At 36.4% G+C, this 72,089-nt stretch overlaps 2 long non-coding RNA genes across 3 annotated transcripts in view; both read left to right on the top strand.

The window, feature by feature from the left end:
* Window positions 1–6,910, top strand: part of LOC128627343 (uncharacterized) — a 15,294-nt gene extending 8,384 nt beyond the window's left edge. Inside the window, exons 2-3 of the long non-coding RNA XR_008391514.1 lie at window positions 2,146–2,236; window positions 6,853–6,910. This is a non-coding gene — a long non-coding RNA (uncharacterized LOC128627343). The remainder of the gene's footprint in view (window positions 1–2,145; window positions 2,237–6,852) is intronic.
* Window positions 6,911–43,718: 36,808 nt separating this feature from the next.
* LOC119044983 (uncharacterized) lies at window positions 43,719–66,850 on the top strand. 2 transcript variants are annotated; one of them, XR_005081713.2, is made up of 3 exons: window positions 43,719–44,361; window positions 63,797–63,923; window positions 66,694–66,850. It is a non-coding gene; the product is annotated as an uncharacterized LOC119044983 (long non-coding RNA). The 2 variants fall into 2 exon arrangements; XR_005081714.2 differs by lacking the exon at window positions 66,694–66,850 and adding an exon at window positions 66,441–66,546.
* The last annotated feature ends 5,239 nt before the right edge of the window (window positions 66,851–72,089 follow it).

Below are 72,089 nucleotides of genomic sequence, written 5' to 3'. Positions count from 1 at the left end.
ACTGAGCTGTACTCCTAAAAACAAATATTAAAATGGTAAAAATAAAAAAAAAAACTCCTAGGCTTTTGATGTGAGCAATAGGGAGGAATTATTATTATCTGAGATAAGGGAAGCTGCAGCTAAAGTGAACATTTGGGGATGGGAGCAGGTGGGGACTGTGAAAGTCAGTGCTTTAATGTTAGGCAAGTTAAATAGGAGACGGCTATTAGGTATCCAAAGGGGATGGTTCAGTAGGTAGGTCGTGAAGTCAAGATTAGAAATATCAGTTTGGGAGTCATTGACATATTCATACTGGGCTGAATAAGATCACCAAGGTACTGAATAAAGATAGAGGAGAAAAGAGGACCAAGATTAAAATGCCATGGCATTTAAAGTTTTGAGGTGTTTAGAAGAAAAAATACCGTAGAGAGGATTGAGGAGGAGGAATCAGTGAGGGAAGAGGAAAAGCAGGAGTCCCTCTAAGTATACACCTACCCAACAACTCCGCACTCTAACACCTTTATGTTCTGGTGAAATCTACTTTACGCAAAAGGAGGGCATTCTTTAGATTGGAAGGAGGAAGAAAATCATGGTAAAATATTGACAGGACCCTCCTTCCCCTCCACTCCCTGACACACACCTTTGGTTTCCCACGCAGATACAGGGTTTTGTGGGCTGAGGGTGTCTTCTAATACTCAAATCTGGTTCAGCATCTGCTCTTGGCAGATTCATTTTTTGATCTCTTGCATGCCTTCTTCATGAGTCAATGGTATAATTTTCTGTGGATTAGCAGAGGGCCTCTTGTATTCAGGTTCTGGTGAATACCCCAGTCTTTTACACTTTGGAACTGTCTCATTCCACCATTGCCAGAAAATTTTGCAGCTCTTGAACTGTTTCTTGTCATGAAGCTCTTGATAAATTTTTCTGCTTCTGAAATGAACTTGAGTTAGTTAAGACACATAATGTTTCTCATTCTTTTTCTCCTGTAGTAGCTTCCTGCTTAGGAATGCTTGAGTTCTTTATATAAATAGCCCCTGTTAAGAGATTATTACACAATCTATTGATTTAGTATCTGACTTGAGCATTCCTTTAAATAAAATGAGTTATTTAGGAAATAAATGAGAATTAGAAGGCATGCCGTTTTCTAGTATATTACAGAGGAGCACTTTATCTGAATAAAAGAGCTTTTGGGCCCAATGACTCAAGTGAATGCATCAGATGCTTTAAAGTAATCAAAGTGGATTCTGAGACTCAAGAGAAGATGACTTCCAGAGAACAGAATGTCCTTTCCTGGCTAACTGATAAGGCAAAACTAGTAAAGAGCAATGGCATTGCCTACCTTGCAGTCCTCTGAGTTTCCTTTGTGTTTCGTTTTGATCTTTTTTGACATTGGAGAATAGTAAATTTAAGAGCTAACACTTTACAGAAGGACAAAGATATTTCTCTTTTTCTCATCCACTGATTTAGTGATAAATATATTCAGAACACAGATAAATGGCTTTGAAAAGAATGAAAATAATGTTTCATATCTTTCCCAGGGTCATTTATTTGTTTATTGTACAGGTGTGTGGCTTTTAATGCATGTAACAGTTAGCGTACCTTTGTGCTCTGAAAGGAAAAAGATTATGTCCTCTACATGTAATTTGTATAATACCTAAACCCAATTTTCTACTTACATTTGGATTAAAATATAATTTAAAGATGCTGTTATGCTTGGATAAATTAATGATTTTTAATATTTCAGAGAGTATAATATGTATTTGTCAGAAGCAGAAAATTTTTCATTTTTCAATCAATAATTTTCATACATGTAAGCAATTATGATGACTTTTATACTTTTCTTTGAAGGAACTGTCTTGAAATCTTAGCTAAATCTTTAGCTGTATCTTGTGCCCTGTGACATAGTCTGTGGCACTGAAGTCTGACCATTACGCTGCTTGCCAAGTAGGCACAAAGGTTAATTGAAAATCTGTAATAGCTGCAATACTATACAGGAAAATCCTCATAGCTATTTTCTTCATGTATAAAGGTTTGAACCTATCTTCTTGCTAATGTCAAAGCACAAATGACTCCTTTGAATGGGATTTTAGAGTACGGGATCTGCAGAAGAGGAAAGTGTTGATGCATGTGGATTGCTTTTCAGGAGGTATGCAATTTTTCCCACAGGCTTACTTCAAAATGCCTTCCTTGCGTCAGCCTAAAACATGTGACTATGTGCTACCAGTGGAGAAAGGCATCATCGTAAAACTATTAGGAGGTATAACTGAGTCACACACATTGGGATTTATTTCCTCTTGCAAATAATCAAAATTTAATTGGGACTTTCAGATGTTTTTATAAGACAAATATTCTAATTTTGCTTTGGACAACAAAAGGTCACATGACCAAAAAACAAATAGGACTAAAGTCAGAGACCACAAACCTTGAGCCTTGAATCTCTCTGGTGATTTTCTCACTAAATACTCAGGTAATTGACAGTCTGAGCTGGGTCTGTTCATTGATACTTGAAAGGCTCTGGTTTTGAGACTGTTTGCTTACTGACATTTGATCTTGGCTTTCTCATAGAACCATGTCTGTTCCATTTTCTCATCTGTAAAAGAAAGGTGGTCCTTGACAACTATTCAGCCTGTATGATGTTATTAAAGTATATTTGATTAATGCGGCATCAAAGAGCATTTTTGACATCTTAAATACAGGTACTATTTAACTGAAAATCTCTGTCACTGTTATGTCATTGTTATTGTCTTTTTATGCATATAGGGAGCATTCATGTTGCCTACACTACTGTTAAGTTCTTAGAAAACCATATCAACAGTATTATTCTCTGTTTTGTATAGAACTGATGTGGAATGTAAATCTCATAAGAATCCTGAAACACCAATTCAAAAGAACCTATGCACCCCAATGTTCATAGCAGCACAATTTACAATAGTCAAGTTCTGGAAGCAATCTAATGCCCACCAGTAAATGAGTGGATAAAAAAAGTACAGTATATTTACACAATGGAATACTATGCAGCAGAAAGAAACAAGGAACTTGTACCCTTCACAACAGCATGGGTAGAACTGGAGAGCATTGTGTTACATGAAATAATCCAGGCGGTGAAAGACAAATACCATATGATCTCACCTATAAGTGGAACATAATCAACAAAACAAGCAAGCATGCAAAATATAACCAGAAACACTGACATAAAGAACAAACTGACAGCAACCAGAGGGGAAGGGGGAGAGGGGTAATGGGGGAAAACAGTGGAAGGTCCATCAAGGAACATGTACAAAGGACACATGGACAAAGCCAAAGTGGGTAGGTTTGAGGGTGGGAGATGGGGACAAGGTGGGGTGAAAATGAAGACAAGTGTACTTGAACAACAATAAAAAAATTTAAAAAGTAAAAAAAAAGTCAAACAGATGTGCTGCTTATTCCATTTTTTAAATTAATTAAATATTTTCTTCCTCTTTAGCTGAAATTTGAAAAATATTTGCTTCATTAAAAAAACCTAGAGAGACTGCTATCTAAATATTTCAAGTCCTAAGTTCCCATCTTAAGCTAATAAATGATGGTTCTCCAGAGTAGAAATACAAACGGAGTCTTAATTAATGAATACGTTATCTTTGCCTGTTGCTGTGACATAAAGGTAGAGGCCAAAACAGATGAGATAATCACTCAGATAAAACAAAAAAAAAAGGGAAAGCAAATAAAACACCTCTGAGAACTAATCCCCAGCTTTAAGACAGTCCCTCTATCATTCAAGTCACCTTGCAACTTAAAACAATGTAAGCCTTCTGTGTTATAGCTGCCTATTTTGAGTGTTTCCTAACATTTTCAGTTCTTTGTTACTGCTTTACTGCTGAGAATTGCTTTCTTCTGTGATGCTAAGATTATTTTTCATTGTGCTTTTCCTTACTACTTCATAACTGCAGAATTTCTTCCCCTCAGCAGAAACTAGTTTCTTGTTATTTTCCCATCTTTGCTTATTTCTAATATACTAGTTAGCCAGGCAACCAGTGAAATGAAAGGCTGTTGGCATCATTATAAGTGAGTTTTCCAAGGGAAAATATTTTCTTTCACTCACTTTAAAAAAAACTGTCTGAGATGAGGACATTTAAAAACTCCAACTGGATTTTTAAAAAATAAAAATATAGAAAAAGACAGTAGCTTGGGAAAAAAAAGGACGCTAAAATGACATCTTAGTTCTAAGAAAGGAGTATATCTCTCAGGTTGAATTCAAAGAATTCTTTACGTTGGGGACAGCTCAGCTTAGAGAACAGAAGGCACCATATGGAATAGGGTGTAAAGCAATTATACCAGTAACAGTCTGTAATGAAATGGTTTAAAATTAATAAAACCTGGACTAAGTAGGACCCAGTTAACTGATAATTTTTCTTATCCATATTTAGTCTGTTTTTTGCTTTCAGAAGAATAGCTAGGTGATGGTAAAACAAACTATGAAGGTAAAAATCCTTTCTCTTGTTATTGGAGGAAAATGAGGTCCGTGGCCTAAGAATTATTACCTTTTTTTTTAAACCTAAATTCGGAGATCTAGCAATCATCTCTTTATTTCTAAGTTTTAAATTTTATCGTTTTGTATTAGTTTCAAGTGTACAGCATGGTGTATATACTTTACAAAGTGTACACTCTGATATTTCCACCTGGCACCATGTATAGTTATTACAATATTATTGAGTATATTTCCTATAGCCCTAGCTCCATGACTATTTTGTGACTACCAATTTGTACTTTTTAATCTTTTCATCCTTTTACCCAGTCCCCCAAACTCCATCTCCTCTGATAATAATCATCAGTCTTTTCTCTGCATCTACAAGTCTGTTCTATTTCATTTGTTCATTTATATTGTTCTTCAGATTTCAAACATAAGTGAAATTATATGGTATTTGTCTTTTTCTGATTGACTTACTTCACTTAAAATAATACCTTCTAGGTCCATTCATGCTGTCATAAATAATAAAACTTCATTTTCTTAATGGCTAAGTAATATTCCATTGCATATACAAGTTTTGTTGAGAATGTATCCAGCCATGTGATGTGAAAAATAGAGACATTTATTGAAGAAGATACCAGATACAAGAAACATTGTTCATAGAACAATGACACCTTGGTCTCCTTCAAAGTAGGTACCTTGGGACCTCACCCAGTTCTCTCAGTCGCCATCAGCCTTCCCGTCGTATTTTCCTGAATCTCATCGACAGTCTGAAATATCTTCCCTTTCAAAAATGGCGTTAGTTTTGGGAAAAGCCAGAAGTCACAGAGTACCAAATCTGGGCTGTAGGGGACCTGAGTCATCTGTATGATTTGATGGTTCACCAAAAAACTCTGCATGAGATGTGATGTTTGAGTGGGCACCTTGTCTTGATGAAGCTGCCAATCACCTGGTGCCCATAGCTGAGGCCTTCCAAATCACCCAGATAGTTTCTGTGGAGGAATGTTCAAGCTTAATGCAAAATTTTATGTAGATCTGTCGCTCTCCTCGCTCAGTCATTTAAAATGTGGCAGCCACACAGTCCACATACTCACTCAACAGCATCGACTGCCTCCACAGACTAGAACAGTGAAGTCATCATTGTTCGTGCATACACATTCTAGTTAACTCTCCTTGGCTGCCAGGTTACACTGATGTCATGAAAACTGTTCTCTTTATATTAAAAATAGCTGGACTTTTTCTGGACAGACCTTTTATGTGCAACTGAAAAGGGTGATTGCTCAGAGAAATAAGATAACTGGCCAGTGGTCACTTGTGAGAGTTAATGACATCAGGGTTAGGATAAGAACCAGGGCTCTCTGGCTTCAGGGTTCATTTACTTTCTACAACATTAATGGATATATCCCAAAGGTTCTGTTGAATTTTGAAGTAGGAAATATTGATCACATTTATTCTATAAACTAAAGACAGACCAGAAATGCCTATTTACCATGAATTTGATCTGAAGAGTAGGAATTGCAGGAAATAGGAAAATGAGTTCAAAATGAATGAAAAACACAATGTGACATGACATATTTAAAATTAACATTTATTTAATTTGAAGTAAGTAATGTACGTAGTTTGGGCATTCAAATAGATACTATTGCCTCTGTTGAATTAGTATTACTTGTTTCATTATTGATTGAAATAATGTTAGAGAGTTTTATATAAAGCCAGCAGCACTGTTTTTTTTAAGTATCAGCCTTGATGGCAAAATCTCATGTTTTGAAGATAGATTACCTTTTGGAATTGGTAAAATATCGGTAAATCTTGTAAGAGAAAAAAATTGTTATCTTTCTTATTTTATATCCCACAGGGGCTATTCTAGTATCTTTTACTTAATGGGCAGTCAATAAATAAGGAACACCAGGAGCAGGACAAAGTGAATGTCCCAACTCAGCAATCAGGCAGAGATCAAATTCAACCTTCCTTGCCTTTTTGTTCTGTTCAGGTCCTCAAGGGATTGAACGATTCCCATTCATATTGGAGAGGGCCATATGTTTTACTTAGTCCACCAGTACAAATGCTAGCCTCTTGTGGAAATACCCCTGCAGACATATCCAGAAATAATGTATAACCAGCTATATAAGGGCATCTCTTGGCCCAATCAAGTTGACGCATAAAATTACCTATCACAATGGGTTTATATGGCAGAAGGGGAGGAGTCATTTAGCATACAACTTTTTTCTTGCTGTTTTTATTGCATGTAGGAATATTTTAAAACCACTGTTAGATACTACTAAAATTGAAGTATGTTGTAATGTCTGATACTTTTATTGGGATCCATAGAGGCTGGTCTTACAGGCTGGAGCAAATGCTTGACTTATAAAAAATTGTTTTTACTTTTATCGGAAATATTAAAATACCAAATTTTATTGTTTATTGTGTTTCAGGTCATAGATACACTGAGGCCCTCCATGTTTTTCATGTGGTGCCTCAGATGAAGACTGCAGCATAATTCAAAATTTAAGATGTCTGTTTGCCCTGGCTGGTGGCTCAGTTGGTTGGAGCACCATCCCATACACCACAAGGCTGTGGATTTGATTCCTGGTCAGGGCACATGCCTAGCTTGTGGATTCAATCCTTAGTCAGGGTGTCTGATTGATGTTTCTCTCTCACAATGATATTTCTCTGTCTCTCCCTTATACTCTCTCTAAAATAAAAAAAAAATTGGGTGAGAATTTTTTTAAAAAGCCTGTTTATGTCAATAGTACCCAAGGAAAACTTGTCTTGTGAAAGCTGAACTTTGGCTTCTATGCCTGACATTGAACAGGCAGTGACTCTGTGTATCTATGTTGCAAAGTATTTCTCAGAAACAACTCGTGTCAGGTGTAGAACACCCAAGCAATTTAAACTGAGGTATGTGAGAAGAGGAATTTTTCCTAGACTTTCCTTCAAAATAGTCAATCTCTTCTTCATTTTCTCCCTTGCAAAATAAACCCAACCATATATTTTTAATGATGGTATTTTAAACATTTCAGAGGATCCAAAATGGCAAAGGAATAAGTGGAAGCTACGCAAACCTCCCAGGACCAATCTGGAATTACAACTAAATTGTAAAGAAATCATCCTGAATCACCAGCTGAATACTAGCTGGAGAGAAGCCTTATATCTATGGACAGACTGAAGAAACAACTTCACAACAATGAAACTGGTAGGGAGTACAAAGGAGCCATGGGAGGACTGGCTGGGCTCCCATGGCAGCAGCTGAACTTCCAGGGAGATATTTCATTGGCCGGGGCATCCCCCCTGAGAAGTGTGGGGTCTAAACTCCAAGCTGGTCTCCTTATCCCAGAACACCAGAGTCATAAAGGAACCAAGATAGTATTCGGCTGTGAAAAGGAGCAAGGTTTTTGTCTGCCAGAAAGAGATGGCTGGAGACTCAGAGAGCCTCTTAAAGAGCCATCACATGAAACTTCATTCACAGCCACTTATGTGGGGCTCTGGCAGGGGAGGGGAGGGTGCACTAGGATGCTTGAGGAAATTCTGGGGTTGGTGGCTCTGGGGAGAGTACTGAAGGAACAGCCACCAGGTTTCTTGTGCTGAGTCATTCCCCATACTATAGAAGCCATCTTTCTCAGGAAGAGAACTCCTTTCTGAATGGCATCAGCCTGAGGGAAAGCAATAGTGCCACTCACAGGAATTACTCTGCCCTAACCTGTGAAGCTTAAGCCAGGCTGCTGATTTCAGCCTGAGGCTGTATCACTCATTAGTTTAACAACTAAAGGAGACTTCAGCTGACCATCCCCAGGGCCAGGTGCTGATAAAAGCTGGCCTTGTTGTGCAGTCTGGTTCTTCCTGCATACAGTCAGGCCCAGGAGAGGGAGTCACATGCTGTGCATTGCTGAGAGCACCAAACTGTTTTACCAGGGCCAGTCACAAGCAGCATCTCACAAAGGGCTACAACAGAGTCTTTGCAGATCTACCTAATACACAGAAACAAATATAAAGAAAAAGCCAAAATTGGGACATAAAGATACAGACCCCCAAAGGAAAGACAAGATAATTCTCCAAAAGGAGAACTAGATGAAAAGGAGGCAAGCAGTTTATCAGATAGAGAGTTTAGAGTAATGCTTATAAGGATACTCAACAACATGAAAAAAGACATAGAAACCATAAAAAGGACCTGTAATAAATAAAGAATGCAATATCTGAAGTAAATAATACACCAGAAAGAATAAACAGTAGGTTACATGAAGCAGAGGATCAAATCAGTGATTTAGAAGACAAGGTAGAAAAAAATGCCTAGGCAGAGCAGAGAAAAAAAGGATAAAAAAAATGAGAAGATCTTAAGAAACATTTTGGACAGCATGAAGCATAACAGCATCTACATCATGGAAATACCAGAAAGAGGAAAGAGTGAGAAAGGGATTGAGAATCTATTTGAAGAAATAATATCTAAAAACTTCCCTAGTCTGGTCAAGGAAAAAGTTGCATAGAAGACTAGGAAGCTCAGAGAGTCCCAAACAAGTTGGACCCAAAGAGGCCTAGACTGAGACACATCATAATTAAAATTATAAGGCTTAAAGACAAGAAGAGAATTGTAAAAGCTGCAAGGGAAAAGCAGGTAGTTATGTACAAGAGAGCACCAACTAGTCTGTCACCTGATTTCTCAATAGAAACATTTCATGCCAGAAGGGAGTGGCATGAATTATTCAAGGTGATGAAAAGCAAGGACCTACAATGGAGGCTATTTTATCCAGAAAGGTTATCATTTAACATCAAAGAAGAAATAAGGAGCTTCCCAGCCAAGAAAAATCTAAAGGAGTTTGTTAACACCCAACCAGTACTTCAACAAATGTTAGAGGGCTTAACAAAGCCCTGTAACATTTAAAGCTCTTTAAGATGAAGGAGAAGAAGGAAAAGGAGTAGAAGGGGGAGGGGGAGGAGGAGGAGGAGGTGTAGAGAAAGAAAAAAAACAGAGAAAAATAGTCTAACAATGAAATGGCACTAAATATGTATCTACCAATAATCACCTTAAATGTAAATGCCTTATATGCTCCCACCAAAAGATACAGGGTAGCTGAATGGATAAGAAAACAAGACCTATATATGTGCTCCTTCCAAGAGACACATCTCATATTGAAGTGTACACACAGACTAAAAGTAAAGGGATAGAAAAAGATATTTCAAGCAAATGGAAAAAATGCTAGGGTAACAATACTTATATCTGACAAAATAAACTTCAAAACAAAGGGTATAATAAGAGACAAAGAAGAACACTACATAATGATAAAGGGAACAACCCAACAAGAGTACGTAACCTTATTAACATTTATGAACCCAACATAGGAGCACCTAAATATATGAAGCAAATCTTGAGCATAGAGGGAGAGATGGACATAAATACAGTCATAGTCAGAAATTTTAACCCCCCACTGATTTCAACAGATAGATCCTTCACACAGGAAATCAACAAGGAGACAGAAACCTTAAATGACACACTAGATCAAATGAATTTAATTGATATCTTCAGAGCAATTCATCACAAAGCAGCAGAATATACATCCTTTTCAAGTGCACATGGAACATTTTCTACCATAGATGACACTTTAGGGCACAAAACAAATTTCAGTAAATTTAAGAAGATTGAAATTTTATCAAGCATATTCTCTGATCACAATGCTATAAAACTAGAAATCAATCATAAGAACACTGAAAAACATACACAGACATGGAAGCTAAATAACACGTTATTATACAATGAGTAGGTAAAAAATGAGATTAAAAAAAAGGAAATCAAAAATTACCTTGAGACAAATGAAAATGAGGATACAACAATTCAAAATCTCTGGGACAATGGGGAAACAATCTTAAGAAGGAAATTCATAGCATTACAGGCCTGTCTCAAAAAACAGGGAAAAGATGAACTAAACGATCTAACTTTACATTTAAAGAAACTTGAAAATAATAATGACAACAACAAACAAAGCCCAAAGTGAGTAGAAGGAAGGAAGTAATAAAGATCAGAGCAGAAATAAATGAAATAGTCTAAAATGTGATACAAAAGATCAATGGACCCAAGAAATGGTTCTTTGAAAAGATAAACAAGATTGATAAATTTTAACTAGGCTCATCAAGAGTAAAGAAGAAAGGACCCAAATAAATATAATCAGAAATTAAAGAGGAGAAATAACAATTAACACCAGAAATAAAGAAATACAGAAGATTGTAAGAAAATATTACAAAAAACAATATGCCAACAAACTGGACAACCTGGACAAAATGTATAAATTCCTAGAAACATACAATCTTCCAAAACTAAATCAGGAAGAATCAGAGAATCTGAATAACAGATTACACCTAGTGAAATTGAAGCAGTAATCAAAAATTGCCCAACAAACAAAAGCCCTGGACTAGATGGCTTCATAGGTAAATTTGGCCAAGTATTCCAAGAGGAACTAACACCTCTCTTTCTCAAACTATTTCATAAAGTTCAAGAAAAGGGAAGTATCCCCAAATCATTTTATGAGTGTGTCATTATCCTAATTCCAAAACCAGATAAAGATATAACAAAGAAAGAAAATTATAGGCGAATATTCCTGATGAACAGAGACTCTAAAATCCTCAACAAAATACTAGCAAACCAAGTACAATAATACATCAAAAAGGTCATACACCCTGATCAAGTGGGATTTATTCTGGGAATACAAATTTAGTACAACATTCACAAATCAATAAGTGTCATTCACCACATTAGCCAAATGAAGGATATAAACTACATGATCACATCGATAGATGCAGAAAAAGCATTTGATAAAATCCAGCACCCATTTATGATACTCTCAGCAAAGTGGGAATAGAGGCAACATACCTAAACATAATAAAGATCTTATTTTACAAACCCACTCATCATCCAGAACAACGTCTTACTCAATGGGCAAAAACTATAAACATTCCCCTTAAGATTGGGAGAAAGACAGGGATGTCTGCTTTTACTTCTCATATTCAACATAGTACCTGAAGTCCTAGCCACAGCAATAGGACAAGGAGAAGAAACAAAAGACATCCAAATTTGAAAGAAAGAAGTACAGCTGTCTTTATTTGCAGGTGATATGATACTATACATAGAGAACCCCCAAAATTCCACCAAGAAATTATTAGAACTGATAAATGAATTCAGCACCATAGCAGGATACAAAATTAATTTCCAGAAATCAGTTGTAAGTTTATATAACATTAACAGAAAGGGAAATTAAGAAAACAATCCCATTCACAATTGCTTGAAAAAGAATAATATACCTTGGTTAGGAATAAACCTAATTAAAGATGTAAAAAACCTGTACTCTGAAAATTATAAGACACTGAAGAAAGATACTGAAGAAGAAGCAAATAAGTGGAAGCACATACTGTGTTCATGGATAGGAAGAGTTAACCTCATTAAAGTGTCCATACTACCCAAAGAAATCTATAGATTTAACACAATTCCTACCAAGATTCCAATGACATATTTCACAGAACTAAAACAAATATTTCAAAAATTTATCTGGAACCACAAAAGGCCCTTCATAGAAACAGCAGTCCTGAGAAACAAAGAACAAAATTGGAGGAATCATGCTACCTAGTATCAAACTACTCTATAAGACCATAGTAATCAAAACAGCATGGTACTGGCATAAAAATAGACACATAAATCAGTAGAACAGAATAAAAAGCCCAGAAATAAGCCCACACTTTTATAGTTAATTAATATTCAACTGAAGAACCAATCACATACAATGAACTAAATATAGTGTATTCAATAAATGGACAAGACACATGCAGAAAAAATAAACTAGACCACCTTCTTGTACCATACACAGGAATAAATTAAAAATGGATCAGAGACTTAAAGTTTAGGCCCCAGACTATAAAAATTGTAGAAGAAAACATAGGCTGCAAAATCTCAGATATTGCTCATTGCAATATTTTATCAGATATATCTCCCCAGACTAGGGAAACAAAAGAAAAATAAACAAGTAGGACTATATCAAACAAAAGATTTTTCATAGCAAAGGAAATCATCAACAAAATAAAAACACAATCCTCAGAATGGGAGATCATATTTGCTAATACAACTAATAAGAGGTTAAAATCCAAAATTTATAAAGATTTTATAGAACCCAACACCAAAAAGGCAAACAACCATTTAAAAATGGGCAAAGGACCTTAATAGACACTTCTCCAAAGAGGACTACAGATGGCCTATAGACATATGAAAATGTACTCAATGTTATTAATGATCAGAGAAATGCAAATTAAAACCACAATGAGATATCATCTTACACTTCCCAGAATGGCTACCATCAACAAATCAACAAACTACAGGTGCTGGTGAGAATGTGGAGAAAGGGGACCCCTTTTGCATTGTTAGTGGGGATGCAAATTGGTTCAGCCACTGTGGAAAGTAGTGTGGAGTTACCTCAAAAAATGGTGAATGTATTTGCCTTTCACTCAGCTATCCCACTTCTAGGAATATATCCAACGGAACCCAAAATGCTAATTCAAAAGAACATAAGCACCCCTATATTCATTGCAGTGTTATTTAAAATTGCTAAAATATGGAAGCAGCCCAAGTGTCCATCAGTAGATGGGTGTATAAAACAAATGGGGCATTTAGACAATGGAATACTACTCAGCTATAAAAAAAGGAAGAAAATTTTACCCTTTGCAACAGTATGAATGTGTCTGGAGAATATTGTGCTCAGTGAAATAACCTAGTCAGGGAAAGACAAATGCTGTATGATTTCACTCATATGTGGAATCTAAAGAACAAACTAAACTAACAGGAAAATGGGGACAGACTCATAGATGGAGAGTGGGATGACAGCTATGGTGGGGGCGGGGTTAAGAGGTGGAGGGATGGAGCAAAAAGGAAAAAGGACTCATGGACAACAGTGCGGTGATTGATGGGGACAGGAGGTTTCAGGGAACTACATGGCAATGGAAAATACAATAAAGATTAAAGTAAAAATCAAATTATTTGTGGTAGACCTAAAGGATTTTAAGCAAAGGTAAAGTATATACAAATCTACAAGATCCCATATGGACAAGAAGAGCTTCCAGGAATAGGAGACAGGAATATGTTCTTTACCACTTAAAGAAGAAGCACACAATTAGGCTACCTTGCAAACTGAAAAGTTATGTCCATTTTTTTTCTCTCAGAGTCCAAGCTCTGTGTAAAGTTTCCTATTAAGGCTGATCTTTCAGAAATGAAATTGGAAGGGCCAGAACTGCCGTTGCAGATAGGCAGGTTCCAGGTTTTATTGCGGCCACCTGTGAATCAGCACATCCTATTATGTTTTAAGGAATCACATTTTGCTGCTCCTGCAGTCTTGTAGCATCGCTAATTAAAAGCGCCTGCTCTTCTGAACAGGTTTTGTAAGCTATCAAAAGGCACTTTTGGGTTTATTTCCCTTTATTTGTGTTTTAGTACTATTTTTGATATTGCCCTCAGCAAAGTAGAAATACGAAATATTTAGATATAGTGCTGTTAAAGTGCTTATAGCAGTAGAATCTGGTTACTTACATAAATAAATATGAAACATCTGTTGGAATATTAGAAAGTTTCAACTAGACTAATGGTTTCCTGAGAGCAGCCTTTGGGGTGAGGGTTGATTAATCAGTTTGGAAGTCCTTCTAAGATAGATTTTAAAAAGGAACTGGAAATATTTAAGTTTAATTGCAGAGAGGATAAAAGGTGAAGATGCAGGGAGTAAAATAATAGGAAATTAGACTATAGAAAGGAGAGTCTGAAATGGCCAAATTGGAATTGAAAAGGCCAAATTGCATGCAGAGCCAGACATCTACCCGTGAGTTAAGCCATCTGGAGATGGAGTCCTGGTCCTTGGTCACTACACCCCTGTTCGCAGATGCCACAAACAGGTAGATTAAACCACTTTATCCAAATCATACAACTAGAGAATGATTTAAAAACAGGAGGTTTGGAACAATTTTATCCCCACTATTAAAAGAAACCTTTGTGATATATATCCTGCACTATACCATCTCTATTTTAGGTATTAAATTTACCCATAATAACACTTTGATTCATATCCCTTGCCTCCACCCCCAAAATATTCATTAGCTATTAGTCTTTGAAACCATCTATTAATCTTTAACAGAGTGTGGACATTTGGTCACCACGTGTCTGCCTTCTATTCTACCTGCACCATGTAATGGTGGTCATAGCTCTGACTTGGATTCTCACAAACCTTTCCAAGAGTAATTAACCTGAAACTTCACTTCTAATTTCAAACATCTGGCTTTCTTTTTCTCTTCTGTTTTATTGCTGTTTCTGACCCAGCTCAGAGAAGAAAATATTACCAAAGGTAGCAGTGGGGACAAGAATTTGAATACTTTAAAGAGAAGGAAATAACCTTATTTTTAGGCAGAATGGACTAAATTGATGTTGAGGACCAGCTCTATTTACCTGAGAGATGATTTTCAGGTATTTAACAGTCTTCACGCATAAGAGTGTTACTTAGTTCACCTTAGAACACCCCTGAGTGCTTTTGTACCTTCTTAATCTATTTGTTTGATGATGTTGACTTGGCAGGGAAAGGTATTTGAACATGTTAATGTTCAAACATTTTTGTTTGAAAATAAGCCAGCAGAACAAACTATACTCCTCTGTGTTACTACATTTGTACATATCCTTATTTTCAAAGTCACAATATGTTCTTAACCAGTGCCCCTTGATCTCATCCACTCCAAACTTTTATGATAATAGAAAGGTTACTGTATTCTAGGTGCTAAAGAATGCAATACTCTTTGTTTTACCAAATCACTGTCATAAAATAAAAAATATTAATAGGAAATTGCTAGTCAACAATAGAAGAGCAGAGTATCAGTATAATTCTCTTGCAGTAACAATGATAAAGTTTGAACAGTTAAATTCTTTGAGTGATGTCCATATTTATGGGGCTGCTTCTCTTGAGGGCATCCTAGTCAGTGTGGCCTGCAGGGATCTTAAAACTCAAGCAGAAAGCTACATTTTTTTTGAGGGTAGTTGGTAGGGGGTAGAGTCTGGAAGTATATAAGAGCCTGGAATTGAAGAACAAAATTCTGGAAAAATGGAACCCTCAGATATGAGTTTAATTCCTCTCAAATATTTTACTGAACCCTGGAAAATACCTTTGAGAGACTCCAAGAAGTCCAGCAGAAAACTAAAGCTAGAGAGCAGAAAGAACTTATAACAGATATTAGCTGAGAAAAGTCTCAGATGAAAAAAATTTGGACTTGGAATCTCACTAACAATTAAACAATTTGGTAAAGTAAATGAAGACTCCACAAATTTAAAAGGCTAGGCTAGCTACCCTACTGCATCCTAGAATAAAAGACAACACTATTTAAAAGAAGAAAATAGAAATCAGAGTGTCTAAAATGTTTTATCTCAGATGCTATTATATATTAATATAATGGTCATCCATTGAAACAGATTCAAAGATGACCCAGAAGTTGGAATGAGAAGGGAGGGACTTTAAAGTTGCCATTTTACATAATTTAAGGACCTAAAGAGAAATAAGGATAAAATAATTGAACAGATAGGGAAACTTAAGTAGAGAATTATAATCTACAAAACTAATCAAATAGAAATTTAAAGTAGACAAATACAGTTCACACACACATACGCAAATCATGGGATGGGCTTAACTATTGATTGGAGAGAGATGAAGACTCAGTACACTCGAATAAAGAACAACAGAAATGACCAAATGTGGAAACCTAAGAGAAAAAAGATTTGAAAAAAAAAAGCCAGAGCTCCTCTGACTGGGGAGACATTACTAAGCAGTAGTCAATCTCACTTAGTTGAAATTCAAGTCCCAGAAGGAAAACAGAGGCTCTCCCTTGTAGGAACTCTCTTACCAGAACACCTGTGAGGCAGAACACAAGCAAACAGTGAATTTTCACAAATATGTTAAAAAACATCAACATATAAAATCAAGAATCGCAGCAAACTCCAAATATAGCAAAGACAAAGAAAACCACTCATAGGCATATGTGGCGTTTTGCTAAAAGTCTTAAAAACAGCTAGAGAGAAAAAAATGACAGATTACATATAGGTAAACAACTATCTGGTCATGGTTGACTTCTCGTCAAAACAATGAAGCCAACAGAATGGCATTTTTACGTGCTTAAATATATTAATTCTGCATTCTGTATCCAGTAAAAGCATTTTTTAAATATAAACACTAATTTAAGAGACTTTTGGATACATAGAAGCTGAAAAAATACATTGTTGGCAAATCTATAGTATAAAAATTGCTAAAGGATTTCCGAGTGGACACAAAATACAGGAAACAATGAGGAGGACAGCTAAGTAAAAGGTAAAAGACTTATATGATCTGAAAATAAACCAGAGTATATGGACTGCTAAGTAGTAAATACATACAAAAGTATAAAAGGCTTATTTTGTTTTTAGAGGACAACTGACTATATAAAAGAAAGCTCACTGTATTATATTATAAAGTTTATACTTTGTATAATGACAAATAGAGAATCAAGGTTAGAGGAAGTAATTACAATGTTTCAGATTTCTTTCATTTTTGTAGTATAATAATTCTAGGTAAACTATGACTCATTAAGGATACATATTGTAGTCTCTAGAGTAACTAGTAAAATTAATACAAAGAGATAGAGCTAAAAAGCCAGTTGGTAAGATAAAGTAGAGTATTAAAAAGATTTGTTAACACAAAAGAAGCAGGAAAGAAGGTATAGAGAAAAAAACAAAAACCAAAAAATGGAAAAATGTTAGAGCAAAATTCAACTACATAAATAATTACATTAAATATAAATGGACTAAATATTTGGATTAAAATACAGATTGTTAGAATATGTTAAAGTAAAACATAGCTATATCCTTTATACAAAATACACATTTAAAATCTAGAAAGAAAGACAGGTTAAAAGTAAAAGGATGGAAACAGATGTCATGTTATATTAAGCATAAAAAAATGAGAATGGCTGTTTAAATGTGTCAGACAAAGTAGATCTCAGGACAAGAAGTATTACTGGAAATAGAGGATATTTCATAGCAATAGATGGGTCAATCAGGAGGACATAAAAATGATAAACGTATATGTGCCTAGCAGGGCTTAAAAACAAATAGACAAACTATAGTTTATAGTCAGATTATAGTCAATACAAAGAACCTATTTACCACTTTGACCTACTTGACATTTATAGAACATTATTGACAATAATGCAAAATACACATTGTTAAAAACTGCAGCATTCACCTGAATGTTCACCAAGATAGATCATATGATATGGCATAATATAAGCCTTAATAAATGCTGAAAAATAAAAATCTTATAGAATATGTTCTGTGGCTATAGGGGAATTAAATTAATATTTAATAACAGTAAGACATCTAGAAAAGACCTAAATACTTAGAAAAATTTACTTCTAAATTAAACATGAGTAAAAATAGAAATCACAAAGAAAAATTTTAAATTATTTTGACCAGATCATAGTAAAAATATATCAAAATTTGGGAGGAAGCTAAGTTCCTCTCTGGGAAACTTAGAGGTTTGTTGCATAACCTTTACAAGGTTATGTGAGAAAAGGCAAAAAGTTTAAAATCAATAATTTAGATTTCCTCTTCAATAAAACAAAAGAAGAGGAAGTTAAATGCACAGTTCAAATAAGAAAGTTATGGAGGTAAAAGTAGAAATCAATGAAATAGGAAATAGACAAATAATAGAGCAAATCAAGAAAGTAAAAAATTGTTTCTTTGAAAACACTAATAAAATTGATATACCCCTATATAAAGTTTTTAAAGAGAAAAAATTGTATTACCAATTACAGTAATAAAAATGGAGACATCACTAGAAATAACATAGATATTAAAAAGAAAATAAAGGAATATTATGAAGTTATGTCAATAAATGTGAAAACTTTGATGAAATGAAGAAATTCCTAAAAATCAAACTAACAAACTTATCAAACTAACACACAAAAAATTTAGAAAATCAAGATAACATATAAATATTAAGAAGTAGAATTATAGGGAAAAAAAACCTTTCCATAAAGAAAAGCACAGGCCCAGATACTTTCACTGATGGAAGGAAGTAATTATATCAAATGCTGTAGAAAATTGAACCAAAGCCTAATAAAGATATTATGGGAACATTATAGACCAATACCCTTATGATAATTTCACAAAAGCCATTAACTAAATATGACAAAATAAACCCTTCCACCATTTTTGAAAAAAATCGTACATGATTACCAATGGTGTCTGTTTCAGGAATGCCAGGGTAGTTCAACATTTGAAAACCAATTAATATAATTTACACCTTGACCAATTCAATGATTAAGTTATTTGAGTATCTCAGAATATTCAGAAAAAAACATTTTATTAGCTTCAATATCAGTTCACAAACTAGGAATACAAGGGAGCTTCTGAATCTGATAACAGAAAATTATAATAAACTATATACTTAATAGCAAAGTCTTGACATAGTTAAGCTTGAGAGTGGAAATAAATAATTTGTCTGGTTACACCACTTCTGTTCAACCTTATACTAGTTCAATAGACAGGTTTGGCCAATGCAATAAGTAAATAAAAAAGATAAATGGAATATAGATTTGAAAGGAAGATTTAATGCTAAATCTGTTTACTGATTTCCCACAGAAAATTTTACCAAAGCATCTACCAAACCCACCCAAGCAAATAAATGAAAAAAACACCACCAACAAAAATTTATTCTAACTTAATAAAATTAGTAAGTTTTCAGGATATAAGGTCAATAAAAATAATTGTATTTTCATATACTCTGAGCAAATAATTTGAATGTAATGTTTAAAACATTCCTTTTAATATAGAATCAACAAACATAAAATATCTTAGGAATAAATGTAACAAAATATATGCAAGTTCTCTCTACACTAAAAAGTATAAAACTTTGCTGAGTAAAATTAAAGACAATTAAATAAATGAAAACACTCTATTTCTAAGTCAGAAAACTAATAGATCCAATGTAATCATTATCAAAATCTGATCCTATTTTTATAGTAAAAATTGACAAGCTGATTTAAACATTTATATGGAAATTAACAGAACTGACAATAACCAAAATAATAGTGCAAAAGAGCGAAGTTAGAAAACTCAAAAAACCTGATATTATTACTATAAACTACTGTAATTAAGGTGCTGTGGAAATGGAATAAATATAAACAGAAAGATCAATGTAACAGAAGAGTCTAGAAAAAGTCTCATAATTATATGGCCAAGTGTATTTCAACAAATACAGTGGGGAAGTAATATCATTGGTGTGATAGTGTGAGGGACACAAGTATGAGTGTAAATGAATCTTGTTTCTTATCTCACAACCCACATAATAATGGATTAAGATTGGATCAGGACTTCAATGTAAAACTAAAGCTATACATGTTCTAGAAAATACATTGGCAAATAATGTTCTTGGGCTAAACAAAGGTTTTACAGACACAAAATAAAGAAAACACTAAACAAGACATTAAAATTTGATTATTTAAATTTCATAATTTTAGTATGTATACTCACCAGCATACACTAAAAAAGTGAAAAGACTAGTCATCAGTTTGGAAAAATATTTTCAACATTAACTATCAAAGGACTTATATTCAGAACCTTACAAAGCAAGGGTAAAAAGAAAAAAATGAAAGTAAGAGACTATGACAATTTACAAAAGAAGATATATCAATCAATAGCCAGTGAATATAAGTGAAGATATTCAATAACATTTAGTAACAGGCAGATACAAATTAATTCAATATGATATACCATCTCATGGCCACTAAAATGGCCAAAATAAGAAAGACTGATAATTAACAATGGCAAGAATATATAAAACAATCCGAACACTTAAATGTTGCTGGAGGAAGTATAAAACCATAAAACCACTTTGTAAAACTGCTGTTAAAACATATAACACAGAAATTCTCATCTGAGGTATTTATCAAAAATAAATGAAAGGATATGTTCACAGAAAGAATTGCACAAGAATAGTTAGAGCAGCTTTATTCATGATAGCCTACTAGAAATGATCCAAATTCCCATTTGAGTATGAATAAACAAATCATTATGTATAATAGAGTACCATTCAGCTATAAAAATGATGAACTATTGTACATGCAATAAAAGCTAAAAAAAACATTATGTTAAGTGAAGAGCCCAATATAATGTGAAAGGGTATGTATGGTATAACTCTATTCATATGGAATTCAGGAAGTGGCAAAACTAAGATATAGTAGTAAAAATCAGAACAATGGTGATGGAGGTAAGGTTTGACTGAAAGGAAGCACATGTAAGTTTTTTGAGGTGATAGAAGTGCTTTATTTTTCTGATATGCATGGTGGTTACATAGCTGTATATATTCATCAAAACTACTTTTATACTGAAATCTGTGCATTTCATTGTACAATATAAAATTACTATATATATATAAATTTTTTAAAACTTGCTAGTTTCCTGCAGGTATCTCGAGCCAGCTTTAGATCTGAATTTGATTTTTGGTCTGTCTAATCCTCATTTCTGTCTATGGCCCGGTCTCATGTTTAGCCATCACACTTAGCACTATGCTGAGAGCTTTATATGCATTGTGTATTTTTACTATCACCACTTTATGAAGTACCTGTCTCCTGACTTGGGCCTCTATTACCTAATACCATTTCTTTCTCTAGCTTTGACTTCATTCACTGCCACATTAAAATCTACTGAAAGCCAATGAGACAAAGATTATTTTCTTATTGGTGAAATCCCAACTAATGCTAAATTCCTGATATAAGGTGCTCTCTCAGTAGAGTGCTGACTTGTTCCTGACTTGCTTCTGTTGCAGTGCCTTACCTGTTTTTAATGAGCAAGAAATAATTCCTTGCATCACTTACTGGGTGTTGAGAAACATATTAACAGTGAATTTCACTGGTAGGATAAAAACCATATGAATATGGAAATATTAAGTGTTACTTGTTTATTAATAATACTGATTTAGTTCATGCTCTTTAACACCAAGCGTGCCAAATTCATATAATCTAAATACTTAATTAAAAGGGAAGACTCTGTTTGGCGTTTTATTTGTTGAAAAATCCAGATAACTACATGCTTTTGAAATGGACTGCAGCTTGATAGAATGATTTCTCTGGACCAAATCCTGGGAAATCATTAAGGAAAAGGGAGACACTCTTGCTAAAGATCACAGCCAGGCAGCAGGATGGAAGCAGAGCAGCCAGCTCCACACCCGCAGCTCCTGCTACATACAGAAAACTAGCAATTTTTCCATCTCATTGAGGGGAGAAACAGGCAAGTGATATTACATTCTCCTATGTCTAATCACAAAGTAGTGAAACTTGAATATTCTCACCAGGGAAGCTGTTGGATGGTGGGTTTAGTGAAGGGCAGATTGTGACTTTCAAAAGAGGGAAATTTACAAATGTAGTAACACAAAGGTAGTGACAGATGCAGAAGTGAAAAGCCGCAGGGTAGAGGAAGGCTTTTTAGCTGTTGCTTATTAAAAAACTGTGTGGGAAGTGAAAAACTTTTCATTATGCGCCAACACATTCATCTAAGCGTATTTGTCTGTGTGATGTGAAGGAAACAGAGTTCTATGATTTTTAAACTTTTCCACCAAAGTGCCCTAGCAGTGGATAAAAATCACATGTTCACCCAGGAATCTGAGGGGACCAATTAGAGGGAGAGAGGAGGTTTGGCAGAGGAAAAGAATAGTCTATATTGGTCCTATGAAAATGGAAACATTTCTATTTTATCTTTAAAAATTATGTAAATAGCAACCATGTTTATTTGAAGAGTTGTACACTTATCCTCAATTAAAATTAATTTGTCACATTTATCACATGAAATTTTGTTTTCAGTGACCTACTTCAAGAAGCTAGATGAATGCATTATCAGAGGCCTTGGTTTTCTTGTTAAGCTTTCCTACCTTTTCAGAAAACCATACACAATTAGTGCATGTAGCTCCTTTCTCCATCACTCCTTGTTGCAGCCAGTCCTGGACAGATGGTGGTGATGGGTTATAGTGAGGGGACTGGGAAGGGCAGACAAACAGCATAGAGTAACATCGTTTACCTTCCTCCAGTTATGTGTCTCCGATGTCTATGGTTTCCTTCCAAGCATCAACGCTGGCAGGTGGGCCAGTTAAGAAAGCATGGAAATAAAACCTGGGACTTATTGCTTAATGCTGATGCCAACCCAAATAACTGGGAGGAGCTATGGGTCCATAACCTCAGGATGATCTATAAGAGCAGGCTCAAGTTCACCTTTTATAATGCCGTGGTCTTCTTTTTCATGACATTACTCTTTGAGACATGAATTATTCCAGGTATTCTTCCTAGATGATTCTCAAAAAGCCATGATTATGTCACCCATGACTATACTTTGTTTGCAAATATATTTTATTATTCTAATGTGGATATCATAGCTGCATACCATTGTAGGAAAACCAGCAAGGGCATAGGCATAGAGCAGCTTGGCCTGAGCCTTTATCTGCAGCTGATCTTATTTCCACATGCTCTTTCCGAATTCCCTTGAGCTATAATTTTAAAGATGCAAATTATTTCATTGTTTTTTCCTTGTTTGGTCTCAGTCCCTCCTCAAGACCTGCCTGCAGATCTTCCTTTCTCTCTTTCTCTCTCCACATCTTCCCAAGCTCTACACAGTTTGCAAGAATTTTCCTGAATTTACTAATTTAACTTCTACTAATTTAACCTTGATCCTTTCTCCTTTTCTAATATATCTTTCCTTCTCTAATTAATATTTCCGCACGACAACACTGCATGGATTACGGTAGAAGCAGTGATGATAATACCTTTCACCTGTAAGGCTTTTCGAGCAGAGTGCTTGCATGGATAATGGTAACAGTCAACACACAGGGTCTGGCAGAAGTAAGGCTTGCTTGATTGTAGTCAGTAGGGTACATGAATGTCTCTCACAATATGAATAGCAATTTGAACTTTTCACCTAAAATGTCATATGGCGTGCTTGAGTATGATATTGTTATGTTATAGAATTACATGCTTATGATTTTGTAATAAAAGGCTTTATAATAAAATGGGGCATTATTTGTGCTGGACTTGTATATTGAGTGCTTGCTATATGTTAGACACTCCTTATGTGTGTTTAATTAATGCTTAGAACTTTTTGGACTTTCAATAATTACTACCACATTTTTCAGATGGAGAAACTGTAACACAAAGAGCTTATCAATTTGCACAAGTTCCCAGTTCTCACAGCAACAACTGTAGAGCTGAGATTTGAACCCAAGTCAGTTTCATTCAATATCTGGTGCTGTACTACCATCATCCTGACTTCTTCAAGTATTATGATTGTGGCCATTTGGTCAGTGTCTTTGCTTTGCTAGAATAGTTTATATCAGATCCTGATATTTAAGTACATTTTAAGTTTCCTGTAGACTTCTCTTTGCAGTTTAAAAATCAGAAATCATCATAAGAAAATCTATTTATGTTTGTCAGGTAGAGAAACGATCAGTTCACTGTTGAGCTGAGTCTTCAGGAAGAGTTTGCGTTCAGAGATTGATGGTGCCACTGAATTCACTATTAGAGAATCATTAATTTTGAAACCCGAAAGGGATCTTAGATAATAATAATACCAACAATAATGGTAATAGTAATGATACTACCAGGCACAGCAAGTTTTCAATTCTAACTCTTTTCTAAGATTATTATAGACATTATTTTACTAAATCCTCAGAATAACACTATGAGTTAGGCTATTATTTTGTACTGTAATTATTTTACAAGTGAGAAAATAAACTAGTTATAATTTGATTGTTTGCCCAAGTGGTAATTGGTAATATTGAGATTCAAATATGGCAGAGTTTGTGTTGTTAAACATTGTTATCTATTAACATCTATTATACCCACAAATTTTTACAAATGATAAAATTTATGTTTAAAGATGTTATTTTGCTTTCCGGGCTCTCACACCTCATCAACAGTATAGTTGAGACTTAGTTGAGTCTTTTGATTATTGGTTACATTTTCTTTCATGTCACTTTTTTGGTACAAAGTTCCAATTATCACCATTTTTCTTTATTTATTCCTTCATTCAATGCAAAAGCAAAGGTCAGACATATGCAGAGCAAAAAATACAATGAAGTCTACAAAAATGAATATGCTTTCTAAGATCTTATAACCTAATGAGAGTACAGAAGAAAAATACATAAGCAGCTGATTATGTTTCAAAGAAGAAGGAATTATATATTAAAAGTGCAAGCAAAGTGTTATGGCAGTGTAGAGTAAGATAAAAGCAGTCTTAATTTGAACTCAGAAAGATTGCTTAGAGAGTATGGAATTTGAAATGAGCCTTGAAAAAAGGGTAGGGTGTTTGAATAAAAGGTAGTCCATCCAGGTAAGTATATATAAGAACCAGCTAAGTGCTGTGATAGGTACAGAAGCACCAACAGTTTTTCATCATAAGGAAGTGGATTCTTCCTGGAGAGGCAAGACATACATGTGAAGTGAAAATGAACAGTGACGAGTAAAAGAGGTATAGGAGGTCAGAGGTAGAAAACTATCTGAGAGCTAGAGTAAACAGGGAAGGCACATCAAGCAAGTAGAACCTGAACAGAAACTTGAATGATGGGCAGGGCTTCTAGGGGAAAGGTAGTGCAGGCAGTAATGCATAAGGATAACTATGGCATTGTGTGTGTGTGTGTGTGTGTGTGTGTTAATGTGGTGCTTGAAGAGTGCTCTTGGCAGTGTGATGATGCGTCAATCAGAAGTGAGGAACCCAATGCAGTGGCCTGCTGACTACTGAATAATGACAGGCCCTGGGGAAGGACATTGCATAGCTCTGAGTGATTGTGGCTCATGCATCAGTTATGCGAGGGCCCTTGGCTGAGACTGATCTTGTAAGCAGCTTCATCTTTAAATATAAAGAGCAAAAATTGTCCATGCCAGCACAGGGTGTTTGTATTTAAAGGCTTTCTTCTTTTTATAGGAAACCACAATATTTTTAAGAGCAAAATCTAGACAAATGTTGAGGTGACTATATCAGCTTGCATTGCCTTTTATAATTATTCATGATGGTGTTCTTTAATACGTGAACATTTAAATTGATTGACAGTGATAAAGAAATTTGAATTCTGGAGGATGAAAGTAGTGGAGGATAGGCAGCAGAAAGATGCACTTGACTTTGATGAAGAATCTGGTATGAGGAGTGCAGACAGGAGTGTGACGATCTCCAACTGCTACATCTGTGGGATCTGCTGCCTTCATGGTGAGCCCATGCTCCTCATGAGCTGCTTCCAGTTGATGCTAGAGCATGATGGGGGGACAGGGCCTACCATTACTGCCAAAAGTAGGGCTCCTCTATGCTGGATTTTGCACTGCAGTGTACCATTGATCTGGCTAAGACTTTCTCAAAGCTGCACTGTTGTCTGAGACTCTTCATAATGAGTGTTCCTTGCTTCTCCCTTTCTGTTCACAGGTGTCAGCCTTGCATCTTGGTTTGCAGGTTTTCCCTGTCTAATCTTGCTCCCTGTCCCTTGAATTGCCCTCAAATTCTTCTTGAGTGTGTTTTCGGTAGGACCCAAACTTACAGGCAGCTTTATGAAGACCTAAATCTACTAGAGCCATGGTCTAGAATAGGGTCAGCAAACTTTTTTCATAAAATGTCAGATAGTAAACATTGTGGAATTGGTGGGACAAGTATGGTCTTTGTCACATTATTTTTTTTTCTTAAAAATCTTTAAAAGTGTAAAAACCATTTTTAATTTGTAGGCTGTAAAAACTGGCTGTAGTCTGCTTCTCCTCCTGCTCTAAGATATAAAAAGTCTAGTTTTTTTGAATTGCTTCTGTACTTCTCACAGCACTTAGCTGGTTCTTATATATACTTACCTGGATAGACTACCTTTTATTCAAACACCTGACCCTTTTCTCAAGGCTCATTTCAAATTCCATACTCTCTAAGCAATCTTTCTGAGTTCAAATTAAGACTGCTTTTATCTTACTCTACACTGCCATAACACTTTGCTTGCACTAAAACTAGTCTTTGTTTATTTGCTACCTGTTTCCATTTTATTATCTATAAAATGAGGCTAATTTCAGCCCAGTGAGCTCAAAGAAATGTTAGCTTTACCAGAGCCAGTGAATAGTTTCAAAATAGTTTGGAGTCTGAGGGAGGAGTAGACTGAGTTGTAGAGATTTAAGAAGTGGAGGTGAATGCCGATGAGTTTACCGTATGTGGGTCTAAGGCAGGAAAATGCCGATGAAGAGACAGAGGCCCTCCCTTCCTGTAACTTCTTTAAGTCAACTGTGCAAGAGAACTTTGAAGAAGCGAATTGGAAGGAGAAAGCTAGACAATAAGAATGGATGAAGAAAGAAAGAAAAGACAATAAGAAGGGTAAAAAAGGGGAAAGAAAGATAAGTTGTTAATATTTTTTATTTCACACAATAAATGGTTGAGAAAGATGAAATGAAAAAAAACTGAAGAAAAAATGAAACCCATGAAAGTAGAATTGGTGCCGTAAAGTTTGATTGAAAGGAGTGGTTGTCCAGAAATTATGTTATATATCCCACAAATGTAACTCTTCAGGGGAGAGAAATGTGTGATAGAACACGGATTAGAATCAGTTATGATGAACTCAAGGGGAATATTCCTAGTACTTTGGATTTTTGGAGCTTGATGTGAATGTTAACTTGCAGAGAATGGGGAGTTATTTTAATGGCTGTGTTAGAAGCAAAAGGAATATAGACCACTTAATAGAATAATTATGTAAGTTCTTTTCATTCCTTCTAGTAAAATGTGTGATTCAGAATGTAGAAACCTTTGTTCTATATTAAATATCCTGGCAAAAAGAACATTCTGGTGTGGTTTTAGATTAGAAAATGTAAGTATTAAATTGAACCTAAAGTCAGGGTTTAGATGGGATTAATTCTCTGGGGTAGATATGTGTTGTGCTTCATTATACCATTCCCATTTTCTAGGCATCTCTTGCAGTTAGGTTGGGGCAATAGCTATGAATCTCAGCTAGTGAATTGGACTAAGAAGTGATACAAGCCACTTGTAGGCCTGGACCTTAACGCAGTACTCTTGACCCCCCCACCCCCCAGCTCTCTCTTCTGCTGCAATGACTTTGGAGACCAAATGTCATAGTTGAAATAGCTACAAGTTGAAGAGGGGCAGCCCACCTTTTGATCTACATTTCCTGAATAAGAAATAAACAGTGGTTGAAGTAATCCAGTGATATTTGCTGGTTTATTTGTTATTTTAACAGAATATACCCTATATTGACCAGTAGAGTTTCCATAGGTACTGAGCCATTGTCAAAAGCTTGCTACATGTAGGGGTCTGAATGTTAAGTTTGATTAACCAATGCCATTAAAGAATGACATACAGAAGTTCCTTCTGTTGAAAAGCAGATTCTAAGAGAAAGCAGATGTTGCTGGAATTATTTCAAAGGTACAGATTTTTAACAAAGAAAATAAAAAGAACTCAGTGAATGACATCTGTCCAGATGAATTTAGGAAAGCCTCTTAAAGTACCAGGAAGAGGGTAAAGTCAGACACGACATGTGCTGTTTGGTAATATCAATGTTTTCCTCTATATTGATGATGATGGTGATTGCTAGTAGTGTTCATTTTAGTTTGACACATTGCCAAATTCTGCTCCGTAATGTTTAAAAACAAGTGAAAAGGGAAATTCTTCTGAGGAGAAATTATTGTTGAAAACAGTGGCTAATTTATTAAGGGATAAATATCTGTGTAGATGCTTGATGTGGCAACTTACCTGAAGTATAGTGCTGATCTATCTAATCACTGCTTAAAACTGCAGTGGTTCCCTCCGTCTCCTCCATACAGCTTGTTATACTCAGTCATTTACTGTTTTCCAAATGAATCTTTCCTTCTCCCACTTTAATGGTTTTACTTGGTTCCTTTGATGGACATGTTCTTCTGTACCACTTTGTGCCTACTGAAACTTTAGCTTTTTTTAAAGGCTACATTGAGGGCCATCTTCCATATCCAGGATTTCTTGCCAATTGTAGGCTACTAATTTCTCCTTTAGGTCTTTTATATACCCTAATAATTTTCTGATACAACTTTCTTTGTTGTTATACTATAGTTAACTATGTTAATGTATTTTCTCCCCAACTATTATATAAACTAATTGATACCAGGTCAAATTAATATTTTTGTATACCTCTGCACACACATCAAAATTTCTGGTCTTATGATGCCATAAATCAGTCAATCAATCAATCAATCAATCACCCAATCAATCTTCAATAAATTGAAGATAATTGACAAATGAAAAGACAATTTCCCTTTAGCATTACCAGACAGTAAAACATGAAAAGTTATAATTATATTAGCAGAATATTATTTCAGGAAATGAGGAAGCTAGATGAAGGAAAATATTGTTAGCAAAATCGTTCTCAATAAATACAAGGAAATATAAGTAACAAAAAAACATAAATTGGTGGAATTTCTAGTTTTCTGAGGAAATTCCATGCTGTTTCCACAGTGGTTGCACCAGTCTGCACCAACAGTGCATCAGTAAATGAGTGGATCAAAAAACTGTGGTACATTTACAAAATGGAATACTATGCAGCAGAAAGAAAGAAGGAGCTCCTACCCTTTGTGACAGCATGGATAGAACTGGAGAGCATTATGCTGAGTGAAATAAGCCAGGTGGTGAAAGACAAATACCATATGATCTCACCTTTAAGTGGAAACTAATCAACAAAACAAATAAGCAAGCAAAATATAACCAGAAACATTAAAATTAAGAACAATTTTACAGTAACCGGAGGGGGGGGTCAGAAGGGATAATGTGGGGGGAAAAGGGAAGCATTGTCAAGAACATGTGTAAAGGACACACGGACAACCAAGGGGGGTTAGAAGCAAAGTAGGGAGGTGGGGATGGCTGGAGTGAGGGGGAGTAGCAAGGGGCAAGTGCAGACAACTGTACTTGAACAACAATAAAATAATTTTAAAAAAGAAAAAAGAAAAAACATAAATGAATAATGTTGGAAAGGTTAATTTGCTATTTGAAAAAAAATATTGGTTTAGAACCTTACTTTATGCTGTACAAAATTAAATTATAGAGATAATGCACAATAACATTTATAGAAGTGTTATTAAATGGTGAAAATTACCAATAACTTAGATAACTAGCATGAGGAGAATAGTTCAGTAAATTATAATTGTTTTAGAGAAAAAATATTATGCAGCCACTAAAATTTTTATGAAGAGTTTAAACTATGTAAGGAATTGCTTATGATATGATATTGAACAGAAGCATAGGGTACATGCCTTTGTAAACTTTTTATAAAATTTATTTATTTGTTTTTAGAGAGAGGGGAAGGGAAGGAGAAAGAGTGGAAGAGAAACATCAATGTGTGGCTGCCTCTCATGTGTCCCCTACTGGGGACCTGGCCTGCAACCCAGGCATGTGTCCTGACTGAAAATCGAACCGGCGACCCTTTGCTTCACAGACCCGTGCTCAATCCACTGAGCTACACCAGCCAGGGCCCTTTGTAAAATTTTGCAATGAGAAAAACTTGTCAAAATTCTTGCTTATCCCTTGATCTTGCCATTATAGATGTTTTCTCTTTCTGATTTTCCACAATAACTGCACAGATTTTAAATGGAAAATTGTATACAAAACACACAGATTTAGAAAAGACTAATAACTTGAATAAAATCCCAGAAAAGTAAGAAGTTAATGTACCTTCATATATACAATAAAAGTTCTTGAGTTTGAACTTTAGAATTTTCAAAAGTTTTAAAGGAGCTATTGTGTTTAGCACATTTAATTGGGGTATGCTCAGAGCAGTTTAGTAAAAGGATCACTTACTAAAATGTACAAAGTGCTTAATGAAAATAACAAGAGGTAGTTAAGAACCCCATTGTTAGTAAAGCTAGAAGCTGTTTTTATCTCTGCCTCTAAAATGGTGATGAGGGAGTGGTAGCCAGAGCCCTACAAGGGTAGCCATGGAGACATGGTCTCCTGGAGGGATCTGCCAGTACACGGAGATCAGGAGATGGAGCCCGGAGGGGATAATGGCCTCAGTTTTATATCCTTCCTGACCTTCAACGTTCTGCTGATGCTTCTCATTGAGTGAACACCCCAACGCTCAACTAGAGATCAGAGGGCAAGGAATCTGACTGATCATGACCAGCTCTCACTTGCACAGAGCAGGGTGAATGGAGGAGAGTGGACCTGGAGGACAGATGGGAAATCTGCTAGGGAAAAGCTGTCACGAAAAAGAAGTACTTGTCATAGTGGATCTCGAAAGATTTTTTTAATGTAACAAACTATTGATTTAAGTCGATATAAATTGAGGCACTGATTGATATAAAAAATTTTGAACAAAGGGGAAACCTGGACAATCTAGAACATGTCACATAGTGCAAAAAAGATTTTTGGATACATCTAATATTGTGGGGGAAATAAAGCAGACTATAGTAACAAGCAGTTTAGGTAGTCTCCTTAAAATATGAGCTGAATGACAAAGAATCACCAGTTCATGGATAAAAATCCCCTGAAACATGTGGTTGGAGGTCAAGGAGAAGAACTAAGACGAGGACAAATTATAGTGAAGAGAATACAAGAGAAAGAGAGGTTTATATCCATTAGATACAGTTTAGTGTATCTCTTTATAAAAAAGTATAAAACTGAAAGTTTGGGAGAGGGAATTTGAAGTTAAGAATTATAACTTTGTTATTTCTGATTATTTAAAGCTGAATTTAATGATTTTGAAATGTTCCTGATTTCAGTGTTAAATTTTCAATGATGTTTAATTTATTTGAAACACATTTTTTTCAAATTTAGATAGGAATGAGGTCATTTTATAAAAAGTGGAATATGGTAACTTGCCAAAGATTTTGGATCATTGTTTTAAGTGATAATATGACCTTAGAAAATAAAATGTGGCTGTTTTAGAAAGATAGCATTTTCTTCAAAGGTTAAAAATGTATTGACAGGCCTTGAGATTCAATAGGGACTCATCTTTAAGATAAAACACACATAAAATTTTCAGATATTGCCTGATGGCAGAGAGATAAATGGCTGTCAGAAAATGGAAAAGACTCATTTTCAAAGTCTGAGTGGCAATTTTCCTATAACTCCGTTGCATGGATAAAGTACTTGACATTCTGAGTCAGGCTGGCTAAAGGGAAGGAATGGCCAAGATTAATGAGATAAACCAAAATAATATTTATTTTCTGAGGCACTCTATTAGCATCTCAGAGTGGGTCTGCCAGAACCTTTCTCCCAGTATCATTATGTGAACAGCACAGTTAAGACATTTATTTAGTTAATAGAGGGAGAGAGTGGAGATGCCCTGCAGAAACATCTTTGACAAAAGGAAGGGCTCTCTCGAAACTCTGCGTTATGTCTGCTGCTCTCTTTTTGTCTATCACCTGGTCGTTTGAAGTTTGTTCACCGTTCTCTTCTTTTTAGAACTGTGCGAAGGAAACCTGGAATGTATATTGTGTCATTTTTAAACTTTATGAATAAAGATACCCTATGGTTTAGAGCTGAAAAGCCTATTTCAACAGTAATACTGTTGCTTGTATCACAGAGGAAGACAGTGAGATAGACACAGAGAAGAGTTGTTAGAATAAATTGGGACCTAAAACTTTGAAAGCACTTTCGATCAGCCAGGCACAGTGTGTGTTTGCCTATTTTATTCTTTTATCTGCTTATGTATTAAAGAATATTTCCAAGTCTGGCTGAGTGTCCTTCCCACTCTCAGGAAAGGAATGCCTCCGGGAGACGATGCTGCTAGATACGTGGGTGATACATTTGTTATTATATAGCATAATACAAATTGGGGTAATTTTTCTATCATTTCCTCTAATTGCTAACTCACTGGTATTAGTATATTAGGAAGTCCTGAACTTGTATCTTATTTCCCTGCCACTGAAGTCATTACATCATGAAAGTATCCAAAGCATCTCATGATATCTGATGCAAAATAAAATAATAAAATGATGAGCAGCATGTACTTGCATCTGTGTGCATCTTGCCTTGCCCAATGTGTTTCTTTGGTTGCTTTCATCCCATCTTCAGGTCCGTGTAAGTGTGAGAGATGCCAGTAATCCCACATAAGAGAGATTAACAATTACTAGTGTTTATCTTTCCAGTGTTCTACACTGCACATTCAAATGTGTGTATTTTCTATATTAATGCATATTGAACTATAATTTTCATTTAATAAATGGTAGGTCAATAGCTAGCAATTATTTGATTCTTTCTAAATGGCTGCATAGTATTCTGCTGTGTAGGTATACTCTTTATTTTAAAAGCTCTTTATTGGACAACTTTTAGGTTGTTCCAAGTTTTACTAATGAAGCAATGCTCCATGCAAACTTCACAATAACATGTATTTTTCATTTTTGTTTTTTTGTTTCCATAGGAGAAGCCCAAAAAGTAAAATTGTTGTTACCATGTGTGTTTAGATTGCTGGGGTGCATTAAAACATTGCCATCTAGAAAGCCTGTGCAAATTATATTTCATGTATGAAAACTCTGTTTTTTTTTAACATATTCATCAGCACTGGGATCCACAGTGCTTTTTAATTTTTGCAGGAATAGGTAAAAAAGTAATATTTTATTGTTACGTTTTAACAAGTTAAAAGGTTGATTAAAAAATTAACTTTGTAAAAATTGAAAATCCAAGTAGTTACCAAAAGCAAGGGAAAGCTTTTTTTTTTTCCCTTGGAATACCTGCCTTTTACTCATTATTTGGGGCATATGCTAAATGTTATCATTTCTCTCTTGTGTGCCACTTTAGGAATCCCCGTGTTTGCCAGTGTTCTTCCTGTAATGTTGTGACTGGGGTTACTGATCCTTACGATAATTTGTGTGGACGCCTCTCTTTCTGGAAGAGTGCATTTCCCTTTGCAGACTAACTGAGTGGGAAGATGTTCTGTCATCCGCTGGGATTGATGGTGATCATGACGTGATTCTCCAAGTGGATCCTATTTCTCACTTAATGGTGGTGATTTTTGCAGCTTTGAAATAGCTTCTATATACGATTTGCCTGTTACTTAGGGGTTTATTTTTCCTGGACAATTTCCTTTGTATGGCAGTGTATATATGACTTCTGGTTGTGTGAATTTCAGCTGAATTAGAGTATAAATGTCCAAACTCAATAGTCACGAGACATTGATAGTTGTTAAAATTTCCACATTATTACTCTGTAGTTGGATTTCACAGTAATAGTAGAATATGCTTTTGCATATTATATTTAAGAAGTCACATTGAACTTTATGGATCTAGTAAAAGGAACGTGGCTGAGATATAAAGCCTTGTGTATTCATATTTCAATGATAGAATAGCATGTATAAGGGTCGTGAATAGAGGCACTCACTCTGGCTTTATGTGAGATTGATGCGATGTTATGATACATATGTACTTGAAAAGAATTGATGAGAAATACATCTGAGAGAATTTATTTTCATATTAGTTGTGCCTATGACAATGAAATATGATTACCTAGAATAAGAATTTTTGAGTTTTTATCACACAATGGTTTCTAAGGCAAAATCTTGACATGTAAGCAATTTAATTGGAACAAAAGTTATTTGATCTGAAAAATGAAAATAATGCTATTATTCCAGTCTCACATATAAAACAATGTGTTTACATGTATGATAAAGCCGATCTATCTTTGACATAAAGTCAAATATGCATCTAGTATTGCCTTATTCTAATCTTTGTTATAACCTAAAATTTATGTTTTTGCCACTTATGTAAAAGGTTAGGAATTTTATGTGTCTGCTTTTTATGCTTCATACATTTTTATTAAAAAGGATCCCTTTCTATAGAGAGAAATAGGGACATAACTGAGATGAAAATGCCCAGGCCAATATGCCTATTTGTACTTCTACCTTGCTTTCTGCTCTTCTTTTTCACATTCTGGATCTGTTTTTTTTTTTTTTTTTTTTAAGATTTTTATTTATTTATCTTTAGAGGGGAAGGGAAGGAGAGAGGGAGAAAAACATCAATGTATGGTTGCCTTTCATGCGTCCCCTGCTGGGAACTGGTCTGCAGGGAACCGGCCTGCAACCCCATTATGTGCCCTGACTGGGAATCGAACCACAATTGTCTGGTTCGCAGTCCCACGCTCAATCCACTGAGCTACACCAGCCAGGGCTCTGGATCTGTTTTTGAATGCAGTATTAGATATATGCACTCAACTCCTATCTGAAAGTCTATGTTAAGCACTTTTAAGTAAAAACAATTTCCAGTTTACAGATGGGGAGACTGAATTAGAGAGATTAACCAGTTTGCTGAAGCTCACAAAACTAGTAGATAAGGGAGGTGGGTCTGGAACCACTCCTCTCTGGTGCCCAAAGGTTGTCCCTAATGTCATTGTTCCCAATGTCATTGGTCCCAGTCTCCTGGGGCATTTGTATTCATATACCAGCATTGTGTAACCTTTGTGTTCCTTGAGTATCAGAGTAATAGAAAGAATGTCACATTAAAAGTCAGGAACCTGAGGCTAGATTGACTTTTTTGTCTTATTATCTCTTTAATCTTTGATTATAATTTAAATTTCCTTGAACTTTCATTTTACATTCTGGAGGATGAGGCTAGTAACATACTTTATCTTACTCATTTCACAGGAATGATATATGTGCAAAATGAAAATTTGATGTAGATGTTGTAAAGCCATGTGATAGACTGTATTATTGTATAAAACTTCCACTGTTTCTTCCTATGGAAGGATTTATAGTTCCCTTTTCTACTGATATAAGATCTGGCATGTTTTGCTTTGGTCAATGAAATATGAGCAGAACTGATATACTACTTTGTTATAAGAAGCTTTTTATTTCTTTTCCGAGTCTGTTCTCTTTCATTTCTGTTTGCAAACAAACCATTTTTTGTGAGCTCTTCTCTCCCCCCCTTTTTTTTTGTTAGAAGTTGCTGAACAGAGCCAAGAATAGCCCACACACAGTATTAAACAGGTTCCAACTGTCAAAAAATAAAACTGTGAGGGCCTCACAGCAACATGGGGTAATTAAAACAGACAAAAATCTCTTGAACAAAAGAAAGGGTATGGCTGTAAAGCTCATAGTTAAAATCTTCAAATTGGCAAAGGTGATACCCACTAACTCCTTCAACTGGGTGAAATTTCCCAGGGAGAAGAAGCTAAGATCACAGCTCTCCTACAGCTCCATAAGCCTGGTCTAGCGTGGAGGCATGCTCTAAAATGAACTGTGCTTGCAGTTCTTGGCACATGTATTGGTTTGAATCAAATAGAAAAGAAACTGCGTTTTTTATAGATTATTGGGACCCCCAAATCCAGTAGCTTTGACTAGAACAGATTCTATTTTCAAAACTTCATATGACCTTTAGGCTTCCCAACTTTCATGGGCAGAAAACAGGCTGTGAAATTTTATCAGATTCCAAGATGGTCATTTGCTCCAATTTCCTTCTGAAGAAGTCAGTGAGGTAATGGGCAAAGACCTCTCAGGGGGCAGAACCAAGGGCTACTGATAAAAACGAAATAGAGATCTATTCCTCCAGGCAGAAACAGGGCTTCCTCCAGGAGCATTCCCTACTGTGCTGGTCTCCTAGGGCTGCCATAATGAAAGACCACCAATTTGATGGCTTAAACAGCAGAATTTATTTTCTCACCGTTCTGGAAACTGGAAGTCTGAGATCAGGGAGGGTGCCAGCATGGCCAGATTGTTGTTACAACTGTCTTCCTGGCTTTTGGACAGCTGCTTTTTCCCTTTGTATGTACATGGATTTCACTTGAGGGAAAGGGAGGAGAGGGAGAAGGACAATGGGGGGAGAGAGAGAGAAAGAGAGAGAGAGAGAGAACAAGCAATTTGGTGTCTCTTCTTATGCTAATTCTCTTGGGTCAAGGACCAACCTTACCAACCCATTTAACCTTCATTACTTCCATAGAGGCCATTTCTCCAAATACAGCTATATTGCCAATTAAGGCTTCAATGTATAAATTTTGAGGGAACATATATAGTTCATTACACTGTTTACAAGGTAGGCTCCTTACAGTGTCTGCCAGCAGAATTTTCGAATCACTGTAAAAATGGCTGCATTTATCTGCCATGTTTCCTGTGTCTGAATAGATGTGCTTAGTAGCGGGGGTGAGTTAAGGAGGGCTGATAAGTAGCTTCTTTGGTTCTGGGTCTTTGACTCAAGAGGAAGCACATAAGAGCCTGTTGTTGAAACTATGAGAATGTGAGCTTCCTGCCTTGATGGAATGATGAAAGTTTTGGATTACTTCCTTGTGGAGATAGGATGGGAATTATTACATTCTACATATGGAAAAGAGGACATTAACTATTTGTGAATAAGAGAGAGCACTGCTATACATTATAATATGGTTTATTTTTACTTGTTTTGCTATGCTTCTTCATGTCATGCATGTCCCTGTGGAAGGCTTATATACTTGGATGCCATTGATGCTAGACTTAGCAATGGGACTTGTTTTGGTCTGGATAAGAAAATGTGAACAAAACTGCTGTTTGTCACCTCCAAGTAGAAACATTAAGCCAGAATTTGCCTTGCTATGAAATGGACAACACCCCACATAAAGGTTTTTCTGTCAGCCTGTGTGCTGCTGAAGAGAAAATATTGAGCAGAACCATAATGGGCATGTGGAATGAATGAGAGGGCAAGCACAAGGAAACTCAGCTTTTGCTGTGAGCCGGGAGAGTTTGTGATGGCTTGTCATCACACATAACTTAGCCTTGGCCAACTGATAGCATCCTCTAGGTATATGGACACTTAATGTTACATTTAGTGTGCAAGATATACTTAATTGATTCAAATTGACCAAAAGATTAAAAATACCATTTTATTTAATTGGCTAAAATTTTGAGGTTAAGAGTGAACTAAAGAAAAGCACATTTTTGTTTTGGAAAGTCAACCAAAGAAGAATTAAATAACTTATTTTTCTTTAGTGTTTAAATGATAAGATCCACTAGACTATTCTTAACACAAGTTCAGGGCAAAGTTTTAAAATGAAGAGTAGTAATTTTGAAAAATGGTTAATTTTTTCAGCAACCATTCTGTGACGCCAGCTCCTTGACCATATCATGATGGGGGAATAGTGCATTGTGTCCGCTCCCAGAAATGGCAAATGTGCTGACTCACCCAGGCCCATTTCATTACAATAAATTTAAGGTGACTTCAGCAACATTTTGAATGAACTGGCCAATGCTATTAAAAGACTAACTCTGCTTTTTCCTAATTTAAATTCAACTGATGCTCCAGTGAGTGCTCTCTAGCTTATCTGGTCTTCATTAAGGGCCTGTTAAACTATGAAAAAAGTATTACATTTTTGGACATTTATACCATTACATATAATATTAATTGCCAAAGTATACTAATTAGCTTATTAGAGTAACTGCTTGTTGTTTATATATCATTTTGCTTCTTACAGAGTCTGCATACTGAGTAGCATTAGAAGCAGAGAGAAAATAATTTTTTTTGAATTAGAAGGGAAAGGGTCACACAAGCATTTCATGGTTACCACTATTCTCTTTAAACTGTCACCAACTAAAGCTCCTTTGACTATCACCTTGTCTCCAGTCATGGGGAAGGACTGGGTGCTCATTAGTAGTCTTCTCTACCCAGTTTCCGGTGCTGCACATAGTGTTGAAGGCGAGAGATGAAATGGACTTCCTCAGCACTGCAGGTAGAGTCAAATGATCTTCCAGGAAGAAAATACTTGATCAGCTCTTCTCAGACTTACCAGCTTCTCTATGTAGAGTGGTCCAAATTCAAGGAGCTGCTTTGCCAAGTGAGATACCAATAGGGTGTGCTGTAAGGATATTCTATCTGCCTACATTATGACTCAGAATAATTTGTGTGTCTGGCCTAATTAACAAGAACTTTCCTTTTATCCTTCAAAAATTTTATAGTCATACACTTTGTTAAGTTTTTAGCAAGTGAATATAAAATGCTGTCCCAGCACAAAATCTTAATTTTATAGATGTGAATGACATACAAATATTTGCTTTAAGTTCATATGATTTGAGGGAAAAAATCAAAATGAAATAATCCCCCTTCATTGTGTTACTACCATGCCCATGATGACTGTGAGCTTCACATGATCATTGACAATAGCCTAAGTTGGGGAAGTTCTGGTGGCCAGAAAACTGTGTTCTGCAAGTCAGGTCACTGAAGTTCTGCACTGAGAACATTGAAAAATGGGTGACTCCCTTTACAAAAATAAAATAAATAAAAGCTATTTATAGCATTAGTAATGTATTATTTGAGAAGTCCATGTCTACATTTTTTGAATATTATCAATAGAAATGCTAATAAAAGCCATGGCAATTCCCAAATGTTGCGGTCCCCTAACTTCCTGTAACAGTTTATATTGTGTGCTTACTGTCTTGTTTTGCTGTTTATTTAGCTTTGCACTTCATATTCATTTAATCGGTTTATGCTCTCCAAATATTTGAAGAAGGTAAATCCTTATTATCAAACCTTCCTGTAATATAACAAGGCTAATTTAATATTCTTAGTCATAGTTATTTAATACCTAGCTCTCTCTAAGTGCTTATTCAGTTATAATAATTAACTTATGTGTTGGCAACACATTTCTATCCATCATTCAGTTGAGTAATTTCTTGTACAATGGCGTGGCTAAGGTTTATATATATTTTGGTGCACACCATCAACATTGAGTTCCCCTGCTGTGTAAGTAGGACTACTATTAAGAAGGAGTACAGTTTTTCATGAATCTGTGTTGAAGAGAGTGTAGGTACTTACATTGGAAAACACTGTTAAGAGGTGATTACCCAAGAAATGGATCTTTTGTTGCTTTTCTCATATGGGATATAGTATCCGGTACACAAATAATGCATATCTAATTTAGCAGTAGTACAGGAGTCTATGAAAATAATAGAGAATCATAATTTAAGGTATTTCAAAAATAGTTTAAAGTTGTTTTCTATATTTAGTAATGTTAGAAATGATTATGATGACATATTGAAACTGTAGATCTCAAAGAGCCCTCAGAAACCACTTTGCCCAACTCCTACCATTTAGAGTTGAAGCAAATGGCCCAGCTGTGTCAAGGGCCATAGTGCAAGGGAGTGACAGATCTGAGGTTAGAATAAAAGACTCTTTGTGACAATCTATGCTTTTTCGTCTGCCACAAGTTGACTCCCTATGTTCTTAAAAATCATGAGTCAGTACATTTATTAGGGAAACATTAGGGCCCTATTCTCCTATCAGTGTTTTTTCTTTACCAGATGAGATGGTCATTAATTGGTGTTATGACTCTGTAAAATTTAACTGAACTCTAAACTGAATTCTAAAATTTATGATTTCAGAGAGAATTAGTAGTAATTAAGAAACTCAGACACTTAATCATTCAGAGACAGGTATAATTTTCTAAAATTATTTTATCTGGCCTATAAATCATCTTTTCTTTCTGTGTGTGATTTCTTTCCCTCTATTTACTGACCTACAGGCCTGGATAAAGAATCTTATCAAAATTCTATTATTTATGATATGTGAAAATGCCTATTACCAAACTGTGATTTTTGTAATAAAATCACATTTTAGCAGTAATTTTTCAAACATGTTCTTGCAAGCACTGTTAGGCGGGAATGTGACTTTCCTTCACCATTATCTGTAACACAGGTCCAAGGGAGAAGAGCTTCATTAGTGTGAAATTCCCAGAGTATCTCCATTTCCATTTATTCTACTCCTGGCAAGTAAGGGTGACTTATCTGATTGGAGAATTTAGTAAACATAAAGTCATCATGCTTATCTCAGTTATGCCATTTTTTCCTTATCAGGTGCTAGCTGGTCTAGGGAGCAGCAGTTATCCACCGTTCTACCCAAAGGTAGGAGGTCTTCTGCTGTGTAATGTTACCTGTAATAAGGTGGTAAAATCTGCCAAATTATCAGGTTTAGTTAGCAGGGTTATTATGGTTTTCACAATAAGCTATGTCCTCTAACTCAGTCTTTATGAGTAACAAGTGTGATATTTTGATCTATATCCCTTCCTCATTTAAGTTTTCAATGTGTTTGAAAGAAGCAAGGGCCTTACAGACCCTAAGAGCTGTTCCTGGTAAAGACTAACTAAAAATATAACCCACAATTATATGACACAAGAGGAACCTAATGAACAAAGTAAACTAACAATGAAAATAGAACTAGAGGCCTGGAAACAAGGAACAGACTGACAGTGACCAGAGGGGAGAAGGAAGGGTGATAAGGGTGGAAAGAAGGGGAAGGGACTAGTCAAGGAACATGTGTGAATGACCCAGAGACATGGACAACAGGGTGGAGAGTGTTGTGGAAGCAGAATGTGGGCTGGAAGGAGGAGGGCAAAGGGGGAAAATTGGGACAAGTATAATAGAGTCACAATAAAATGTTTAATAAAAGAGAATTTGATTAGGAATGGGGAAAGAAAAAATTCCCATTTCCCATATTATTAGTCAATTTTATTAGTGAACTCTTGAGTGAGTTGACACTCTTGGGCTAGTTATGAATGAAGAATTTCTCCTCATGATATCATCTGGATATTGCAGTTCTAACTGGTTTTATATGATGAGATTCTCCTCTTCCCACTTTCCGGGAGTTGGTCATGGGCTCATTTTCTCTTGGAAGTCACACCCTGTGTCCCATAGAATCCTGGCTGTCTCACATGTGCAAGCTTCCTTCTGAGAAGAAGCTCCCATTTTTATTTTAGTTTATTTTTATGTGTATATTTTCTCTCTTTTCCTTAAAATCCTGTTCTCCTTGGAGTTTCTCCTTTTCTCATAAATTTCTGTACTATTCCTCCCTGTATAATCCTGTATCCTCACATATAATATTCACGTCTATCTATATTTCTATATATAATACATAATTCTTACATTTTGTACTGTAGAAAAGTGATGATTGATTTATAGTGAATTACTCTCAGCTACTTGCCATTTATATGATCTGAATATATATACAAAACTTTTAAAACTCACCAAAGAAGAGTTACTAGATTTGACAGTCTGAAATAATCTGACTTCACTCACAACCATTGAAGGGAGTCAGTCAGTAATACGCATGGAAAGCACATTGCAAACTGCTGAGCTTCACACTGAGGTGCATTTGCAAATTCCCTTTTCCTGTGGAGGAGACACTTGCTGCTCTTTCCTGAGCTGCCTCTTCACTGAGCTGCCGTGTGGTGTCATTTTCCTTTATCTGTGGCACTGTCTTTGTTCTGACTACAACTTTCAGTATTTCATACCCTACAAACCTTTATTTGGGACACAGAGAAAAACACCGATTGAAATTCCCTTCTTTTCAAACAGTACTGTCAGAAAGGAGAGATTTTACAAACAAATTAGAAAATGGCCAGCGTCTCTTTCGGCAAAACAGAATAAAATAATATGAACTGAAGAAAATGTTCTAAGGTGCCAAAGGCGAGACCAAATTTAACCGATGTTGGGAGACTCTTGTAGGTTAAGAACTTAACATTCAGGTCAGCTACTGAGGTCCAGTTACACTACTTAGCAAGTTTTAGCTGTGATACTGGCATCATTTGGCTTCATGGACAAAGGCTAAAGGCATTTAAGAAGGAGGCAAAGTGGCAAATTGATTTGTAGTGGCAAATCAACGGTGCTGTGAGGATGCTGAGTAAACTGCTGTGAGAAGGACTGGAGAAAGGAAACCCTGCAGGATAGTGAAGGGCCTCGGTTTCAGGAGAGGGCAGCTCCAGCCTATATCAGCTCTGAAGACTGAGAAACAACCCAGGTCACGCTGATGTGAAAATGAGTGGGTAATTAGGAAAGACATCCTAATTAATTGGAAGGTGTATACAGAACCCCAAGCAGTCTTTGTTCTAATGGAGAGGAAGGGAGTTGTAAAAATGAATCTTTGGTTTCATTAATAAATTAGTTCTAAATATCAACAGGAAATGAGCTATTGACTATGTGCTGACATTTCAGGCCATAAAGGGACTGGAAGTAACACAAACATACCTTTCAAATATGCTGATACACTTGTGTGACATTTATGTGGGAGAAAAATATTAAAATCATATTTCCTCCACTCTTAAGGTTATGCACCAAGGTTAAAGAATTGGACAAAGGCCTTTTCTAAAAAATTTCTAGTTTGTAATGGCTGGTTTTGTTCCAGTGCCTCGTTGGACGTTGAGACCAATATCCAAGTTGCCCCCTGGTCCTGACCACCTTCGGGTCCTCTCTGTTGACAGTTACTGCCTGCTCAGGGCAATTTTGTGTGACTTTTTTAAACTATTAACTAAAAAAATAAGTTACACTGAGTCATGTCCCAGAGCTAATGATGAAAATAATAGTGTTTCCAAAGCTTTGTCATGTTTTTGTTAATAGTAACCAAATTACAGAACAATCCTATCTTTTTTATTAAATCATTTTTATTGTTATTTTATTACAGTTGTTTCAGTTTTCCCCCCTTTGCCCTCCTCTGCCATGTAGTTATTTCTTTCTAGAACATATAGCAGACTTAAAGCTTAAAATGACTAACATAAATTTCATCTGTCCTTTCCAGTTAAAAAATGAGAACATTAACACAAAAATTGAGATCCTCAGATTCTATTGAAAAATCAGATGGTGCAGCACTGTCCCCACTGCCCTCGTGGCTCTGACTCGATGGAGCAGACAGACCACGGCTCCGTGCCGAAGCAGAGCAGGCAGCCCCAGTGTGGTGCCATTCCCTCTGGTCTCCTGGGACACCGGCTTCATCACTTGCTTTCCTGAGTAGCCTTGTAGGCATTGTGACACCACTTTCAATGATCTAGTGCTTTCACTACTGCCTGCTCCTTCTTCCAATTGTCTTCTGTGCACCTTTGGACCTATCTCATCAGCAACATTATTTTGCTAACTGTTAAAGCTAAATGTTAGAACAGCCTTTGAAAATCAATCCTTATCTTCCTCACTAGCAGTGTGTCAGACTGTGCCATTTCAACCACCTTTTATTTTAAAAAATTCACTGCATCTTTCATACTGGTGTGGTGGGTGGTGGTGAAGATGAGATTAACTAAATAAGTAGAGATTGGTAAATAGACATATTTCTTTCGTGCAAGACAAAATTCATGTTGTCCTCTGGGTTCCTATCTTTTATTTCGACAGGACTTTGATTTGTTGGTTTTTCTCTCGAGATTTCACTAACCCGTGTCACACTGCTGCCCCTCATCTCTCTGGCGATGTGTTACATTAATGATTAAATTTCAGTGGGTGGATGTTGTGAACACCTTAGGCAAGCTGCTCTGTGGGGAAGAAATCTCTCCTAGCAGTTTCTATTTTTCTTTGACTTATCAAGTGGCAAATCCCAGCTTGTTTCCCTGATTCAGTGAGTAGAATAAATTAGGATTAGATAGACGGGATAATAGTGGCAGAAGAAAATGCCCATGCAGGACTTCATTTGAACATCATGAAGACAAACATCATGACTCCAAAAGAGATACACAATTTTAACATAGGCAATGACGTTGTTAAAGATTTGGTTTACTTTGTTTCAGTTGTTAATTCAAATGGAGACTGCAGCCAAGAAATCAAGAAAAAATAAAGACTCAGAAGGGCAGCAATGGGAGACTTGGGAAAAATAACCAAGAACAAAGTTGTTTTTAGAGACGAAGGCTAAGAGTATCCACACCCTTATATTCCCAATTACTCTGTACAGATGTGAAAATTGGACAGTGAAGAAGCTGGTGTAAAAAAGCGATTCATTTGAAATGTGGCGTTGAAGCTCTGCAGAAAGCCTGGCCCGCTCTAAAGACGGACAAGTGAGTCCTGGTGCAAATTAAGCCTGAAACATCACTGGAGGCAAAGATGATGAAACTGAAGCTGTCCTAAGTTGGGCATATCACGTGACGGCAGGGTTCTTTGGTAAAAACACGAACGCTGAAAAAAAGAGGGCCAAAGGAGAAGAGAAAGACTGAAGATGAAATGGATTGCTTGACTAAAGGAGTTACAGGCAGGAGTCCACGGGAGGTGAGCAGGGCTGATGCATGCGGACAGGACATCATGAACATGACTCATTCGCAGGGTCGCCAGGAGTCAGAGCTGACTCAACGGCACGTAACGTACACAGAGACATCTGTATAATAATTCCAGCTATGCTAGTGACCCACTGTTAAGTGAGTTTCGATTTATTGCTCGTAGTGCTTTAGTCTTATATTTTAGTTTTCAGTTGAACCTTAGATATGATGCCAGACATTGACATTTGTGACCCTTTTTGACAGATGTGGAAAGAAGTGCTAATTGCCTTTTCATTGTACAAACCCATAAACACACACAATGGTTATGAAATAACCCTCATCTTGCTGTAATTTCTCTTTCAAAGAGAGCTTCAATTCAATATTTCTTTGTAAAATTTAATATGATTATGAATGTTTTCCTGCACACTTTAGACACTTTCTGGTCTAATTTAAAATTTTTAAGTGATTTTTGGGATAAAACCAAGTGATTTCTGGGTATGCTAAAGCATTTCATCACATATTAAAAAATTGGTAGTTACTTGCTAATACATTGGAAAATATGGTGTGTTTATTTTACAATCTGTACTGCAATACTATAGGCAACACTATTGGGAGAACTTGGTACATGCAAGTATCTTGATCATTTGCTGAAGACCCAAATTTACTCTACAGGGAAATAAAGCAGAAGACAGCAGAATCAATGAGATATAAGTAGATCTGAGGATAAAGCAGTCTGAACAGTAAGGAACAGAAATTAAAAGAAAAATAAAAAGAACATTGACAATATATTTTAGTGCTGTAGATGCATGTATACTGTGAGTACAGGGACTAGTTTTATTCATCTTTGAATTGCCGCTGCTCAGCCCCATGCTGGTGTATAGTGAAGTACACAGTAACCGCCAGGAGAATTACCTTGATCATGGCTGTGTGCAGAATTAGGCTACTACCCATATTTCTATGGACACACAAGGCCATAGAACAGTTGGCTCCCAAGCATCTATCACTAATAAATGTCCTCTGGAAGAAGAAGAAATGGTATGGAAACATGCTACTGGTTGTAGTAATAAAAATGCTTGCTCATTTAGGGATAAGTTGACTTCAATGTATTTAACGAGACCAAATATGGGCAGGTCTTGAAGACTCTCCTGCCTGTAGTAAAGGAAATGAAAACTAATGCTTCAAAAGTTAGGTAGTAAAGGATAAGAAATCACTTATGTAATTTTTCTGGGAGGAATTAATGCTACAAAACCACAAAATTTTAGAATTCTTAGGTGTGTTTTACAGAATAATACAAAAGAATGTCAAACTTGACTCTAAAGATAATACTTATTCTATGAAGTAAAAGCTGTGATAGCTGCACATCCATAATAGAGTTCTCTGTAACCTAAAATAGCATCTTTCAAAGCTTTCTGATCATCATGTACATACATCTCTTTGGATACATGCATATACAAATAACTAAAACCCACTTGATTATAGAGGGTTTCTTTCCACCTGAGTTATTTTTGGATTCATTTCAAGATTTCAGATGAACTTTTGATCACAGTTAACATCATGCTAAGTTGTCCTATGGTGGTTTCGTTTTCTTTCTTTTTTATTATTTCAATTAAAAAATAAATTGATTGCAGCCCATTGAACTGATTTTATGACTCACTAATAGCTTGTAATCCATAAATTTGACAATCACGATAGTAGAGCTATAAAGTACCTGCTTTAAATTGGTGCTAATAGTTTGCCTTTTATTTATTTTTTAATTTAAAAATTTTAAATATTTTTTTTATTTTAACTTTAAAAAAATTCTTCTTTATTCTGTTACAGTTGTCCCAATTTTTCTCTGTCTGCCCTGCTCCATTCGGCTCTCCCCCCACTCCCATAGTCCATCCCATACCTTTGTTCATGCCCATGGGTCACTCATGCACGTTCTTTGACTAATCCCTTCCCCTTCTTTCCACCATTCCCCCATCTCCTCTCCTCTGGCATCTGTCAGTCTGTTCCCTGTTTCCATGTCTCTGGTTCTGTTTTGCTTGTTAGTTTATTTTGTTCATTAGATTCCTCTTACAAGTGAGATAATGTGGTATTTGTCTTTTACTGTCTTACTTATTTTACTTAGCATAATAGTCTCCCACTCCAAGCACTCCTTTTTTCTTCTTTCTGCTATGTAATATTCCACTGTGTAAGTGTATCACAGTTTTTTAATCCACTCATATACTGATGGGCAATTAGGCTGTTTCCAACACTTGGATATTGTAATTAATAGTGCTATGAACATAGGGGTGCATAAGTTTTTTTGAATTGGTATTTTGGGATATATTTGCAGCAGTGGAATCACTGGGTCAAAAGGCAGTTCCATTTCTAATTTTTTGAGGAAACTCCATACTGTTTTCCACAGTGGCTGTACCAGTCTGCATTCCCACCAACAATGTGGTAGGGTTACCTTCTCTCACATCCTCGCTAGCACTTATTGTTTGTCGATTGATCAATGACAACCATTCTCACAGGTCTGAGGTGATATCTCATTGTGGTTTTAATTTGCATTTCTCTGATGGTTAGTGATGCTGACTATTTTTTCACATTTCTATTTTTCATATGACCATCTGTATGCCCTCCTTGGAGAACTGTCTATTCAGGCCCTTTGACCATTTTTTAATTGGATTGTTCATCTTCCTGCTGTTGAGTCATATGAGTTTTTTACATATTTTGGAGATTAAACCCGTGTCTGATATATTATTGACAAATATGTTCTCCCATACAGTTGGTTCCCTTTTTATTGTGATGTTTCTTTAGCCTTGGAGAAGCCTTTTCATTTGTAGTCCCATTTGTTTATTTTTTTCTTTTATTTACCTTTCCTTAGTACAGGGGACCCCAATACCTGGGCTGCAGACCAACACTGGTCTGGGGCCTGTTAGGAACCTGGCCACACAGCAGGAGGTGAGGGGTGGTCCAGCAAGCAAAGGTTTGCTCACATTACTGCCTAAACTAAACCTCCTATCTCCCTCACCCCACCCTCTCTGTCCAGTCCCTGGAGAAATTGCCTTCTATGAAACTAGACCCTGGTGCCAAAAAGGTTGGGACCTGTTGCCCTAGGAGATACATCAGCAAACGTATTGCTACGTGGGATATCTGAGATTTTACTGCCTATGGTTCCTGATTGTTCACTTTTAAAAAGTAGTATTTATTAAACATCTTAGAGACTACTCAGTCTTTGATGGTTTCTTTAGTTAATCATTGATGATAACACCTGTAGTAGGCAAACTTTTAAGATGGCCTTGAGATTTCCTACTCCCCTGGTGTTCATGCCCAGTATAATCCCTGGAGCGGTGACTGTGATGGGTTTTACACCCATGGTTAAGTTGGTATATAGCAAAGTTGGTCTTCAGATTTATACAGTGGCCTGACCTGATCCCACAAGCTGTTTAAAAGCAAAGAGTTTTTATGGCTACTGAACAAAAAAGAGGCGATCAGAGGTTCAAAGCCTGAGAAGACTTTGACGCCTCATTGCTGATTTGAAGATGGAAGGTGTCACGTGGCCAGGACCGTGGGCAGCCTCTAGGGACTGAGAACAATCCCCAGTGAAAGCCAGTAAGGACCTCAGTTCTACAAAAAGCAAGAAATTCATTTATGCCAACAAAGAGAATCAGCTTGGAAATCAATTTTTCCTCAAAACCTGCAGACATAAGCTCAGCATGACTGACATGTTGCTTTGGGGCTTGTCTGTTCTAAGCAAAGGTCCCAGCCATGTCACACCGGAGTTCTGACCTGCAGAACTGTGAGTTAACACATTTGTGTGGTTTCTATTGCAAGTTTGTGGCAACATGTTATGCAGCACTACAGAATTAATATAACAACCAAGGTGCTTTGCCATTTTTGCCATACAAAAATTCGTTCAGCGTGTTCTTCTACAAAGCAGGGAAATTTCTAAACCATTTTAGACCATTACTTAGTTATAAAGTATAAGATTGCACAAGAAAGATTTTATATTCATTCTTCAATCATCCTTGTTAATTAAGGTGTTGCTATGTGAATCCTTCTATCAAAAATATTTTTCTCCATTTATGAAAGCTATTGTGTAAAATTTAAATGTATCATTTAAGCCTGGTGAAATTTGTAGAGGAGATATTAGCCTTATTTTACAAGTGAGTATGAGATACATAAAGTAGGAAAACCTAGAACCTTTAACCTGTGCTAAACCTAAAAAATGGTAGACCTGGCTAGAACACAGGTATTGTATTAATTTATGCTTTGATTTATTCACTTGTTCAACAGTATTTATTGTAACAAACATTTTTCTAGGTCCAGAGAACACTATAATTGTCAGAACAGAAAAGTACTGTTCTAATGGTGCTTGCATTCAAATTTGGTAATTAAAGGGTCCTTTCACTATAATATGGTGCTTTTTTAAAAACTTGTGAAATATTGTATACATGTATGCAGAAAAGTGCACAAACCAAGGATGCATAGATCAATGTTCTATAACACAGAAAACACCAAGTGGTTCAAAATACAGTACAGACACCTACCCCAGGGGCCACCACAGACCCACTCCCTGGTACTCACCATTTACTTGACTTTTATGCTACTTGCATCTGTTTTATCTCCAAGCTCACATTCCTGATTATTTACTGTTTCTTTATTTTTGACTTCTCAAAAATAGAACCATATAGTATGTTTTTTTGTGTATATGTGTGTGTATCTGGCTTATTTGAATATAAAACGTTTGTGAGATTTATCTATGTTGTTTTGATCATTTTTATTGCTGTACGCATTTATGTGACCTTATCAATCTGTCACTTTTACTTGATGGGCCTTTGAGCTGTTTTTTATTTTTGAGTATGAATATATATATATGTATGCACACACATACATATATATGTATATAAATATATCTTCCGTGAGCATGTGCATGCATTTTTGTTTGTTATATACTCAGGACTAGAATTACTAGGTCAAAGGGTATGGGTTCAGCTTTAGTGGATGCTATCAATATATTTTCCAAAATAATTTGGTGGACGGGCTCTGGGGCACAGGTGTCAAACACAGGCCCGTGGGCCGAATCCAGCCCTCCACCTTGTTTTATTTGGCCCAGCACCTTGTTTTGCCCAGTGCTTCTGCTTAAGGGGTAGTTACATGTGCACAGTCCTAAAATTACATTTGGCCCTTTGAAGGCAACCATGAGGCTGATGTGGCACCTTGTGAAAATGAGTTTGACACCCTGCTCTAGGGTAACTCCCAACATATTTTACTTCCTGGTGTTCATGTCTTGTGTAATTGTCTTTCCTTGAGTGTGAGCAGAACCTGTTACTTTCTTCTAAACGATAGGATATGGCAAATGGCATTTCCTTGATTAGATTATGCTACATAGCAAAGGTGGTATGATGCCACTTCACCATTGTGCTATGTTACCTAAGATTCTGTCCCAGTGGAATGGAGCCAGAGACTACCTTGCTGGCTTAACAGAAGTAGGCTTCTTGGTGTTGAGAGTGCCTAGAGAGAGGGCCATGTGACAGGAAATTCTGGGTAGTCCCACTGAGCTGAGAGCAGTCCCTCAGCTGAAAGCCAGCAAGAAAACAGGGACCTCAGTCTGCAAAGAAATGAGCTGACAACAATTGGAATGAGTCTAGACTTGTGAATAACTCAGCAAACCTAAGTCAGACCTACAGAAACTATAAGAAGCTTTTATCTGACTTCTGAAATGCAAGCTGAAATCATTTGTTTTAGTCCCTTATTATTTCCTAACTTATGCTTTTATGTTCTAAATTACTTTGTAAGTACTGCTTTAGCTGCTGCACGTGAGTATTTACAGGTCTCATTTTCATTATTAGTCACTTTAAATATTTTCTAATCTTATCTCCAATCTATAAATTATTTATAAGTATGAGTCTATTTCTTAATTTCCAAATGTTTGGAGATAGTTTCATTTTCTTGTTTTTAAATTCAATTCCAGCTTCATTTTGTGATTTTTTCTCATCAGTGATGGAATATTCCTCATGTGTTATCTCTTTAGATGTTGCTCTAACCCATTCTTTCATGTGGTTTTGTTTTCTTCTGAGCTTTAGATACATGCACTGTAGATGTTTTCATGGTTGTTTATATCTTTTGTACTCTTGTATTTATTTTCAGTTTCACCTCTTTGTGAACCATTTTAGATATATTATTTTGGATTATCTTTCAGTTCACTGATCCTTTCTTTAGCTGTGTCTAATCTTCAGGCGCAGTGATCTACTGAGTTCTAAATTTTAGCTATTTCATTATGTTACTTATTGTCTAGAATTTCCACTTGTTTAATTTCATGGTTTCCAGTTCTCTAGTGAAACTTTCTGTCTTGTCTTTTATCTCTTTTATGTAAAGTAAGAACTATCATTTTGAAGCCTGTGGAGAATAGCCTTAATCTGTAGAACTTAAAAGTGTGTTTCTCTTATGTTTTATTGTTCTTGCTTTTCAATCATATCCCCTGAAATCGTATTTGAGTTAATTTTCTATTTTGAGCCAAACGTGATGCTTGTAATATTGTGTAAATAAATAACTTAATGCTTTGTATGATGTCATCTTCCTTTTGAGATTACCACTCTGGAAGCTAGAGCCACTTGCTCTCAGATCACCTTAAGATAATTTCAGGGACTTGTAAGATTCAGAGTTAATCTGCAGTTCCCGTGAGATCTATTTCCATTTCCAGTTACCATTATTTGTAGGTTCTAGCATTTATAGTCCCAGTCCACAGAGAGCTGGTCCACCAAGCACTGTGCACATGGTGAGTCCTCTATTTTAATTACTGTTCTCCTGTCACTGCGAGACTGTCTGAAGCTCTGCTCAAGCTCTTAACCACTCCCTTCAGAATCAATCAATGCCCTCAGGGTAAAATTGGCCCCAAAATATAGACTCACCTTCTTGGTGTCCGTAGTTTCTTTGATTTGTGTTTTATAAAATTTTCATTGCCTTTAATGCCTTCAAGCAACTTAAAAAAACATCTCGGTCCAGCGTTGTAGCTGTCCTCTACTGGAGTGTTGGCTCAAATTACCTATGATTACCAGAAATAGATGTTTTCAAAATCCTTGAATATCCTTTATATCTCCTTACAATGACTGCTCCTGACAGAAACTACATATAAATAGAAAGATGTATTTCTGTTGATAGGTATTTTTGATTTGAGGATCAGATTAGTTCCTTCTTGAGAGAGATTTTTGAATCATTTGTCCCTAGAGAAATATTCTCTTTTGGGTGATAATGGCATTTTCTCTCCCAAACTGATATCAACTCTGGTGTTTACCCTGATAGTAAAACTTGAAGGCTACCTAGGGCTGTAGTTTTGGCTTTCTTTTTTTCAGAGTATTGGGTTAGTACTCTAGATTTATTGTCATCCTTTTAATGTCTAACCAATGGCCCTGGAGGAAGTAGTGGGTCCCTGATTTTTACATTTAGTGTATTTCTTTTGGAGAGCATACTATGTATGCTATTTCTTTGACAATTGCACATTAAAACTTTTGGCTTTATTTCTTTGTAATTACACTGGAGATTCATGACAGAAAAAAAGTTGTGATTTTGTTGAGGCATCACCTTGACTCATGACCTTTTGGAAGCTGGTATGGTGATTGGGAAAATCACCTGTTAGCTAGTGCTTAAACCCAGTTGACAGTCGAACACTCATCTATGCTGATATTTGTGCGGGGCTTTGATTCTCTGTGGTGATATTTTAAAGTTTGGGATTGTGAAAAGTACCAGGAACTATCTGATATAAATGTCAAGGGCCTGATGTATTTAATTTTAATTAGTAGAGAGAATGTGTTTTCCTCATTTAAGTTTTGAAATCTTATCACAGCTTTCACAGAAAAACAGTTGGAATTTGGGGTAGCAAAAATATCTTGAAGAAATAAGACTGTGAGCCAAAAATTGTGTAAGGGACTCTAGCCTAATTAACTTTGGAAGCCAACCATAATAGGCCATTTGGAAACATGTGCATCTTTATTTAGAAATATCTCAGCGTCCTTTAATATATCAAAGTGAGAAAGAATTGCATCTGTGTCCTTCAAGATATGCAGATTGATATTTGGAAGGTCAAAAAACATTTTGATCTTGGGCAATGAAAGCTAAGTTCTTAAAATAGGTTTTGATAATTTAGTAAAAAAACCCCTTTATTAGAATGGTATAGTATAATTATTACAAAGTTATTGAGGCATTTTATATAATGTTCTTCTTTATCATATTATTTCTGATTTTGTAATAAAAACTTAATGAAATTCTTAGAGAATAGGAGTTTAGGTTTCATGGAATTTTCTGATTAATTAATGTTCAAACTTATAATATTTTTATGTCAATGGAAATAAAAAATGCATCCACTTGAATGACTTAGTAAAATATACTGACCATAATGAAATTTCTTTTTTTTTAAATTATGACACAATGAGTGATTCATGGTGGTCATTCAGAACAGCAGTTTCCTTTGTTGTTTACGAAACACCTAAATTTCTTCTGACTTTTGGAGTCAGCAGAAATGATTTTCTCAAACAGTGTGATATCAGCTTGTGTCCTTGCAATTTGACTTCGTCGTCCCTTAGGGTTATAGATTATGAGAATGTAATAGCCTGCAAATAATGGTTAACAGAGATAGTACATCTAAGCATTGGGAAGGGATTTATTTATATTAATTTGGGGAGGTAGAATATTTACTTTTGATGACAAATTTTACAGAATCAAGCTGAAATCTCTAAACATATCTAAAGTAAAATTTACATAATTTGATATAATATTAGTGTAAGTTTGGTGTGATTTCTGGCACCAAACAGAAATTTAATATTAGTGTAAGTTTGGTGTCATTAAATATATTATATTTAATATAATATTAGTGTAAGTTTGGTGTCATTTCTGGTAGATGATTGATACTTAATCTGTAATAGGAAAAGCTATAGCAACAATTTCCTGTAATAGCTTACAAGCTGTATCTAATATCTCCATGGGGGAGAATTTTAATTGTATATCACTCCCCAAATATTGACAGATTTGGCTGCCAGGTCTTTCTTGAATTCGGTATTAATCTTTTTGCTGAGCCTGCAGTTTCTATGTGATTATCACAATTATTTTTGATGTGAAGAAATAACATATCAAAGGGTTTTGACCCTTTGATGTTTTTATATCTAGGATTTATCATCCTGGTTAAAGAAATTCACAGCAAACTTAAAAATGCATCTTTTTGTTAGAAGTCTCTGCGTTCAGCTTTCAATGTAAACAATCCTAATCATAACCCTAATTATTCAGGAGAGAGTTATTGAGAGCCTGCTGTTTTGCTATGTCAGGCACTGTGATAAACAGTCCTATGGACAAATTGTGGAGCATGGTAGACAGAGCTCTAGCTCTCATATATCATCAGTGATGCCAGTACATGGTTTCCTATGTTTCTAAAAGCTTTTAGCATCTCATTTGCTCCTCAGAAAATATAATAGTTCTGAAAATGAAATTTAGAAATCTGCTAAGGTTCTTCATGATATTACAGGTGTGGTGTCTGTCCGCTGCTTTGAGCTTTCTGATGACTCCAGAAATGACTACTTTTCCTTTAGTGTGTGACCCACAGGAGAAACCAAAGTTGACAAGAAACCAAAGTTGACTATGTGTCGCTTGCCTTTCTTTTAGAGCAGTGCAATGGCAGAACACAAGTTCAGGACTGTGCCCTAGTTCTGTCAGGTGCTAAAAAAATTTTTTTTGAGAGTTAACTTCTTCAACTGTAAAATGGGTAAAATGGGGAATAATAAGATTTAACCGATAGAATTGCAAGGATTTAAATTACTGATGACTGTTGTAGGTCTTGTAGGTCTAACATTCTGTTATTCCTTATGTTGCTCATCAGATTACATTGCCCATGAGCTTGCCAGCTTGGAGACTTTTCATCTGCAGAAAAACTCATGGTCAAAAATATTTTTTTCTTGCACAGTTTAATTTTGTTAGCACAAAATATGTATGCATATTATTAAGATTCAGTGGAAAACAACAACAAATCTGTTTCTGTTCACCTAAGATGATAAAGATGAGACATGCAAGGTCTTGGAGACATAGAACATAACCAGTTGTGGTCATCATCCATTATAAGTGAGTTCTACTGATTTTGAACTTTAAGGTAATGTAAAAGACATTTACACCTAACTCCACCCATACTTTCTTTAATGTGATCCTTATCCTGTTTTAGAAACTTATTTTAAGCTCCTATTTATTACCTGTACCTGACTCTTTGGTGTTTGGTTTGTTTTTACATCTGGTCTTCCTACCCTTGACCTTGACTTCTTCTCTTCCCCCATTCTCTATAAGCTCCTAAATTTAATGCACAGCACAGGGCCCTCCCAGCTCTAGTCCAGGACTTCTAAAGCCTTAGGCACACAATCTGCTGTGAGATAGTGCTGTTTTTTAATTTTGTTCTTGCTGATTTTCTTTTTGTTTATTTTTGCTATGTAAGTGACGTATATCAATTATTGTCAGGTAGGCAGGTAATGTTAAAATGCAGGTTCTGATTCAGTAGGCTGGAGCAGAGCCTGAGATCTTGCATTTTTAACAAGGTTCCTGGGAGCTGACGATGCTTTTGGTTCTGAGACTACACTTTATGTAGCAAGGCTCACTTCAGCTAGTGTTTTGGTTCTCACCACCCCCAGCAACCCACTCTTAGCCCCCAATTCTAGCACTACCAGCTAGTCACACACTGCCCATGGAACAGTCTGTTCAGTGTTCATCTGATGTCTATAAACACCAAATTGCACCAACGTGTGACTGTCAAGGCAGCAGAGGAAGAGCTGCTACTGAAATCTCAGTCTTCTCTGGAAGTGTTAGATCCTTCCAAGTTCCAGTTTTTATGACTTTGATGCCAACGTACTAAGCATTCTTTAGCCACTGGCTTATATCTTAGAAATCACGTAAATTTCTACTCATTCAAATATCTTAGAAGAACCAAAATCCCATACCCATACATTTCCTTAGACATGAATAATATAATCAAGACTAAATTGTGACTATCATGAAGTCCACACTCATTGAAGAGATGAAGAATCTGAAACAAAAGATCCTCATAAGAGCTTATGAGATTTCTGAGGATGCCTCTTTCTCTGTTGACAGTCATATGAGGGTTTGGAAATGCTGCTGAGATGGAATTATTTTTTTCTCCTTTTATATTACCTCAGTGAAAGGATGGAATAATAGTATTGTTCTTGAGCTGATACAAGTTGTGTGCACAAACTGGTAAAGAGTCAAGAGTAAATCCCAGAATTTAAATTCTGACTTCGATGTCATATTTGCCCCCATGACCAGATACGATGCCTACACTAGTGAAGTGTTACCCAATATCTACTTACTTTTCTCTTTAGTATGATGATGATTTTTCCCCATTGTCACACTGCCCCTTGTTTTATATATAGATCAGGTGCTGATCAATAGTTTGTGAATTCAGAAATGTTCCATGTGTTATTAATTGCCCCAGTTTATGTCACCTCATGAGTCAGATTTATATATTTTAAGGTGACATAAGTGGATAAGCAATTTAGGAAAAAAAACTTCTTTTCTTTGACCTTCACAGAAAAATTTAATATACATATAGGAGACAGAAGGGCAACCAAGGCTTTAATGCCACTTCACTTGGAATAGTTATTTCACCACAAGTAGATTTCGTTGTATATATGTTACTGTCTGACCCAAGGAGCTGCTTCTGAGACTGTCATTTGTTTGATGGGTATTAAGTCACAAGAAAGCAATATAAAACTGCTCTCAGCCATTAGCTGGGGCGAGAAAGCTCCATGTTTTACATCAGTGGATTTGGAAAGGGCAATATATTTAGTTACCTGTGTGTGAGGTGATTATACAATCGCTCGGTGTCTTTTTATGTCTTGATCAATTGGGAAGGCTTTAAGAAGCATATTTGAATTTATGGCTGTTGGTTAGCCCTCCTCTGGCTGTCTATCAAGCAAGGTAAACAGGGTGAATTCACCCATGTGGGCTTAATGTTTGACAGCTTACTGGGGCTTGCAGTCATTGTCTCCTGCTCTCCAGTCACTCCGAATGAGAATGCTTATTAACAACGTGGCAAAGGCTTAACTGTCTTCCAGGAACTTTTTTCTAATCAAAGCCTTTGTGGCTGATCTCTTTAGAGCTGCAGACAGGGCATGCTAGGCAGTCAGATTGTGCTTCACGGGCACAGTAATTTGCAGTGAGATTCTGAACATGCCAAGTGAAGGATTGGCCTCCAGGGCTGTTTTTTTCTAGACAGCCAAAAGTTATTCAGCAACTGAGTCTGAACATTGATTTTCTTTTTTCTCTCTCATTTTATTCTAAAAAAGGTATTAAACACAAATAACAAATGTCCTCCATTTTACCCATGAGAGCCAGTATTAGTGTTTTATATAAAAATAATCATATAAATAAGGTTGTCATTTTTATTGCCAGGAGCAAGGAATGCTAAGCACGTTGGGTCATTTTCTTGAGCTGTGAGACTGAGTCTACCAAGAAAATGTATCTTACAGCCTCCAAGGTCTGATATATGTATATAGATGCCTATGTAGGTGTTTATAAAGAGGTCATGGCTCAGATGTAAAACAACACAGAAATTGTGAAATAAGTTTCTAGGACCTTCTTTGTGCCACTATTCTAAATAAGTCACATTCATGTAATATCTCTGAACTAGAAGGGTGAGTAAGATTGGTTTGATATCAAGTTAAAGAAATCTTGTGACAAAAACAAAATTTCTGGCCTACTAAATCCATGTGCATTCTAAAATCTAATCTTAATATTATTTTAAATCATTCAAATTTTAAGTCAACCATAAGCAGTAAACAGTACTATCTTACTTCATGTTTGAGGAAACTTAGGATCAAGACCAAGTGGCTAGAAAGGAAGGCATTCTATCTGTAGTAAAGGATTATGTAAATCCTCTCAGGATGTTTTAAAATACTAGGTACAATTTCGTTCAGATTTTCTCTTCCTCATGTCAAGTAGATGACCTTCATGGCTTTATTCTATTTCATCAGAGGACGTAAGCTAGTTTTTCCTTGTTAGCTTTTTTGCTTTATGTGAAATTCTGACTTTTCATCACAATGGTTTTTTAGGTTGGTTTATGGAAGAAAGAGAATACTGGGGATTACATCAAAGGCATCATCAGATGCCTTTTTTTTTTTTTTCTTTCATTGACTGCCCCATCCAAGAAAGATGTGTCAGGAGAACAAAGAATTAGGAGTTTTCAACTGGCCTAAGGGGAAGAAATGTATCATTACTGTTCTACATGGCAGAATAAATCAGCATGGACAGTACCCTGTGACTGCAGTCTGGCATTAATTTTGATTGGAAGAATTTAATGCTTCCTTGGTCAAGCCTCAGAACTGTTAGGGGTTAATAAAGATTTCTTCCTGGGGAACTCTGAATTCCTCTGTAGATAAATATTTGAAAATTTGTAAAGTATGTGTATTTTATAAATGGCATCAGCAAGCCAATCAACGTCTGTGAAAATAGCAGGTTGGGTATCTTTAACAGTTCATCCTTTACTTGTACCAGGTTTGTAATAACCCTCCGTTCCATTGGGGTATATAATAAGCCTTAAATGTTTAAACATTTATAAAAATACGTTCTTGTTCATGGACTCATTAACTAATGTTCATTGCCAAATGATTCAAATCAACGTTTTTCTTTGCAACTTTATTATTTTAGACTTGCCATATGAGTGATTGTTTGTAAGGTAGACCTACATATTTTGGCTTACAGACAAATAATTTAAGACATATTTTCTCTAAATAGTTTTTAGTCTCTTCATTGCCAAAACTGGTAACTGTGAATAGTAACGTAATAATCCTATGTTGGAAATATTTCACAAAAGGGATGGCTATGGAATCTGAATATTTTGATAAGTGCAAAAATATGTAAAACTGCCTTTGGCCAAGCCCCTGATAAGAAGTCTTAAGTACCTTCTCATTTAACAGTGTGGTACTAGAGCCCCTAAGTAAGATGGTAAGAAGTAGGTAAGAACCATAGCTAGCCTTACCCAGTATAAAAAGAGAGAGCAAGCAAGTGTTGTGGAGACCCAAGATGGCCACTAGAGTCTGACCCATCAAGGTGAGTGCTAAGGGGCTTCTGGGGGAATTAGGACACTCTAACAGAAAGAATCTGATTAAAGGTCTACTGCCCATGAGTAGTGAGTGTCACAGGAGAATTCCTTGGTGTCAAGAGGAAGGATAAATATTTATGTCAGGGAAATGAAGGGATCAATTTCCAAAGATGGGGGTGTCTGTGGTTTTGAAGAATCCATAGAAGTGCCCAGGAGAGAAAGAGACAACTTAAAATATCCGCAGGGCCAGGGGAAACCAATGCCAGATGACAATGGTATCAATCTTGGAGGGTTCTTCCTCATTTTTCCCCTCTTCTCCTCAACTATAGAAAGTGCTGGAAGATGCAGCCAGGAGCAAAGAATGGAAGAAATGTTAATGGGAATAGGAAACTAATGAAAAAGGAAGAACCTGTTCATGCCTCTCTTCTCTACTATAGAATTCTTACAGCAGGTTTAGGTTGGGCAGAGATGTTTTAATGTTGATTGAATTTCCTAGCATTTATATCCTCTGGGACTGGTCATGTCAATTACTGATTTGTTACTTATTTGGGGAATCCATACACTTTTCTCTGAAGCAGATTGTTTATATGATCCTATAGACATTGTGGTTGAAGATTTTTATTTTACATTAATGTATTGTGTGTGTATATATATATATATATATATATATAGTCTATATTTATAAACACCACTCAAATAAACAAGTGGATGAATAAGAAAAATTGAGTGTTAATTGCTTTTTAGTGAAATTTAGCTTTGAAGCAAATTTCATTAAAATACAATAAAAAGACAATGACTGGGAGGCTTAGCTGGTCAGGGAATAGTTCTCTGAAGAAAGAGGAGCCACATAAAAATTGGGGGGAACATTATAAGCCAAAAGAAATAGCTAATGCAAGAACTCTCAGGATGAAATGAGTTTAGCGTATTTGTGGAATAGAGAGAAAGCCAAAGTGGCTGTAGACACACTGGTGTATTCAAGGTAGTGTGAAGTTGAAGAGCTTAGCTGACATATGTCACATGGCATTTTACAAGCCAGAGTAAGGCAGCGACACTTTGGAGGGCTCTAAGCAAGGAAGCAATATGATCAGCATTTTATTTATAAAATTCTCTTTTTAGCTGATGTGTGAAGAATGGATTTCAGGAAGACAAGAATGAAAGCAGGGAGCCTGATTCAGGGTTATTTCAAAGTTTAGACTGAAGATGATCACGACTTGAATGAGAGTAGTAGAGATAGAAATAAAGGGCAGTAGTTGGATTCTGGACATGATCTGGAAGTATTAGTAGCCCTAATGATATATTGGATGTGGGGACAAGGAAAAGCGTCCCGAAGAATGTGTCCTAGATTGTTATGTTGTTGCAACAAAGTTGGTCATGCATCCATCTATCAGTCCAACACTGAGTAGACTTATTACTTGGTTCTAATGTAAGAAGGATACAGTAAAAAACTGATGGTGGCTAAAAAGACACTTTTCATTGGTGCTATCACCAGATTCATAATAAAGTAAACACTGGGCCTCAGAAGGATGGTAGTATATTAGGGGTACGGGCTTGGTAGCATTATTGGTTACAATGGTTGCTGCCTTGACAAGGGCATTTGTACCACTGAAGATGGTAGTGTGGGTTATAAAAATGATAGAGTTAGTGAAGGTGGCTTACTGTTAGGCATCAGATATGGTATTGATTTCTGATGCTGACATAGTTTCAGCATAATTTCTGATGCGGAGAAGAACAACTAAAAGAGCAGTGCCTACGGCAGACATCAGCAGTCATGGGGGTCCTGACCAGTAGTGATGGTGGTCATGTTTTTGGAGGAGTGAGGCAGCTATTGGCTATACAACACATGAACCATAACACAGGAGGACAGGCAAATAGTGGTGGCCAAGAGGATTGATTAATTCTTAGTTTATGTGTAGAAAAAACAAAACAGCAACCTATACTGATTCTTAGAATATTTGCCATGAAATTTGTAGGATGCTTGCATTCACAAAGAACAAGTGCGAGAAGATTCAAAACATTTCGTTTTGTGCTTATGTGGTGGAATAACCTGCAAAATAGGGGTCACACATGAGTGTAGCAACTTTTGAAAAAGTTTGTTGTGGAAATGTGATGCTATGCGAAAGCACTGGGTAAAGGAGAATGGCTTAGAAAGGCTTATCAGTCATAAGAAATGATGGAGCAGCATAGTGGCGCTGACAGAGAGGCCTTATGAAGTTTTGTGGGTGGTATTTTGGATCAAGGTATTTTGGTTGCAGTGGACATTTTTATTTAGAGCTGTGGTTTTGGTGTCTCATCCTAGCGGCACATGAACTTTTAAAATCTTTTAAGGGCTTCAGAGCTTCCTGATTTTAGGGAGATGACACCATAAAATGGATGTTTGGAGCCAGGTTCAGATTCTGAGCATGGAGGAAAGAAAGCGATAGGGTGAGTCAAGGTTTTCCTAGCGTGTAATTTAGTGGAATGACTGTAACATCTGTTATTGCGTGATTTCTGGGACAGATTCTATTCCCAGCAGGGCTGTGACTCAACCTTTGGACCAACCAGATGAAATACTGGAAGGATGAGGCTGTGAAAAATGAGCATTTACCTGAACCTTGAGGGAACTGAAGAACTCATGGTCCTTTCTGTAATGTTGTTTTGATCAACTGAAATTGGTCCAAAATACTCCATACTCCCTTTCCTTTTTCATCATTAGGCTCCTTGCCTTTTTTCTTCTATTTCTGAAGGGTTTACATTTCTTTGGTGAAACTGCCTGTGCGGGTTTTGAGAAATGCTTCAGGGTGAAGTACTATCTATCAATCCAAAACACCACCTAGAGATTTATTTGTTGTTTGCCTGTTTCTCCCACGCCCTCACCTCTTTGCTTCCCAACATGTTTTTCTTCCTTTTCTATTTTTCTGTCATCCACAGCAGAGAAGGGCTGCCTACTGCTTTTCCCCACAGCCATTCAGCAGAACAGCCGTAGAGAAAAGTTAAAGTCTTCAGTGTGTCCCCTGACAGACATTAGAGCATTGTAAAACTCTGGCATCACTGATCTTTGCCACCAAATACCCACCACCCTGCTCCTCTGTCCTCAAAAGACAATTTAATTGATGGTGAGGGGATGGGCCAGTGCGTGTGTAGGAGAGTGAGTGGGAGTGTGAGCAAAAGACTCTATTATCCAACCAGCTCTCTTTTTCTTTTTCTTTTTTTTTACAGAAGAGGAGATTGCCTTGCTAGGAGAATGTCATAATAACTATTCACATAATTTAAGATGGCAAAATAATTCACCAAGCAAATTCTGACTGTGTCAGAAAAGCTACAGAAGCTCAGACACCTTAGTTATGATGAGGGTGATGAGTGTACCTGTCTCAATGAAAGACCATTGCAATGATTAGAAAATCAGTAACGTATAGAATCGCCCCACTTTGTCCTACAGATATGCCCTGTGAATTATGCACTAATATGTGAGCGTTCACGTCCTCCTCGTTCTTTGTTGTCATATTGTTTAAGCTGTAACAAGGAAACTATCTTAAAATGCTTTTTTGCTCAGCATGACTGCAGTTCTTGTTTTTAGGTACTATCCTGTCTGTCTAGATTCTTAAAGCAGTGAATAGTTTCAGGAGAGCTTCATTGATTGAAGCCCTGACCTGATTATAAGAATCAAAAAGCTTGGATGATTATCTAAAGCCTATAGGAACTTAATCAGATTGCTTTAGTCATGGAAATAAGCCGCAATTCCACAATCAGCTTTTCAAGTAAGCTATCTGTAGATCCAGGGTTGAAAGAGAATAATGGGACTCTTCTTTTTAAATCAGACCTTCCTTTCAGAGCAGGCAGTGATGAGTTTGTGTTTTAACAAGTTCAGGCACCATGTAAGGGGGAGGTCCTTGTTACTATCATTAATGCCATTTCACCATTTCTTAGGGTTCCTACTAGATGGATCATGATCGAGAATTTAAAATATCCAAATTATTTCAATTCGACTTAGTAAATATTTCGTTCTTTAGCGTTTTCTAAAGAGCCATTTTAGAAACAGCTGGGTTCACTTTTTTATATGCCTCTTTATCATTTTAAAAGACTGAATTGCCATTTTGACAAAGTATTCAAGCTTTTAGTTCATGCTAAGCCAGCCTCTAGATGGGTGTACATCAGTATTTTCTTTTCCTCTTGTTTAAGGCCAGGCTCTGCCCTGAATCCCACCCCCCTGTCTGTCTGAGGTCACATAGGGGCCAGCAAACTACTGCCAGAGGGCCTCCTTCCACCCTCTCTTCACACCTTTCTATTTTGTAAATCAAGTTACAGGAACACAGCTGCACCCTTTTGTTCATGTACTGTTTCTGGCTGCTTTGTGCTACTACAGCAGAGCTGAATAGTTGCAGTAGAGACCTTGTGGCCTCGAAGCCTAAAATATTTACTATGTGATCTTCTAAGAAAAAGTTTTTCAAGCTCTTCTTTAGCCTATAAACATACAAATCTCTTTTTCACACTCACCAACCCCTTGACTTCATAGAGCTTCTAGAACTGTCTGATCTATTTCACTTCCATTTTATTTAAAATTCTTGGAAATACTCGCCACTAATTGACTGACTCCCTGTTTCCCATTCATTCCTCAATTCTGCATTTTTATTTCTGCTTCTACTCTATTATAGCTGCTGCTGTTTAGGTTAAAACTGGTTCCTGAATTGTCAAATCCAGTGGCCACATGCCAGGATCGTCTGTCCTCATGCTGGACTCCTGTACTCTTGGTTTCTGTGAAGATATATTCTCTTTTAGCTCTGGTCTCTATAACATTGCTCTTTGGGCCTCTTCGAGGTCATATCTCAATGGCTATGACTCTATTTCAGGCCCCCATCAGCTCTTCCTTAGACAACCTTAGCAAGAATTGGACTGGTTATACCATTCTGTATCATTGTCCTCTTCAAATCTCTTCTCAAATTCAGTGATCTGTATTAAAATTCAGTATTAGTCCCCTGTTTACAAAGCTTTAGTAATTACTATTGCCTATAGATTAACTACAAAACTTTTTTACAGACATGATCAACAAGTCAGATTGTTGCCCTACCCATCTTTTTATTCTGAGAATTACCCAAGACCACTCTTTTATAACCTGGGTTATAATCCAGGAAGAACAAAACATTGTAGTGCCGATTGACAATACAGAATGTCCTCGGGGCACCTAAGGGAGAGATGGGTAGTAGATGAGGACAAAGGCTTGAGTGGAGGACAATGAGAAAGGTAGTATGCTATGTTACAGAATTTTTATTTTATTTGGTAAGAACCCATTGACTAATTAGTACTGTTACTTTTATGGTGAAGAAAATCCATTCTTAAAGTTGCAATTTTTCAAATATGTATTAAGATAAGTAACAAATTATAGGACTGTGCCTTTTTTTAAGTAGGAGATATTTGAATATACTTATAGGCAACTGCTAGACAGGAAAAGACTGAAATACAGGAGAGTGATGGAATCATTGACGGAGTCACATACCAAGGGGAGATTACCAGCTGAAGAATTTGCACGGACCGACCTTGGAGAACCTTCATCTCAGGTAGGAAGAAAGGAGGGAAGGATAGTGGGGATATCTAGTGTATCAGGATAGCCAAATGAAACTGAGAGAATGAATTCTCATTGGCTTTTTTTAACATGTGATCTAGGAAGCTGTGTGGTCATCTCAGAGTGATGAGGGAAGTGATAGCAGACAATGCTCAAATGAGATTTTGTCCTAACAGCTGAGGAGATGGGAGCTAGGGATAAATGTGGACAGACAGATACAGATTATTTGGCAGTGTTAAAGATTCTATGAGATGGGAAATCATCAGTTTAGTGACTTTAACAGAAAACTGTTCTGCTTGTTGTTCTCGGCAAATCACAGTAGACTAGCAAAGTGGGAGGCAGCCGTTTAGTTGGACAGGTTCAGGCCTGGAAATTTTTCATCTGAAGAGGGAGTGGGGTGAATGGCAAATACCATTCTTGAAGTCCTGAATCACAGTGTCTAAGGGTGGCTGCAGATGGGGTTAACTTTCACAGATTCAGAATTACCATTGGTACACAAAGCATCAGCCTATCATGTTAATACTCTTTAGTGATTCCTAATTGCTTTGCATGTTAAAGCAATCTATTGGTAATCAGCTTTAATATCCTCCAACTGTTAGCTCTCTTTTATCTAACAGTTGTGGGTGTTTTGAAAGCGGGCAGAATTGGAATGAACTATGAGGAACACTCAGTTTATAGAGGCAGCCAGACTGCCGAACTCTGTATTGCCTCTTTTGCTCCTCTGTAAATATTTTCTTATCATCCACGAACTTCCTTTGTTCTCTTCTATCTTGGAACTTTATTTCAGGCACCAAATTCAAAGGTGAGTAGATATCACCTGAGCTGGAATGTTTAGACTATTTTTGGACATGGAAAATTTGAAAATTATTCTTATTTCTAACATGTTGGGAACAATCAGATCCAGCTGGGGCTTTTGCAGAGCTAATGGGTCATGCTGTATAACAAGGTGCCAAGATCTCACGAGGAAAAAGTAACTGCCTGAAACCACCAAGGACAAACATCTCTTACTTAGAGGGAAAAGACTCATTTGCACTTCCAATCTTTCCCTCTCGGATAGTACCGCTGCCGTTTATTATGAGATGTTGGTGGCTATAGGGTTGGGGGTTTTTATCTGTGTAACACGTTTTTAATGTTGACTTATTTGAGCTCAACTTGAGATAGCTTCTTGCTGCCTCTGCCCTCACTAGGCTACAAGTCTGGGAGGGCAATGACAGGCACAGGGTGTGTGCTTAAAAATACCTGTTAAATGTCTGAATGACCATGCTAACAGAGAGCATTAGGCTGATAAAAAAATTTTAGGCTCCAAAAGCCAAGGCTGGATTCTGTTAAAATTTGGTGACTCCTGGGGAACCACGGCTACTGGGAAGTGAATTTCCTAATATGATTAATACAAATTTCTATAAACTCTTTGAGATGTTAACTTCAGACAGGTCAGTCAGTCATTTTCACATTCCCTGATATCATTGGCCCGTCATTCTCCATTTTCCATCTCAAATATCCTCTAGGCAAATTGCATCTCAAAAACTCATCTGAAGAATACAAATTTTCACAAATTATTTCTCGTCTGCCATTACAATCACTGTTAAAGCCTTCACCCACTTCATTTATTCTATTTCCTAGTTCCCCAGTACCATCAAGTTCTCGGAGAAACAGAATTGTGTGATGATGTGTTAATTACATTTTTATGCCTTAGCAAATATCTAGTGCTTAGAAGACAGCTTGTTTTCCTGCATTTGTAAGTGAAGAAACAAAACAAAAACCTACTAAACAAACAAAAGTAACCAAGGTCTGCTACATTCAAATCCTTCGAATACACAAAGGGCACTGTCCTGGTGCCTTTATCTATGGCTATATCATAACTTTAGGGGTTTTTCTTCTGTCAATAAAGTCAAGATATTGGTTACTTTCTAATATTTCATAGTTTTTCATCCAATGGGTTTTGAATAAATGATATCTTTTCTTAAGGACCTCATTTAATTCTTTTTTTAAAGATTTTATTTATTTATCTTTAGAGGGGAAGGGAAGGAGAGAGGGAGAGAAACATCAATGTATGGTTGCCTCTCATGCGCCCTCTCCTGGGAACTGGCCTGCAACCCAGGCATGTGCCCTGACTGGGAATCGAACTGCAATCCTTTGGTTCGCAGGCCCCCGCTCAATCCACTGAGTTATGCTAGCCAGGGCCTAATTCTCATACTAATCTTATAAGTATTACCTACATTTTGCAGGTGGGGGAGCATATTCAGAGAGGTTAAGATACCTGATAATAAAAACAAGTATTGTGACAAAAAAAGAGTAGCATTCAAATAAATGATAACACCAATATCAGGCCTGGTAGGTATTATTATGAAAATTTTAAAGAGATTCTCAGTTCAGAGGGAAAAAGTATCTTGCCCAAGGTCACTTAACAAGTACTAGTATGTGATGAGGGCTAGTGTTTCAGCCTGGTCCGTCTGACTGCAAAGCGTGCTCTTCCTGGCTGACCTACTTGTTTAACTAAGGGCTTTTCTCTCAGCAGGGGACCATTCTTGATGTGTACGGCTTCCTTGTAACAGGGAAATTACTAGATAAAATTGTGTGCTGTCTTGTCCAATTATAAGACAGTCAGTGCTGGGAACACCTTACTGGCTACAAGTGAGTGTCAAAGACTCTGTTCTTTTACCCACATAGTTTAGTCTTGCTCTCAGGAAAGTCAAACACAATAAGCAAAAACAAGTAAAAATCCTATTGATGCTCAGTGCCTTCACCTTTTTCTTTCTCTTCCTTAGCTGGGGCCAAAGTAATCACCTAATACACATGCAATGGGAGCACTATGCTGACGGGTCCTTATGTTCGCCTTCCGCGTTTTCCTTTGAGCTGTATTGTTGTATCATCGGTCAGATGGAGAGATGCTTGCTGGCTGGCATTTTTCAAAAAGCCGCGAGGATCACAGTGACTACATCTTGCTGCCTTTCAATGGGAAAGGAAAGCAGGAAAAGAAAATGGAAATGAAAAATCGTAATTTCTTCATATTGTCATATATAGATACTTTTCTATTTTGTGTTCTATGTACATTTAATCACATTAAACTAGGTGATAAAATAAAAGCTGCCCTCCCTTGGCCCCATGCTAATTATTCTTGTTAATTATTTTAAAATTATCTTTCTATCACTGTTCTAGAACACTGTCATAATTTTCTAGCCCAGAGGCTCCTGATGGGACTACTTATAAGTGTAGTATAAAGGGTGGTGGCTGTGTGTGTGTATTTGTTCAAAGGAGGAGAGGAGGAGAAACACAGAGGAGAAATCGAATCAACTGCAAATCCTAGTACGTTAGCATGGGTGAGCCTCTCAAACTGCTTCTCTTAATTATTCATTATAAGAACACATACACAATAAACTCCTTAATTAGTTGAGGGTTCACATTACCTAGTTCACCTCTCTGTATTTGTCAAGTGTCTGATAGCATGTGGGACAAAACAGAGCTCAGATAGCCTGAGACACTGTCTAACCTTACTTCCAGAATTAAAATAGGCATTGATTTGGGCACAAACTATTTACATGGACCTGTGAGGTTTGTAACATGATAACTAGCTCTTCGCAGTGGGTGAAGCTATTAACACTATGCTAGGCACTCTGGGGGATAAAAGTCTGTTCTCTACTCTAAAGTAATTTATAAGATTAGTTGCAAGACAAAATATGCACATATGCCATTGAAACTAGAGAACAAATGAATGGTAAAAGGTAGGAGTGCAGAGGAGACTATCAGGGCACATTCGCCCAGAAGGATGTTTGAGTGGGAGGATATTGCTGAGCATGGATTAAAGCTTAGAAGGCTCAGTTGTGGCAGTGAACATTGGCTATTTATTCAGTGGGCAGATGGTATTAAACTGAAGACTATGTGTGAGAATAATAATAGGTAAGGTGAAAATATATTAACATATACAATGTGGGGCAAAAGTAGGTTTACAGTTGTATATGAAACATGGTTTGTTTGTATATTATTATTTATCAGTTACTGTATTATTTCTCATATAAACAACTGTAAACCTCCTTCACCCCACCCTGTGTGTGTGCATCATATAAGGTGTTATCCATTTTCTCAGAATATCCTTGGTCAGATTCCACTTCAGAGACCTGAAGCCCTTTGATAGTTACAACATGTGCAGTTTTTAGTTTTTCTTCTCTTATATGAGATTAACAAATCAGTCCCATCAAAGTTTTAATAAAAGAATAAAGACAGTTCCATCAAAATCTTATGTTTTTCTCAGAAAGATACATTTCATATCACTGTTATAACTAAAATATATGATTTTATAAAATTTCATGTACACTCTATTAAAAAATTGAACCAACCTACTTCAAATTAATGTGAAAGACCAGGGAGAGACAGCTGTTTAAAAATATTCTGTAAGAGATAAGTTTGATTAACTGCTATCTCTGCCTATCATTTCTAGGAGAGGTTATAAGGGATCTGATGCCCCCCTGTATTAAAGAAGGCAATCATTCGAAGGCAGAATTCTCAGTGCTTGCTCTCAAGAAGTTAGGGTATCTATTTACTTTTGAATATATGAGAAAACTGATCATCTTTCAAGCACAGAGTCTATTATGATGCTTCAATCTCTAAATGTATTGAAATGATGTGATGATTGAAATAATAGTTTTATTGGTCTCTAGGTTTGTTTATGTTAAAAAAAAATACAGCTTCATTGCCTTAATTTTCTCCCAAAAGATTGAGAGGCCAAGCTTAGAGAAGTTATTCCTGATTTCGATAAGGGCAATTTAATTCCCACACAATTCTATGAGATGGATCCAGCTATCTCAATCATCCTCGCCTCCAGACATGAGTAATACAGGCCCCTAGTGAGTGGTTGGAGCCTTCGAGGATGTTGTAAATCACTGATATTGAACACAAAAAAGTTTTTTCCCTTTTGAGTTAAGATTTTCTTCTCTCTCTCTCTCACTGTTTGGAGAAAACAAAGTGATAAAACCTTGCCCCAGAAAGACTTGCCTGGTGGTCTAAAGGTTATTAATCTCAGATGCATAAGAATTAGCCTTGGGTTTCAATGTACAAGGTTCCAGAGGATCTTTTCTTTAAGATTGAGTCATCGAATGCTAACAGTTTTTCTACATGTGCACAACACACAAAATATTCTCAAATTAAGAAGGGTAGGAAATTCAAGGTTAAAGTGCAATAACATTCTTCATCCCAGTGCTTCTCAGAGTTTTAGGATTATTTATTTGGCTTCTGTGGGTAAATAGCACACAGACTCTCCCAAACAAATTGCTGACTGCCCTGATTTTATAGAGCATGTTGCGGAGGTAGTGATTTGTAGCCTCTTGCTTGCTGACTCTTCCAGTGGAAGCACCTGCGGGGAGCAGCCTGACGGACAGTCTGTCTGACCCACAGTAGCCGAAATTAATAGTTCCACGTCTGACTAGCATTTAGGCCTCTGGCAAGAGAAGGAAAGACTGATCGGTAGCTACAACAAACTAGTTGTCAAGTTGCAGTGATGGACCCCATAGCCAAGAGAACTGATCAGAACAAAAATTTAAGAATACTTGCTGTGGGGGGTTAAGCGTCTAGGTTCTCCACATAAAAAATAAACTGAATGAAAGTATCTTGACTTTTATATTTCTCTGTTGGGAAAAATTGGAGAACAAATGAAAAATTGGGACAAAGTCGAACAAGAGAAGGAAATGAAAATTATTGAGTGTCTGTGCCTGTAGGGTAGCTGTGTTAGAAACAAAACATCCACAGCATGGGTGACAGAAGAAAATTATGGGATACAAAGATTTTATATTAAAAAAGCCTTACTGCTGCAGGGTAACAGAAAAGTCTAGAACATGTTATTATGCCATGTGCTTACAAATGGAAAGGGTGATGAAGGAATATAAATGGGAGCATTACTGATGAATTTTCATATAAGAGGAATAAGTTTAAGTTAGTGCTTTTCTAGAAGGTTTAAAAATAAAGCTAGGAGAAGTAGATAGATATTACAGACCTCTAGGACAAAAGAGATAAGGCAAAAAATATATGAAATGATGAGAAAGCAAGAGAAGATAACACGATTAGATTTATAGGAGACTTCTAACTCCTCATTGTAATGTGTGATTTCTGAAACTTTTGAGACAAGGTTAGAATGAGGCAAAAGAACATGATAGATTTTCTCAATGCAGATCATAAGATTTATTTTATTTTATTTATTTTTGTAACTTGCAAAGCCTCACTGACAAAGTTGCTGAAGCCAGTTTGGTTAAGGTGCGATTTTTGTTTCAGCTATAAGTAAATTTCACACATTCCCATATACATCAGTAGAAGTTTACATTAGTGCAGAACTTTTTAGGGTACTATCTACCCACAAAAAATGTTCTTTTTACTCTGCAAATGAAGCACTGAGAACTGCCCCAATAGTCCCCCAAAGAGCTTCCCAACATCCCTTATTATTTCCAGTGTAGTATTAGCTGGCACTGAGTAAGACTTAGTTACTCTGCTATACTCAAAGTCCCTCATGGCCTCTGTGGTCTTGTAGGTGAGTGCATCCAACCTAAGGAAGTCTCTGCTTGGGCACCAAGAGTATGGTCAGTAGGCTTTCCACAAGCTCCTGGAACTTAGAAAAGAAAGAAATCAAATTAAAGAACAATGAAAATATCTTGTAAAGTAACCAAGTAGTTAACTGTGGGATGTTCATGTATGTGTAATTATGAATAAACTGATGATTTTTACATGTTTTTCTGACAAGTAAACTTGTTTATTAACAATGTCATTCACTAGACATCGGTCAGCTCTTCCTGAATCTTGGGCAGGTGGGAGCCAAATTGAGCTCTGGTTCACAAATTTCTCATTCCTCAGCCTCCTTGCATTTTGTTTCTGCTTACTAGCTTGGCTGTCAATTTCCGTAAAAGATCTGGCTCTGAAAATATGTTGCCTCTTTAGCCCTTCAGACTCTTTCATTTTTTTAAGCCTCAATTGTATTGTGCTTGCATTTCTAGCTTTTAGTACAATTGCTGCTAGACTATAGCTACTTCCAGTCATTTTCACTAAGCTATGTTTAGGTCATGCACTTGCATTATACTGTGGAGTGAAAGAGACCACACTGTTTCTTCAAAAAAAATGGCAACTTTTTTTTTGTCTATAGCGTCAAAACTTTTCTAGCATGAAATTATGAGCTATTCTATTATGTTCCAAAGGCGTTTTTTAAAAAAATTGGGTAACTGATGTAACATCTTTTTAACCAAATAACAGATTTCAACATACATTTACATACCACACATATTAGTTGGCTGCTTAATGTGGGCCACATAGTGAGTAAAATGCAGGAAGAAAATATGACTGTCTTAATAAAACTCCCAATCTAGTGGGAGAGCTAGTGAGCAACAGTGCAATACTGCTGTATGAGGGCTGTCACAGAGGGTTTTTTTAGAAAGCTCTCTGGGGCCTCTGACAGAACATTTTTTGATATCCCTCCTATCCTGCTGGCTTCTGTTTATTTTCACTTTTCCATTGAGGACTTTTACTCCCCATACGGCCAGCAATTTGCCGTTTCTCAAGGGTTGGTCCTCACCCTCTAGACTTCACGCCCTATATTCTCTTCCCAGATCATTTCTCTGTATCTGTCTCTATTATTTTATCTACAGAAGACTCATAAGTTTTCTCTTCACTAAGAACTCTACTCTGAGTTACACACCCGTATATCCTTTTATTTGACATTTGTCCAAGGAAGCTCCAACTCAACTTAATAAAAAACAACTCGATACCTACCCTCCTCTCTTTCAAAATCTGATCATCCTTCAATACCACAGTGTCAGCGAATGATATCAACATCCATTCCTTTGTGCAAGCTAGAGCAGCAGGGGACATCCTTTGACATCTTTTCATTAGTTTCCAAAATTCGGTCTATCATTAAGCCCTGTTGGTTCTCCTTTATACATTCCTATCACTTGGATTGTTATAATAGCCTCCTCTCTCCAGTCCCAAAGTTATTTTTTCACACCGAAGCCTGAGTGATCCTTTTAAAACTCTAATCTTATTTAGTTTTCTTCCTAAAATCTTTTATACTTTTTCATCACTAGTTTTAATAATAACCTTATGAAGATATAATTTACATAACATAAATTCACCCTTTGAAAGGATGCAATTCAGTAGTAGTTTTTAGTACATTCAGAGTTGTGTGATTATCATCACT

This window comes from Artibeus jamaicensis, unplaced genomic scaffold (genome assembly GCF_021234435.1).
Source record: "Artibeus jamaicensis isolate MK-2021 breed Jamaican fruit bat unplaced genomic scaffold, CSHL_Jam_final contig_387, whole genome shotgun sequence".
NCBI classification, from domain to species: domain Eukaryota; kingdom Metazoa; phylum Chordata; class Mammalia; order Chiroptera; family Phyllostomidae; genus Artibeus; species Artibeus jamaicensis.
Note: the sequence above shows the minus strand (reverse complement) of the source record. Positions and strands in the feature narration are given on the sequence as shown.